The sequence below is a fragment of the Chenopodium album genome, chromosome 4, assembly GCF_948465745.1.
Source record: "Chenopodium album chromosome 4, dcCheAlbu1.1, whole genome shotgun sequence".
Taxonomy (NCBI): Eukaryota; Viridiplantae; Streptophyta; class Magnoliopsida; order Caryophyllales; family Amaranthaceae; genus Chenopodium; species Chenopodium album.
In genome coordinates, this window is record NC_137837.1 from 22845128 (window position 1) to 22917216 (window position 72089).

The 72089-nt window shown below is 37.0% G+C and overlaps 2 protein-coding genes across 3 annotated transcripts; one reads left to right on the plus strand and one right to left on the minus strand.

Annotated features, from left to right (window-relative positions):
* The first annotated feature begins 8294 nt into the window (after window positions 1-8294).
* Window positions 8295-10010, plus strand: LOC145627785 (uncharacterized). The gene has a single exon (XM_081680133.1). The coding sequence runs from the start codon at window positions 8295-8297 to the stop codon at window positions 10008-10010; it is 1716 nt and encodes a 571-aa protein (XP_081536259.1).
* A 26863-nt stretch (window positions 10011-36873) lies between these two features.
* Window positions 36874-60150, minus strand: LOC145629040 (uncharacterized). 2 transcript variants are annotated; one of them, XM_081681514.1, is made up of 27 exons: window positions 59949-60150; window positions 59603-59869; window positions 59080-59139; window positions 58866-58958; window positions 57694-57922; window positions 55551-55657; window positions 54109-54171; window positions 53592-53692; window positions 51719-51813; window positions 50912-50932; window positions 49704-49799; window positions 49501-49621; window positions 49175-49372; window positions 48809-48999; window positions 48316-48587; window positions 47204-47305; window positions 46277-46453; window positions 45665-45853; window positions 43266-43507; window positions 43029-43175; window positions 42210-42444; window positions 40564-40692; window positions 40293-40433; window positions 38381-38446; window positions 38107-38286; window positions 37879-37938; window positions 36874-37498 (listed from the first exon to the last, which is right to left on the minus strand). In XM_081681514.1, exons 1-27 carry the CDS (start codon window positions 59952-59954, stop codon window positions 37424-37426), a joined length of 3663 nt encoding a protein of 1220 aa, XP_081537640.1. In that variant the 5' UTR covers window positions 59955-60150; the 3' UTR covers window positions 36874-37423. The 2 variants fall into 2 exon arrangements, with proteins under 2 accessions (XP_081537640.1, XP_081537641.1); XM_081681515.1 differs by lacking the exon at window positions 50912-50932.
* Window positions 60151-72089: the final 11939 nt, after the last annotated feature.

Consider the following 72089-nt stretch of genomic DNA (forward strand, 5'->3'; position numbering starts at 1 on the left):
GGTGCAAAAGGGTCTTTCACCATCTCTCGAGGTTGACTTGGCTCTTGTGTCTACTTTGAAGGCCATAACGTTCTCCTTGGGCTTTCCATCCTTAGAACGAAGCCGCTCGGTGTTTATAGCTGCTTGATACACATTGTCCACATGAGGCAAAGGGTGTTGCGCCAACAATTGAGCCCGGATTGCCTCATACGGATCATCTAGGCCAATCAAAAAATAGTGTAGGTAATCTTCATCTCTAATATCACCTACTTGCTTGGCAATATCACATTTACACTGCCCACATGAACACTTCGGAACTCGAGAGTATTGTAGCAGCTCCGTCCATATTTTAGACAAGCGTCCAAAATATTCCGTCACCGATTCTGTAGATGTCTTCTTACACTCTCCCAAAGAGTTCTTTAATTGACAAATTCTAGTACCACTAACAACACAATAGCGTTGCTGTTAATGCACCCATAATTCACTCACATAGTCATAGTCTCCAATGGTTGAACGCACCGAATCATCCAACATATTACTAATCCATGTGTAGACACCAAATTTTGATCCCCCATTTTCCATACTTTTTTACTTTCAATTAACTAATAAATTATAATAATAAGATCTGATTTTGCTAACGACAACCGCAATAATTAGACATAAGAGACAAATTCAAGTAGTGTTTATTTATAATTTTGGAGTATACAAAACTCTTACAATTTGTACTCCTAATTTACGAACAAAATACGAGGTTAATTCGAAGCATAACTCGAACCTTGTACACTCCGTGCCGGGAACTTCAATTCGTCATTTATTCATGATTATGAAAATCATTAACGCCATTAGTAGCACCACTAATGCCATGATCAAAGCTAAATATAAATTTAGCACTCGAAAATGCTCGTCGAACGGAGATGGAGCTTGACGATTTTGGTTGCCGGGAGCCATGGAAATCGAAGAGGAAAAGGCAAGGGGTGTGTTTTTTGAGTAAAGGGTGATTTCGGATAAGGGAAATCTCCCTTTTATAAGGGATAAATCTTATCCGTATTTTTGTCGTATCCCAATTGTATAATCGTTTAGTCTAATAATAGTAGTAAGTGTATCTTTTAAAAATAACATAAAATAAAAACAATGTTGTTACCAGTGACATATGTAATAATCATGTCGTTTGACATATCCTGGTCAATAGTATCAAATTTTGACCCTTTAATCTGTACATTTTTTTTAAAACCGTGACCATTTCTAAAGTATCACTTTCTAACCCCAAATAAATTTTTAGTACTACTGATTCTTTTTTATCCTATTGTTATTATAATTATTCTACTATTTTTATATTATAAGTGGGTTCATCATATGTTATGTAAATAATTGTTACATTGTTGTTGGATTTTGTTTGACGATATGCCTAACCCATTAACATATTCATGGCTTTTGTTCCTTTATAATTTTATTATTTTCTTTTTTTTTTTAAAAAAAAAAAAAGAGGAGAAATACAAATCATAAAAAACAAAATAGCATATATTGATAAGTACAAAATCATGCAAAGCATGCATGAAAATATGCATGCATATCAATTACCAAAGTCACGGCTCCCCTTTTTTTTTATTTTTATTTTATTTTTTTTGTTCAACTTATTTAATTTTAACTTGTTTTAAATCTACCATTTTACTTTGCTAATAACTTACTACTACTTCATATTTCATCTTCTTCCTTCCTTTCAACTTCCCACCAAAACACCATTACCACAATGCCTTCATGACTCACCCTTTTTTTTTTTTTTTTTTTTTTTTTTTTTTTTTTCTATTTTATACACTCAAAAACAACAAATGTAAGGTATGCATGTTATTTTCTTCCCGATTAATGCAATGACGACAATATTTAACAGTGAAAGAGTGGTTATGAGTAAAGATACCTCTGCCATAACCACTCATTTGATATGTCAAATCCATGCAAAAGAAGAAAATAGTAAGTCATGGTTGTAATTTAGCAACGAGAATCAGAAAATGGTGTGATATGACAATACATTGTATCACTGAGCTGTGTTTCTTCCCAAACGGTAAGGTGATATGACCATCCACAATCAATGGCAAGCAACATTTTTTTTTCTCCTTGTTATTTTCTGATAAGTGGGTTTTGTAATAATCTTGTTTAGCTATGGTAAGTTTGAAATACGAAGAGTAAATACACTCTTCGAAGGAAAGTAGTACTAATTAACAATTGGGTTAAAATTATATTAGTACTTTTAATTATTTTTAGTCATTAATAATATTGTCATTTGTTCAGTCAAATTAATTAAGTTTTGCATGAAGTAGTAAGCTAATTCTATTTGTCCTCTACTTCATTAAGATGAATTTTGGTTACAATTTTTACCTAACTCTTGTATTTGTACGTATTTATTTCGTATAATAGTACATTCTTTGTATTTTGTATTTTAGCTTCCATTTGCTCCCATATATATACCACCCCACTCTTCACGAAAAAGGGGAGAAAAAAAAAGATCGAGGAGAATAGTAAAAAAAAAAACCATAAAAGAAGTATAAATTATTTCAGCATTATTATTAGACTTAAAAAAAAAAAAGCAATCAAAATTTTTATCTTCCGTAAAAAAAAAAAATAAAAAAAAATATTGTAGAAAGACTTGGCCTAATTTTAATTCGATCGTATTGACACTATCACGCTACCCTTACTAACTCCTCAAGATAGCTACTCAAAGTCAAAGGTAATATTTTCTTTCTTTTTATTTGTGATTTCATATTATTTTTACATACATTTACTAACGTTTCTACTTTTGTGTGTTCCATAACCTCCTAGGGCACTATACGTGCCGGTTTCCTAATTTGGAAACCAAGTAGAATTTGACCGACTACGAGCGAGTTTGAGAGTGAGTATACATGGTTTGTTTGATTTTTCTTTTCTTGTATGTATCATCATTATGTAGAGTATGAAATGGAAGCAATGATAATTGTACAAAATGCATAAGGAAGCTCCAAAGAATGAATGATGGAATTCTAGCAAGATAGCATTTTCGACTACTTTTTTTTTAATTATGTAAAAAATCGTTTTTCATCATAAAATTAAAAAATAAATTTTTTACAGTAAGCTTATGTATTTAGGAGTGTATGGGACTTGGAATTTTATAAAAATAAATTTTAACCAACTCACAAAAAATCAGACATGAAGACATAGTAACACCACAAATTTCTTACTACAGGTCTGTCTATTTGCCAATTTTCGACCAATATCTGTAGACACCCATTTGTGTCTCCCCAAAACCAAACCCGGTGATGAGTACCTTTCACGTCGAATCATAATCGAATGAAGCGAAAGTGTGGAAAGGTCTAGTGTTGCGGAAAGTTTTATTTCTTTTCTCTTCTCCCTGATTTTGAAAACTTTATTTTAAGAGAACAGCCGATCCAGTTTGGTTGGTCCGTGATATGGGTCCAATAGTGGTGTATTTGGATAGGGCTTGCAAAGACCTTTCCAACGATATATTATAAGCCCGATTCCGATGAATATTGAGGAATTTATGGCCAATTTACTAAACTGGGCCCGGTTTGAGCTTTAAGTACGGCCCTATGATCTAGGGGAGGGCCTAATATAGTTTATCATTCCTAATGTAATTAGGAATGGTTTTAGTCTTCTAGAAGATTCTAGAAGGTCTTATCATTCTTAATTCAATTAGGACTCTTCAGAGTTTTAATCAAGATCAAATAGCATTTTCGATTGAAATTATATTATTTTATCTTCCAGTACGGTAAACTGATCAGATTTTCGAAAACGCGTTGAAATCCAATTTGGCGTCCAACCCCAGGCCTTGGCGCCTGGAACCAGGATTGGCGCCAGACGCCAGCCATTGGCGCCTGGCGCGCCTGGCGCTAGCCACTGGTCCTGGCGCCAATTAGCCAGGGCTGGCGCCAAGATGGTTTTGCAGTCTTCAGACTCTGTTTTGATAAATTATCTTTTTTGGATGATTTTCTCTATAAATATCGTATCAATAACTCCGTTTTCATTCACCAAGAATCTTCAATTCTCTTCTTCATTCATTCACAAATCATTCACAAATATTCATCTACAATCGAATTGTCCATCAATTCTTTTCGTTCAATTTCTTTCATTCATCTCTTACATTCATTCTCTCTTTTCTAAACTTTGTTTTCCCATACAAAATTCCGCATTCATTAGATCTAGAAACACCTAGCCATATTCGAATTTGCCTTCGCCCTAGATGTGAAAGGTTTTAATTTCTGAGGGTTTGGTCCCAAATCTCTCTTTCAGTTATTTAATTTAATTGTTTTGTTTATTATTTTCCTTGAAGTTACTAACGTGTGTATTTTGTTATTATAAAGAGGTACGAGGCATCCAAGTAAGTACTTTAATAGTTTAATTAATATTATGATGTAGAAATCATGTTTAGATTGTTATTATGATTCCTAGTATCATGTCTAGGGTAATCTTAATGTTAAATATGATTGTTAAGATGCTTCCTATGTTCTTCCTAATATTTATTCATGTTAGTATCATGTTAGGGCTAAAGCTTTGATTTTTATTGCTTAGTGACATGCTAGGGTTTGTTATTAATCTTGTTAGTATCATGCTTAGGATCTTGCTATTTTTATTATGCTTTAATATTAACATGAACATGATTATGATTATAATTGTTATAATTTATTATTATTTTGATGATGATTATAATTATTATTCATGATTATTATTTATTATGTTGCTTGATATGCATATTATTTTATTTGTTATTGCTTGATCACCTTTATTGCATGTTTAAAGGGAATTGGTACTTGCAATCACGCTTAATAAGATAATTAATAATCTTGTTAGGGTTAATTGTGATTATAATTTCAAGTGATCGCCAATAATAGATTTATTTGTGCATTAATATTCAACCAACATAAATTAAACAGGTTTAGGGTTAATCCTATTGATTGCATGTTAGTCAGAAAGCGCACATGAATACGATCAGAATAAAGTAGAGGCCTATTATTAGGGCGGGTTCAATCTCTTTTAGGTTGGTTTTGTACCATCATCCCCGAACCCTTATTTGGTTCATGACCTTATGGAGTTGACGATCTCTTGGATCGTTAAGGGGTGTAACCTTCACCTCGTGAACGGTTTACAAGTTCCTTAAAAACTTGTTGGCGACTCTTTTGCTCTATCTTCTTCCCTTTTGGTCACCACCGTACTTTAGTGTATGATCACAGTGGGGTTCAAGCTAGTGGGATTTTAAAGGCTTGAAATTATTCCCTACAATATCCTTTCTTAATAATAAAATTTGAATTGAATATCTAGAAAGAAGATTCCTTAAGCTTTGTAAGTTGGGGTCACACGTTCCCATAGGATAAATACTCTATTTTTTATGATTTTTACAAAACAAGGTATCAAAATGATAAACTGATTTGAGGCTGTTTTCCCCAACCAAGCATACTCTTCTTATTTGGCATATCAAATGACTTCTAAAAAGGGGGAATTTTCTACAGAGAATTTATATGCTTGTCCTTAACATACCATTAAAAGGATCATGCCAATTTCGAATTACCTTTACCATTATCACCCAATTCCCCATGAACGTCCCAAACCGGAGTGTTTTTAAAGAAAATTCATTATCTTTCATTTCAACAGCTAAATGAATCCCAATTTTTGATATGTTATATAAGACTTATAGACATTTCCAAAGACCTATCATATGCTCAAATCCGACTGTTAGAACATGAGTTATGGTGTCCGAAATATTAGAGACACTTTAAACCCTTAAGCTTTTTAAGGAAAAATGGAATGAACATTATTATATAATTTGTGTCACCCTATCATGTATACCTCTGGGTTTTTTTTAGTCATTTGAGGAAGTTATAAATTACTCATGCCTCAACTTAATATTAATCCAAAAAAGAGACACATTTGTATCACTTTAAGACTAACACTTTTTTTTTTATAAAAAAAAAAAAAGGGTCTTCTTCATTCTATGGCTATATGAAAGGAGCATTATAAATAATTCATTTAGTTTGGAATAGAATGTCTTATAGTTTATAAATAAATCTTGTTTAAGTTTTAATTCCATCATCGTTCGGAAGAGCAAAATTTCCTTATGCATTTCTTAATAAAGAGACAACTAACTTTTAATTAAGCAAAATATGGCCTTGCATGCTTGTATCATTTCATTAATAAAATAAATCTTTCGAGTTATGGTTTATGGCTTATATTTAAATAAGAGGGTAAAGTTGAATATTCAATCATGATAGGTTATAAGATGATCTATTTGCCGAAGAGAATTATGCTTTTAAAGTTTTATTATCTCTGATAGATCGCTTACTTAATCTAACATGATTAAGGTCTTCAACATATACTACCTATCATTTAGATTTAAGCCATATAGAATGTCCATTCTGCGTAAGTCAATTTCATACAATCTAAACACATTTCCTTCATATTCTTCTCAAATTCATACCAAATAAAATTCCTTTTTTAGCACACTCAAATAAGCCCACACAATCTCTTTTTGGAAGTTGGTCAACCCTAAATAAAGTCGTTAATTGAAACGCATTTTACAAACAAAATCATTCTCCTCAAAGAAACTCCTATGGTGTCGCTGATTCTAGTGACTTCATCAACCTTGATGAATTGACCTCCACCTTGAAAGCAAGATTGCTCAACCTCATTCAAATGACCCTATATGGATCGACCACCTCTCCTAAAAAAAATAATATAAACTTTCTTGAAACCTCGTATGAAATTTTGACCATGTATAAATGGACGTTCGTAAGAACTACGTAGGGTTTTGATCCGGGAGTGGATTCAAATCCCACAATGAACGGTACGTAGGGCAACTTTAATGCTCAAACCCACCATATATCGTAAGGTTTAATTCACTTTTATTTTACATTTGAGTGTGATTGACAATGTGGAAATTTTCGTGTTTTTATGCATTAGTTTAAGGCAAAGTATGTGAATAACCATAACCAATTAGCAACGTACTAGTAAGAGCCTGTTCATTAGAACAGAGGAAGAGACGAGTTCCAAACGTTCGATCTTCCTAACTTATACCCCGTACCTAGATCTCTAATTTTCCTAAGACCATACTTAGATAGTGCCTCACCTAATGGAGTCAATGTCATTTTCTATTTGAAAACGATCATAAACAAAAAGACCGTCTCTATTCGGGCAAAAATAGAGTGGCGACTCTAATTTCTTTTTTTTTAGTCACATTATCGACTAACGTGGGATTTTGACTTCTAATTCTAATTAGTCAAAAATGGGGTACCACAGGCCGGCGACTCCACTGGGGATTTTTTTAATTCTAAGAGGTATAAACCTGAAAATACGAAAGCATATATGTATAAATTTATATGTTATTGATTATGGTTATTCGCATGAAGTATTTCTTTTTTGATATCATGATTTATGTGAAAATATGTGTCTTTGGGTATGCTTACGTGATCTGTGTCCGCACACGGGCACCGACTTTGTCGTAACCTAGGCTCTGAGCTGCTAATTTGCGGTGTTAAGAGAGTTTAGACAACTTATAATGAATTAAGGACGTAAATCTGTATCCGTGCGTTAATTACAATCGGCTATGCAGGAACGTTCAACCTCGAAAGAGGCCATCTAGTTAATTATTACCTTAAATGATTAATCCTCTTAAATTGTGTGTTAGGACACATGGACAAATGCATGCTTGATTTTATTACATGTTCCTTCGTTTTTTATTATTATAATTCATGCATGTCTAATTATTTTCATCTTCCTTACATAAAGTTTTTTTTTTGTGCACAAGTTTTCACCTCCAACTTTGATTGTACCATCTCTTTAAAAGCATTACACGCTCTCTTTAAAAGCATTACATGCTCTCTTTAAAAGCATCCTATGCTCAACTTTTTTTTCCTTTTAGTCATTTTTTAAAATTTGACCATTTTATTTTTCTTCTCATTTTCCTATTAAAACCATAATAAGATTAACTTATTCTGACTGGTAAGTCACTAAAATCCCTAGTGCTTGACCTAGGCTATGAAACCTTAGAAGATATAAGTCTTTCAAGTCCCTAAGCCGCAGAGGTAAAAGAAGAATGATTTCAATAATTCCCGACCCGACAATTTTGCAAACCCTTATGATCCTTCTTAGCGCCACCTGCCTTCAATTAATCGCGAATTTCTGTAATCATGGAAAAGTCTTTCATTGTTATCTTTTCTTTCCACCAATAAAAAAGAGGGGCAATTATTTTATGTAAGAGATGCTTTTTTCATTTCCCGCTAATATTCATTATATGTTTATCACCACTCAAACTATTGATACTGATAATGTTCTTATATGAAATGACAGGTATGTATTTGCATTTCAATATGGGATTCAATGCATCAAGGAACAAGCATGGAAATAATGGAGGGCGATGGACATCAGTCAACCCCATTTGCTTTGAAAAATGTGAATTTATGAAGGATATGTACTATCGTCTCAAGTCACAAGGGTTCATTGAAGCAAAACATCATAATTGTATTTTGCCATCTCCGAAAATAAACATGGGGAAATATTGCTCTTACTGCCACGACTATGGACATGATATAGAAGGTTGCTTCGATGTGAGACATGTGGTGCAACAACTAATTGATGACGGAAAGATCGCAATTCCCAAAGGATGGATCCCACCTATATTGTCCTTCACTAATGCCGATTTACCAAGGGTCATCAATTTTAGCCAACCCTTGTGTATCACTTTGGGGTGTAATTATCGTCGGATTTCAGGCATTTTAGTTGATAACAGATCAAATTTCAACACTTGCTCCAAAGAGTCTTTAAGCAAGTTAGGGCGAAGAAGTGCGCCTATGGGATTTTCTAATGCGATCGTAGTTACACATGATCACATCCCGAGGAAGGCAATAGGGACTATTAATCTGCAACTACGACATGGAGATTGGACATGTGATGTAGAGTTTCAAGTGGTTGAAGCTCCTAGCAACTTCTCTCTTATCTTGGGAAAACCTTGGCTCCACGACACTCAAGCTATTGCTTCTACTCTTCATCAAAAAGTAAAATTCTCAACACCGAAAGGAGTGATGATTATCCATGGTGATATGCCAGCGGCAAAAGTGCCCCCAATATACTGCAACGTGGTTAGATCAATAGAAAACCCCACACTTCAACACAATCAGCTAAAATCTCGGAATAGGGGCAATGCGATGTCATTATGGGAGTTGATCTCTAGTTCACAAACTCATCTAGATGCCCTCATTCGTCACCTAAAGACAACCACGATCGACCTATTTGAGGAATCAATCGACATCAAAGCATTCATGTCTAAGGACATACTATGCAATCGAGAATACACTCTTCTGGTAATTGAGCTAGATTTTGCTTTCCTAAAGGCAAAAACATCAAAAGATGAGAAGGATTGTCCTAAAGTATCTACTATTGGCAATTCAAGAATGAGTCATAACCATTTTGATCTTTGCCAACCATATTCTGATCAATTGGTTGATTCATTTGATACCATACTACCCAAACATGAGTCTTATGCTGGTGTTCTGTGTCATGGGAATAGGCTCAGTGAGTCTTCGATGATTCTCCAACGTCAAACCAATCATCAAGAGTGGACATTCACCGAAGCTAATTTACCCCCGAACCTATGGCATACGCAAGAACTACACATCACGCTAAGACATGGACGAAGCTACATAAATCACATATTGGTCGATAATGGATCTGCATTAGACATATGTTCTCGAGGATTCCTTTATAGTTTGGGTTACACCGATTCATATATCAATCCTTTGTCTTACACAATTCTTGGTTTTGATGATACACCACGAGAAGTAACTGGATACATCAATTTGCCCTTAAGTTACGAGACCATGGTTTTTTCTGTCAGATTTATGGTCATTAATTGTCCGACTTCATACAACTTACTCTTAGGACGGCCTTGGCTACACGAGTATAAAGGGGTTGCATCGACTCTCCACCAAAAATTAAAGTTGGTAACGCCACTTGGGGTGATTACAATTCCCGGAGACCTTACAAACGAAGTGTATAATTGAGGGTGGATCAATCCTCAAAGGTATAGGATGGGTAATATCTTCATTTTGATGGAAAGAAAGCAACCCAATCTACTTGGCAAGATGCAAAGGGAATCTACAACGACGTCTAGCAAATCAAGGGTTTACCATATCAAAGTTACAAGCTTTAGAAAAAAAAAAACCTCCATTGATGAACTTTACATGTATTATGTATTTATTTTTCAGTTGAAAAAATGTATGACTAGTAGTAAAAAAAAAAAAAAGAACCAAAAAATAAATAATAATAGTAATGAGGAATAATAACATGCTTCCTAGAGCTACGTTTGGGCCTGATTCCCGAAGAATACCCTTGTTTCGGGATACGTAGGCAGCCTTCGGGCGCGACCTTTGCACTTATCGAATTTTAATTTTTGTTGTTTCAGGATGCACGGTGCTAAAGCTTTGATGATTGACATTACCATCTTAATAGTGTAACAGGGACACATGCCCTATTTCCGTCTCTCTTTCTATATACTTTTTGCAAAGCGGGAAATGAAAAAGTAGAAAGAACTTTTGACAATGATTAAGTAATTCGCGATTGAACCCCATAGTTAAACCAATCCTCCATTTTAAAAAGCTTTAGGATGGCCCAAACCCGTACCTTTTCTTAATTTATATATTTTATTTGCGTAAAACAAAATTCTTTATTCATACATTAAGGACCAAGTACAAAAGCTATTAAGGACCAAAGCCATTAAGGACCAAAGCTAATAAGGACCAATTAGAATTTTAGTGGACGGAGGAATTTTAAACTCTTCATAATGACCCCAGGGGAATCTTTGACAGTGCTCAGCAAGAAATAAAGCCCCTTTTAGATCCTCCTGCAAGAAATGTCGTATACTAATCTCCCAATCATGTGAGCACATCATTTGGAGTATGTCGCATAACATTAACTCAACCTCTGTGGTGGAGATGTCTAAACTAGCCAAGACTAGATTATAAATGCCAACATCTACCAGCACTTCCAAATGCTTCACTCGTAGCAAGCGAGCCTTTTTTAAACCTTGTTGTAGTAATGATAAGACAAAGAGTGAAAGGCCAGACCCTTTAACTTTAGAACCGAACCCGACCACCCAATTCTCCTCAGCATTCCGTAATGTGAACCCACCCCTACTTTTGAATGCACCATCGGAGATAGCTGCAAAAGAGAGTGTGTAGACACCCATTTGTGTCTCCCCAAAACCAAACCCAGTGATGAGTGCCTTTCACGTCGAATCATAATCGAATGAAACGAAAGTGTGGAAAGGTCTAGTGTTGCGGAAAGTTTTATTTCTTTTCTTTTCTCTTCTCTCTGTTTTTGAAAACTTTATTTTAAGAAAACAGTCAATCCAGTTTGGTTGGTCCATTATATGGGTCCAATAGTGGTGTAGTTGGATGGGGTTTGCAAAGACCTTTCCAACGATATATTATAAGCCCAATTCCGATGAATATTGAGGAATTTATGGCCAATTTACTAAACTGGGCCCGGTTTGAGTTTTAAGTACGGCCCAATGATCTAGGGGAGGGCCTAATATGATTTATCATTCCTAATGCAATTAGGAATGGTTTTGGTCTTCTAGAGCATTCTAGAAGGTTCTTATCATTCTTAATTCAATTAGGATTCTTCAGAGTTTTAATTGGATCAAATAGCATTTTCGATTGAAATTATATTATTTTATCTTCCAGTACGGTAAAATTATCAGATTTTCGAAAACGCGTTGAATTCCGAATTGGCGTCCAACCCCAGGCCTTGGCGCCTGGAACTAGGATTGGCGCCAGACGCCAGCATTGGCGCCTGGCGCTAGCCACTGGTTCTGGCGCCAATGAGCCAGGGCTGGCGCCAAGGTGTTTTTGTGGTCTTCAGACTCTGTTTTGATAAATTATCTTTTTTGGATGATTTTCTCTATAAATATCGTATCAAAAACTCCGTTTTCATTCACGGATTGTCAATATTCATTCACCATTCATTCATCTACACCGATCGTTCACCAATTCTTTTCATTCTCAAGCTTTCATTAATTCTTTAGTATTCTTTTCTAAACTTTGTTTTCAACATACAAAATTCCGCATTCACAAGATCTAGAAACACCTAGCCATATTCGAAGTTGCTTTCGCCCTAGACGTGAAAGGTTTTAATTTCTGAGGGTTTGGTCCCAAATATCTATTTCAATTATTTAATTTAATTGTTTTGATTATTATTTTCCTTGAAGTTATTAACGTGTGTATTTTGTTATTAGAAAGAGGTACGAGGCATCCAAGTAAGTGCTTTAATTGATTAATTGATATTATGATGTAGACATCATGCTTAGATTGTTATTTTGATTCCTAGTATCATGTCTAGGGTGACTTTAATATTAAGTATGATTAAAAGTATGATGCCTCTTATTCTCTTCCTAATATTTATGATTGTTAGTATCATGTTAGGGTTAAAGATTTGATTTTTATTGCTTAGTGACATGCTAGGGTTTGTTATTAATCTTGTTAGTATCATGCCTAGGATCTTGCTATTATTATTATGCTTTAATATTAACATGAACATGATTATGATTATAATTGTTATAATTTATGATGATTGTGAATATTATTATTATTATTATTTTGATAATGATTATTTTATTTATGATTATTATTGTTTTGATTATGATTATAATTTTATGATGAATATTATTATTAATGATGTTGATTATTATTATGTTGCTTGATATGTATCATATTTTATATTGTTATTGCTTGATCACCTTTTATGCATGTTTAAAGGGAATTTAGTACTTGTAATCACGCTTAATAAGATAATTAATAATCTTGTTAGGGTTAATATGATTATAATTCAAGTGATCGCCAATAATAGATTTATTTGTGCATTAATGTTCAACCAACATAGATAAACAGGTTTAGGGTTAATCCTATTGATTGTATGTTAGTCAGAAAGCGCACATGAATACGAGTAGAATAAAGTAGAGGCCTATTATTAGGGCAGGTTCAATCTCTTTTAGGTTGGATTTGTACCATCATCCTCGAACCCTTATTTGGTTCATGACCTTATGGAGTTGACGATCTCTTGGATCGTTAAGGGGTGTAACCTTCACCTCGTGAATGGTTTACAAGTTCCTAAAAAACTTGTTGGCGACTCTTTTGCTCTATCTTCTTCCCTTTTGGACGCCACCGTACTTTAGTGTATGATCACAGTGGGGTTCAAGCTAGTGGGATTTAAAGGCTTGAAATTATTCCCTACAGAGTGTGTAAGGTTTTGAATGCACCCAAGGATCAGTTTTTCGTGCCCTTGAAAATATGTCCATTAAAGAAAAAAGACCCCTTTGGCCTATTGTCCATAATGTTTCGGGAATCACGAATGAAGGAATTCTGGATTCAGGTATTTTTTGAAGGAAACTTTCTTTAAAACGCAAATAGCTCGATGGCCCACCCATTGCTGCCTTTAAGCGATCATGAGAAGCAAAATCCGATAAATTTAACCAGGCCTGGTTAGCTGAACTTTGGCTCGGACCCTTCCCTTCTCGTAATGGAACCTCTGAGGAAGTCCTGCGATGCGAAACATAGGCAGATAAACTTATTGAATCTGCAGTCACTTGGTTCATAGAAAAGAAACATGTTTCGCCCCATAAGAATAATATTGGTGGGAGAGAGCCGGACCCGCGGAAGATTGAGTATGTTCGAATACCAAAACCCTTAGCCACCTCTTCGCCTATTCTAGGATCCGAAAGAAGAAGCACAAAACAAGTAGGTTGATATGTTTTAAGTAGCGTGAGGAGATGACCGGGAAGTCGAGTCATAGGTTGATCTTGAACATCCCACAACAACAACCTAAGTGCCCTAGGACTCGTAAGGTTGACGGGTAATGGGTATGTAGAGCTAGAACTCTCTCCAGAGTTATGAGGGAAAGGGAGTGTTTTGTGACTTATGATGGCCAAAATAGAGTAAGTCAAGCTTAAAGGAAATTGTAAACTTAGAGACATGGCTAAAACCGCAGTGTCTGCCACAATTAAAACTAAGGACTCTGAAGGATCACTCATACGAAACGTTTGAGAGAAATTACCTACCAACACAGGCCTTACCAAAGGGGTAGGAGAAGTAGTTGTGGGGAGAATTTGGTTAGAAAATCCCGTAGGAGAATCAACGACTAAGCGGTCCTCCAGCGACATGGAAGCAAGAGCTGCTTCATTTTCCCTATCCCTTAAGTTTTGAAGAGAAGGATTAGGGTCTTCTGAGAAAAATTGGATTAACCTCCTCACACGGGATGAACGAGAACTTTGAGGAGGCTAGTTGAGATCCATGGGAAATATTCCTATATAATAAAAAAAAAAAGGTTTTTTTATGAGTTCTCTTTTATCGTGTAGTTTAAGGAGGGATAAGGATACATTATGTGTAAGGTAAGTGATGAACTTATATATAGGCTAGAGTTTGTACTGGACCCACCGATAGCGTGTCACGAAATTCAAGACATAAGGAGATAACAAACAAAATCTCCAAACTTCTAACACAAGCTAGAGGAAAACCTATGAATCCCGACAAAACTTCTCTTTTTGGAAAAGGGGAATCTTTTCAAATAAGTTTATAAAATCATATTAATTGGTATTTTAGGTGTTCATCTCTTAGTTAAATATTCATTAGTCGTATTTTTTTTTTATGTTTATCATGAATACTAACATCTTTCCTTTTTTCCTTTCTTATCACATTATCATGTCATTTTCGTTAACAGGAGTTCTATATGGACCCGTGCTGGATCTAGACTTGTTCGTCAAGCCCCTTTTAATTGTAGAAGATCCCTTTCTGCAGAGTTCTCCCCTTTCCCGATATCAGTCATATTCTCCTCCCCCAGCTGTAGTAGCATGGCTGGAACTTCAAACAATAATGAGCAACAAAATTCGAGCTTCAGCTTAGATCCTTTCGTGGAACTTAAGGGGATGATGCAAGCCATAATCGAACGACAAGATACTGTAGAGCAAACTGTGGTGAATTTCATAAAACAAAACACACAGATGCATCCTAATGTGCCAGAATCGGAGGTAGCCTCACCATTCCCACTGGAAGTTGGAAACAATGACAGGGAAATTCCCACCAAGATTGAAGAGGAAATGACCAGGATGAAAGAAGTGTTGAAAGGTATCACTCAGGCCGAACCATGGATGGACATCCATGGGCTAACTCTCTTTCCTAAAGCGCGCCTCCCATATGGTTTTAAGATGCATGTTCTTTCACACTTTGACGGAACAGGAAGTCCTACCAACTTCTTAAAACTCTATGTTGGCGCTATGAGCCCTTGGGGTGTAGATGAACCATTGATGGCTCAGTTATTTCAACAATATCTTGATGGAGCTGCTTCACATTGGTTTTTGAATCTGGAAAATTCAAAGAAATCCACTTGGGCCGACATAGTGAGAGAGTTTTCCAACCAATATAAATACAATGAGGAAATTGATATCACGAGAAGGGATTTGGAGACAACTGCACAGAATATTAATGAAACATTTTCTTCCTTCATTACTAGATGGAGAAATAAAGCAGCTAAAATGATAAATAGGCCGAATGAAGAAGAGCAATTGCAGATGATTGTGAAAAATCTCCTTCCTGTATATCAAAAGCAGATGGCATATCAATACTTCCCCTCTTTTAAAGCTCTTATCTCAACCGGTTCATTGGTTGAAGACGCCATAAAGAAAGGAGAGATCAAGAAGGAAGACTTTAACAATGGTAACTCATATAGTTCAAGGTTCGGGGCTAATAAGAAGATCACCAATAATGATGCATCTGCTTCAAAGCCTACCAACATGATATACAACATTGGGGCAACCTCGGCATTTCAACTCCGACCCCAAAGAGAATTCACTCCTTTAAATATGACATATGCCCAGGCATTCTCCAAACTAAAAAAGGCCAATCTCATCCAACCTTTGAACCCAAGACCTCTACCAAGGAACCCGCCACCAACGTACAACCCAAACAAACATTGTGAATTTCATCAAGGAGCTGGGCACGACATTGAAAGTTGTACGACATTCAAGCATCGACTACAAGACTTGATAGATGGTGGAAGGCTCTCTGTTGGAACCTTAGCCAACAAACCAAATAACACGCAACCCAGCATCACAAATAACCCCCTTCCAAATCACAAACCCCCTACCTCCATAAATGCCATCTCTACCAACACAAATGATTTTGACCCAACCCAATTGATAACCAGAAATGAATCTTGTGAACGTGAAGCACCAGTGACTGAAATAGGCAGGTGTCTAGATAATGAACTTTCTTCCCATAGAATCATCAAGATAAGAGGTCATAACTATACCCTCCGCAAGGATCCTTTTGCTATGATGTGTGGGGCTATAGATTACGACAATACATACTTTATATTGGACCGTGAGGAAGATGAAGATGTTGCACCTGTAATGGCTATTGTTGATGATGAAGTAGTGGAAGTATCCCATTTAACTCGAGCAGGTCGACACTTCAAGCCCTCTTACCTTGAAGAAGATAATCCATTAAATGCTTTACGAAGAAAAGAAAAAGGGAAAGAACTAATGGTAGATGAAGTCAACATAGAGGATGATGCTATCAAGCGAATGAAGGAGGTCAATGCTAATGTTTCTATATGGAAGTTGCTTATGCACTCTCAACCTCATCGAAGCGCGGTCCTTAAGCATTTGAATGAAGCTTCGGTTGACCCCTCTATTACTCCAGATCAGATTGTAGGCCTTATTCATGGTGTAGACCGTACTCTCATGTTCACAGACGAAGATCTCCCTGAAGTTTCAAACCATAATAATTCATTACACATCACTGTTCGATGCAATGGATGGACGATACCTAGAGTTCTTGTGGATAACGGATCTGCAATCAATGTATGTCCCTATCGAGTGCTCACTAAGCTTGGTCATTCAAAAGATGATTTGGCACCATCAAGCCAAGTGGTTCGAGCCTATGACAACGCCACCAGAGAAGTTTTGGGTTCCATCGAATTACTTATAGAATATGGCCCAATGGCTAGGAAAGTAGACTTCACAGTGATTGACATCAAAGCATGCTTTAACTTCTTGCTAGGAAGACCTTGGTTACATGAAAACAAGGCTGTAGCCTCAACGTTACATCAAAAAGTGAAATTAATGACCGATCAAGGAGCGGTAACCATCCCCGGAGATCCAAATATCATGAACATCTCACCTATCGGGAAATCTGTGCTACACCTAGATGAAGAAGAAGGGAGTCGCTTGGATGGTTTTAATGTCTTTTGCATTCAAAGTGGTGGGTGGATAGAGGTATCTGATGAGGATAGTAATGAAGAACCAGAGGACCCAATTGAGATCTCAGAAGAAGGCGATGAACCTCTATATCAAGAAAAGGAAGAAGAACCTAGAACCCCAGAGGATAGAATTAACAATGAGCAACAAGAGCGAGAAGGAGAGTCGTGGACTAGCAGCGATAGTCGTGCAAATAGCAATGACGCACGCGATGACTTTGATTTAGATTTTGATGTTCCTATGTTTAGAGTGCCAATTCGCCCAGAAAAATTAATTTTGTTTCCGGGCTATAAACATGAACCAAGATATCAAGATCTACCAAAGTTAGAAAAATTTGATGGCACAGGTGACCCAATGATCCATCTCTGTAAGTTCGTTAATGTCCTTGCTCCCTTGGATGTCCCAGAAGAACACCTCCCTACATTATTTGATCGTAGCTTGGAAGGCGTAGCGTTATCTTGGTATTACAGTTTTGAACGCATTGGTGAAGCAACTTGGAATGAGATATCACAAGCTTTTGTTAATTGGGCTTATAATTTTAGTCAAACGGACCCTCAGAAATTGGTCTTAGTCACAACCCTACAGACAAATCAAGAAACTTTCTCTCACTTCTGCTCTCGATGTTCTGTTGTACGATCCAAGCTCCGAAATCCTATCACAGATAAAGAGTTTATGCTCATCATGCTTAAGAACCTTAATGATTTCTATTACCGTCAAATGGTTACAATGAGATACAATATTCTTGGGCATATGGAACAACATGGGTTCGATATCGACACATATAAATTACTAGACCAAGGGTCAATCCATGTGCCGAAACATCTAACAGAAGATCATTTACAGAAATTAATGAGCCTCTAAGTACGGTGTATCGTCGTTTGCACAGGCAAGGCCTTATAAGAACGAAGGGATACGTATGTGCAATCCCGCCACCTGAAGTAAATATGGAGAGATACTGTAATTATTGCAGTCAGTTTGGCCATACAACTGATTCATGTTATGATCTTCGATGCTCTATCCAAGACCTCATTGATCGTAGGATAATCGACCCAATCCACACAAGGCCTAGGACTGGACACAATCTTGTGCGACGTTTTTCATCGCAACAATGGTCATCTCAGTCTGCAATATTTCGAGGATTACTCGATGAAGGCGCTATTAAACCACTTCCTCGACGACCTGGAGCGAGCCCTATAGGAGTAGACCTCCACAAATATTATCATTATCACCAACTTCACGGTCACGACACCGATGGATGTCACGCTCTTCGCTTGCGCATCAAACATATCACCAAGATATCACATTTGAGTCGTAAAAGGTCAATATCCATTAATGTCTTATCAACTTCTAATGATGAAGAAGACCCTACGAATCTCATGACATACGATCCTCTAAGTGAAGAAATGGGACGGATGAATGTGAATGAACGATTATCTCCAGCACCACAATCCGATGGATCATCCAGTGATGAAGAACCCTTTTGGATGAAAGATGAGGAATTTGCCGTGACTGCGGATGGAGAAGATACACCCGCAACAAAAGTAGCTTCTATTCAATCAATCATGGAGCCACATATCTTTCTAAAACGGATCGACAACGAAACCAAGAAAGCATGTACTCAAGTATGTAAAGCATGGGCTAGATGGTTGTATAAAATGAAGCAGGATGGTTATGATGAAGAACCTAGCGAAGGTTCAGGACATTAACAAAGAAATAATCATGATCCACACTTCCATTCATTCTTAGCCAACCTCGTTTAAACGCAACTTATAGAAAAACCCACAAAAAAAAAACCAAAAAAATAGAAAAACCCACAAAAAACCAAAAAATAAGAAAAACCCACAACAAAAACAAAAAACCAAAAAATAGAAAAACCCAAAAAAAAAAAAAAAAAAAAACCAAAAAAAAAAACCAAAAACCAAAAAAAAAAAAAAAATCCACAAAAATGTCTCCTTTTATAACCCTAAGAACTACGTGCAGCTTGATCCCCCATGGCACACTATAACACTGAAAATCCTATAATCACCATACCCTTCATTACTTTCTTTTCTCACCACGCCATTGGGGGTACGTAGGCAACTCAGGCATGAGTTCAGCTGCTTAAACAAAAAACCAACCTTCCACTTTATATGTGTATTGCAAACAAAATAGAGATTATGCAGAATTTGGACTCATACAAGGTACAAGGAGCGCGTAAGAAAATTGTTGAGTTTCTTGACATCCGCTGAAGAAAATTATTAAAGGGATACAGGCCCATGTTCTACATCTTTGTCCTTTATTTTATTTTTTAAAGTTGGTATAACATGAGAGATGAACACCTATAAACCCTTTTGTTAACTCAGATCACTTCTCCTTATTGATTAATCATAATACATCTCCGTGTTTACATACCAAAATGGTTTCAGTAGCATGGATGAATGTCAAACAATGAGCGAGTTCTAACATCTTGGGTACCTTGAAGCATCTAATCTAACACCTTAATCAATGGCCCTTACTGACCTTTTCTTTCCTTTATCAAAATGTCATTTACTTTTTTTTTTCCAAACAAAGAATTCATATGCATTTCTTAAGTTTCCTTTTTTATATATATATAAAAAAAAAAGAAAGTTTTCTTATTTGGCATACGAATTTGCATGATTTATACATATCTTTTCTTTCCAACTTTGGTTGACTTTAATACCCCTTGTATAGGTAACCACCCAGGATAAACAGACGTCTGATTTGGAAGCCTTCTCTTTACAAATATGACCAATCCCTCTCAACAAACCAGCCTTTCAGGCCGACTAGAAAATCCCATCCTAAAAAACCAAGGTTTGATGCCCCATCCACTTACTAAGGGTCTACAATTAATGATGAAAATGGGTTATATACCCGGTCAAGGTTTAGGACGAAACAATGAAGGAAGGAGGGACCCTATCCCCATCATTGACAAGAAGAATCGCCATGGTTTAGGATATGATCCTAGCCACGACTTTCACACTCACAAAAGATCATCTTTAACACTCAATGGCCAGTTCGTTTTACAAAATGATACCGAGCCATACCATGAATTCCCTGAGCCGTGGTATGACTTTGCCTCACGAAAAATACTCCCTGGACTGGAAATCTTCTTCGCTGAGGCTAGAGACGAGGATGTGGTAGAAAAGTGGTTTTACGAGAAGCCTGAACAAAAGGAATACATTGATTGGATAGAGTACTTAAAGCATGGTGTTCTGAGAAATTTATTTTCCACAAAATTTGGAGATATTGAAGACATAGATCCATTATCACTCATAGTACCAGTTGAGGGTGATGTTCAACTCCAAATGAAAACCGAAAAGACTCAAAACCAACCCTACCTAAAAGACCCTTCCCTTAAACTTTTTTCAAAAACGAATGAGATTCATTTCTCCCACTCAGATGGCTATGAAACGGATAGTTCTTCATCCAGCCAGCTTTCCCTCCACACACAATCTGACTTTTCTGATCATGAAGACTTTGAAGCTCTTGTAGAATCTAAACATGTTTGTATGCAAGAAATTAATGTTGATTATCATGAGTTATCTGACAATGAATCTTTCAATGAGCCTAAATCATGCATGACACCTATAGAAGAGTCCATAGTCATAAATATAGGCATAGAAGGTGACATAAGAGAGGTTAAATTAGGATCTTCCCTCTCCCCTGAAGAACAAGTTGCATTCATTTCATTACTTAAAGACTATGTAGACGTGTTTGCATGGTCATACGCTGATATGCCAGGTGTGGACCGTAACATAGCTGAACATCGTATTCCTCTATATCCAGACAGCAAGCCAAAACAACAAAAGTTGCGAAGAATGAAGCCAGAAGTCAGTCTTAAGGTCAAAGAGGAGATCCAGAAGCAGCTTGATGCAAAATTCATTCGACCAATTAAACACCCTGAATGGTTGGCTAATGTGGTGATAGTTCCCAAAAAGGAAGGAAAGGTTCGAGTATGCATAGACTTCAGAGATTTAAATGCAGCATCGCCAAAGGATTATTTCCCACTGCCCCACATAGATGTCTTGGTGGATAGTACTGCGGGACATGCAATGTTCTCATTCATGGATGGTTTTTCAGGCTATAATCAAATACTGATGGCGATGGACGATACACCAAAAACATCGTTTATTACCCCATGGGGGACATTTTGCTACCAAGCGATGCCCTTCGGACTAAAAAATGCTGGGGCTACTTATCAACGTGCTGCAACAACCATCCTACATGACCTCATTCATGACACTGTTGAAGTGTATGTGGATGATATGATTGTTAAAAGCCATGACCGTATGGAACACATATCGGCATTGAAGTCTTTCTTCGATAGAATTCGAAAATACAACTTAAGATTAAACCCCCATAAATGTGTGTTTGGGGTGACTTCCGGAAAACTTCTAGGATTTATTGTAAGTCAAGAAGGAATCAAGGTTGATTCAGATAAGGTTAAAGCCATTAAGGAATTACCTCCTCCAAAGAATGAAAAAGAAATAAGAGGTTTTTTGGGAAGAATTCAGTACATCAGCAGGTTCATATCACAACTTACAACTAGATGTGAACCAATCTTCAAACTTCTTCGGAAAAATGTGCCAAAAAAGTGGAATGATGAGTGCCAAGATTCATTTGATTCAATGAAAAATTATCTTTCTAATCCTCCAGTTTTGATGCCACCCAAGCCTGGGGAACCTTTGCTCTTGTACCTTACAGTGACAGAAACTGCCATGGGTGGATTGTTGGCGCAATATAAAAAAGGTACCAAGAAAGAAATTGCTATTTATTATCTAAGCAAAAAGTTCTTAGAATATGAGACTAGATATACTCCCTTAGAAAGGGCATGCATCGCTCTAATCTACGCGACAAAAAAGCTCCGACATTATCTACAAGCTCATACAACATTCCTTATCTCAAGATTAGACCCTATCAAATATATCTTTGAGAAACCTATTCTGAGTGAAAGATTTGCGAGATGGCATGCTATTCTCTCATAATTCGATATTCAATGTGTTAATAAAAAATCTGTTAAAGGGAGAGCCATATCTGAAACGTTAGCTGATGGGCCTATATCAGGAGATGAATTCGATAACGACTTTCCGGATGAACATTTATTCAATATCAATACATCACAATGGAAGATGTACTTTGATGGAGCATCTAATAGAAGGGGGAATGGTGCAGGTGTGTTACTTATTAATCCACATGAAGTTCATATTCCCTTTTCAATAAAACTTAGTTTTCCAACAACCAATAACACCGCTGAATATGAAGCTTGCATCTACGGTGTAAAGGCAGCCTTAGCAGCAGGGGCAAGAAATCTTATAGTGTATGGTGATTCAAACCTCATTATATCTCAGACAATTGGAGTGTGGAGGGTTCGAGATGAAAGGTTGCAAATGTATACTGACCATCTCCAACAGCTTATCCCCTGCTTTGAGGAAATCGATTTCAAACATCTCCCTCGAGAACAAAATAGTTTCACTGACGCGCTAGCAAATTTGGCAGTAAATTTAACCTGGGAAGATAACGTTAAAGTTCGGTCTGTAGCTATAGAAGAAAAAAGTTCCCCAGTGATCATGGATGAAGAAATGATCGCATCATTAACTATACAAGACGAAGAGGACGCTTGGTATAGCGACATAAAAAATTTCTTGGCCACTCGAGAATATCCTGAAGGGAGTTATAAAAAAGATCAACTTGCAATTCGAAGTCTAGCCGCTCATTTTGTGATATTAAAAGATCAATTGTATCATAAAGGTTTTGATGGAACCTTGCAACTATGTATTCATGGTGAACAAGTCCGAAAGGTCATGGGAGAAATCCATGGAGGAGAATGCGGACCACATATGAACGGACGAATGTTAGCTCGTAAGATTTTGCGAGCCGGGTATTATTGGACCACCTTGGAGACAGATTGCATACACTTTGTAAGGACATGTAAGAAGTGTAAAATCTTTGCAAATCTCAACCATATGCCACCCGTCTCACTACATAATCTCACTTCACCGTGGCCATTCTCAAGTTGGGGCATCGACATCATTGGACAAATTCATCCGAAAGCTTCAAATGGGCATCAATACATTTTAGTAGCGATTGATTATTTTTCAAAATGGATTGAAGCAGCATCATTTTCCAAGTTAGGTGCAAAACAAGTCTCGAAATTCGTGATAAATAACATTATTTGTCGCTATGGAGTACCTTTTGAAATGATTTCGGACAATGGGTCGCAATTCGAGGGGCAATTGAAAGAAACTCTTGAAAAGTATAAAGTTAGACATCATCAATCTTCTCCTTATCGCCCTCAAACCAATGGAGCAGTTGAAGCAGCCAATAAGACCATTCGGACAATAATCGCAAAAATGACTGAAAAGACAAGGGAATGGCCTGACAAGTTGCCGTATGCTCTTTGGGGGTATAGAATCTCTATTCGAACCCCAACAGGAACTACTCCTTACTCCTTGGTGTATGGGATGGAGCCCATCCTTCCCATAGAAATCGAAATTCAATCCTTACAGGTCATGAATGAAAGTGAAATCTCTGAAGATCAATGGCTCAAACTTCGGAATGATGAACTTGCCTTAGCAAATGAACGAAGGTTATAGGCTCTTCACAATACCCAACTTTACCAACGACGCATTGCTCGATCCTTCAACAAAAAAGTTCGAGATAGAGACATCCAGGAGGGTGATTTGGTGCTAAAAGAAAATCGCGCTCCTCTTCATGATCCTCGGGGCAAATTTAAACCAAATTGGTCAGGACCATTCTTGGTCAAACATATCACTCCTGCCGGGGCAGTACAGTTAGTCGATATGAATGGTGATACTTTCCTCCACTTCACCAATCTTGATCAGCTCAAAAAGTATTACGCTTAGTATCCATACCCAAGTCAATACGGGTAAAAAAAAAAAAAAAAAAAAGGATCTTCGCACGTACTTTGGTCAATAAAACAGGAAATTTCTTGTCAATGTATGACATTTAATAAACTCTAAGGTTGCATACGAATTATAGTTTTTATAATCTCGTCTCCTTTAGATTTATCGATTGTATATTTAGGCTTTGATGTCATTGTCTAAACTTTGGACCTCCAATACGGTTATTAAAATACATGATTGGGCTCATAAAATGGAATATTCTAAATCATGATCTCGTAATCATAAACTTTAAATTTCAAGTAACAAATGTCAAAGTTTAGAGCAACAATGAGTTGACTTTTAAAGAAAAACTTCATTCCAATGAGAAATTCCAACCTTAAAAACACAATGTTACATAAGATAACATTCGATCCTAATTCGATGCTTCAAATGCCCATAGTGCTAAGGAAACCCTAGACTTATTACGTGAAAGTTTCAAGTGCAAAAAAAAAAAAGAAAAAGGGGCATTTAAATCTTTCCGTTCTTGACTTTATCATTTCTCTTCCTTAATCCTCTTCGAATTGCTGATCGAGGGTTCATCCTCTATCTTTGGCCTTTTAAAAGAACCCACATCTTTGAGAAGCCACCCTTCATAATAAACATCAATAATCGGATCTCTTAAGACAGGGAGAAATGGAACTTTCTTAACCCGTTCCCAAACTTTGAACAGATCCCTCAACATGTTGGTATCTATCCAATGAGTGGTACATTCATCAGTGGGAAGATCCTTTAGGAAGGTTTGTCGCTGCCCGAGCTGCCGAAGACACCTCCACGGATAATAAAAAGTGATCTTGTTGATACTTGGAAGCACTACACCCCTTTTGTTAGCAGTACTATATATGACTTCTTTGATCCCCAAATGAGAGGTTACCCATTGGATTTCACCTTCAAGGGTAAAGCTCCAAGCATTACTTTTCTTTACCTTATGATATAAGGGTGAACAACCCCTACTAAGGATAATCTTAGGATGGTACTTGATTTCGTTCAAAGGTTTCACCAACTTAAACTTCTCCATCAGCCACAAGTGAAGCACCAGTGGGCTCCCCTTCATGAAGGTGTATGGATGTTCCTTTTGATGATCAAGACTAAGGACCAATTCTCCCAAGATCAATGGCCCTAATCGGCCCCCATAAACCATTTGTAGTGCATAGCTAGCTACATTGTTATGACACAACCCAAGATCTTCCTTGAACAACAAAAGACCCATGAGGGCAATCAAGCATGCTCGACTTCGTGCGGAGCCATATGAAATATCAAGTTTAATACTGGTACCTTTTGCTTTAAAAGGTTCGAGGACATAATTGATAAGGATGGAATATTCATGATGGAAAGTCATACCATCATGATAAGATATGCCTAAAGCCTCATGTAAATAACCACTAGTAGAAGTACACTTTTTGTGGTAACCAATGGTCCACTCATAGAAAAACCCAAGAGGCCTTCAATTTCTTCTACCATTGGCACCATCTCCCCACCTTTAAACCTAAAAACATGCTTTTTCTCATCCCAATATTTTGTAGAAGCATAAATAAGGTCATAGCAAAGTGGAAGTTTGAGAAGAGGAAGAAGGGAATCAAAGAAGATTTTTGCATAACTTTTCTCTCCTAAAGCAACCTCTACCCCCATGGAAAATAAAGTGTTTTTGTAATCTACTTCATTGATTTCATTCAAGTAGCTGGGTTCTTTTCCTTTCATATCCATAATTTTGAAAGAAATTTGAAGAAAAGGAGGAAAGGGAAACAAGAAAACTAAGTATTCTTGTTTCAAAGGAGAATAGAAGTGAATGATTATGATCACCCAAACTCATGTCTTATATAGGCAAAGAAAAAACCCCACCTTACATTGAAACACCTATAAGATTTCATGCATTTAGTCCCACCACAACATGCAAAAATCCCACATATAAGCTTTCATGCATCTAGACCCACCACAACATGCAAAAATCCCACCTTACATTGAAACACCTATAAGCTTTCATGCATTTAGTCCCACCATCCACAACATGCCATTTTTCTTCATGCAAACTTTATTTACATGCATGTGTTATGATAACAATCAATTGTTTTTTTTACTCCATATTCTCATGGTTAAAGTACCCGTGAAACTTGTTTTTTTTGTACATGAATAGTATGGTCAAATAGAATCAAATTAATCCTTAGAATGTCTTTTTAGCTAATTTTACGGTTACACTTTGATATGCCTCAAGTTGTTTATTATTATCTCCGTTCTATATGGAGTCTTTCAAGCCGATTTTTCAACCATGTGTAATGAACGAATAAGTTCTTTATCGAAATTTCCAAAGCTGGTTTTTCAACCACAACTGATCAATAAATCAAAATTTTCGAGCCGGTTTTTCAAACCGCAACCAAAATTCCCAAAGCTGGTTTTTCAGCCACAATTGATCATTGGTTAATTGACCAAGACTTTTTAAGCCGATTTTTCAACCGCTATCGAGATTTTCCAAAGCTGGTTTATCAACCACAACTGATCAATAAATCAAAATTTTCGAGCCGGTTTTTCAAACCGCAACCAAAATTCCCAAAGCTGGTTTTTCAGCCACAATTGATCATTGGTTAATTGACCAAGACTTTTTAAGCCGGTTTTTCAACCGCTATCGAGATTTTCCAAAGCTGGTTTATCAACCACAACTGATCAATAAATCAAAATTTTCGAGCCAGTTTTTCAACCGCAACCAAAATTCCCAAAGCTGGTTTTTCAACCACAATTGATCATTGGTTAATTGACCAAGACTTTTTAAGTCGGTTTTTCAACCGCAATCGAGATTTTTCAAAGCTGGTTTATCAACCACAACTGATCAATAAATCAAAATTTTCGAGCCGGTTTTTCAACCGCAACCAAAATTCCCAAAGCTGGTTTTTCAACCACAATTGATCATTGGTTAATTGACCATGACTTTTTAAGCCGATTTTTCAACCGCAATCGAGATTTATCAAAGCTGGTTTTTTAACCACAACTGATCATCAATCAAATATTCAATTTTATTTAAGCCAGTTTTTCAAACTGCAAATAATTGGCGATAAAGTTTTAACCACAGTCAATACGTTGTATTTGACCGCAAATATTCTCACGCCACATTTAAGCATATGCTTGATGATTATTAGCATTTTGTTTTACTCTAGTTTCTTTATAAGTTCTATTTAAGGATCAAAATTTACTATCTTTTTCTAATCATTGATCATCATTTGTTCCAAATTCGATCAATGAGGGGCATTCTGTAGACACCAAATTTTGATCCCCTATTTTCCATACTTTTTTACTTTCAATTAACTAATAAATTATAATAATAAGATCTGATTTTGCTAACGACAACCGCAATAATTAGACATAAGAGACAAATTCAAGTAGTGTTTATTTATAATTTTGGAGTATACAAAACTCTTACAATTTGTACTCCTAATTTACGAACAAAATACGAGGTTAATTCGAAGCATAACTCGAACCTTGTACACTCCGTGCCGGGAACTTCAAGTCGTCATTTATTCATGATTATGAAAATCATTAGCGCCATTAGTAGCACCACTAACGCCATGATCAAAGCTAAATATAAATTTAGCACTCGAAAATGCTCGTCGAACGGAGATGGAGCTTGACGATTTTGGTTGCCGGGAGCCATGGAAACCGAAGAGGAAAAGGCAAGGGGTGTGTTTTTTGAGTAAAGGGTGATTTCGGATAAGGGAAATCTCCCTTTTATAAGGGATAAATCTTATCCGTATTTTTGTCGTATCCCAATTGTATAATCGTTTAGTCTAATAATAGTAGTAAGTGTATCTTTTAAAAATAACATAAAATAAAAACAATGTTGTTACCAGTGACATATGTAATAATCATGTCGTTTGACATATCCTGGTCAATAGTATCAAATTTTGACCCTTTAATCTGTACATTTTTTTAAAACCGTGACCATTTCTAAAGTATCACTTTCTAACCCCAAATAAATTGTTATTATAATTATTCTACTATTTTTATATTATAAGTGGGTTCATCATATGTTATGTAAATAATTGTTACATTGTTGTTGGATTTTGTTTGACGATATGCCTAACCCATTAACATATTCATGGCTTTTGTTCCTTTATAATTTTATTATTTTCTTTTTTTTAAAAAAAAAAAAAAGAGGAAAAATACAAATCATAAAAAACAAAATAGCATATATTGATAAGTACAAAATCATGCAAAGCATGCATGAAAATATGCATGCATATCAATTACCAAAGTCACGGCTCCCCTTTTTTTTATTTTTATTTTATTTTTTTTGTTCAACTTATTTAATTTTAACTTGTTTTAATCCTACCATTTTACTTTGCTAATAACTTACTACTACTTCATATTTCATCTTCTTCCTTCCTTTCAACTTCCCACCAAAACACCATTACCACAATGCCTTCATGACTCACCCTTTTTCTTTTTTTTTTTTTTCTATTTTATACACTCAAAAACAACAAATGTAAGGTATGCATATTATTTTCTTCCCGATTAATGCAATGACGACAATATTTAACAGTGAAAGAGTGGTTATGAGTAAAGATACCTCTGCCATAACCACTCATTTGATATGTCAAATCCATGCAAAAGAAGAAAATAGTAAGTCATGGTTGTAATTTAGCAACGAGAATCAGAAAATGGTGTGATATGACAATACGTTGTATCACTGAGCTGTGTTTCTTCCCAAACGGTAAGGTGATATGACCATCCACAATCAATGGCAAGCAACATTTTTTTTTCTCCTTGTTATTTTCTGATAAGTGGGTTTTGTAATAATCTTGTTTAGCTATGGTAAGTTTGAAATACGAAGAGTAAATACACTCTTCGAAGGAAAGTAGTACTAATTAACAATTGGGTTAAAATTATATTAGTACTTTTAATTATTTTTAGTCATTAATAATATTGTCATTTGTTCAGTCAAATTAATTAAGTTTTGCATGAAGTAGTAAGCTAATTCTATTTGTCCTCTACTTCATTAAGATGAATTTTGGTTACAATTTTTACCTAACTCTTGTATTTGTACGTATTTATTTCGTATAATAGTACATTCTTTGTATTTTGTATTTTAGCTTCCATTTGCTCCCATATATATACCACCCCACTCTCACGAAAAAGGGGAGAAAAAAAGATCGAGGAGAATAGTAAAAAAAAAACCATAAAAGAAGTATAAATTATTTCAGCATTATTATTAGACTTAAAAAAAAAAAAAAAAAAAAAAAAGCAATCAAAATTTTTATCTTCCGTAAAAAAAAAAAAAAAAAAAAATATTGTAGAAAGACTTGGCCTAATTTTAATTCGATCGTATTGACACTATCACGCTACTCTTACTAACTCCTCAAGATAGCTACTCAAAGTCAAAGGTAATATTTTCTTTCTTTTTATTTGTGATTTCATATTATTTTTACATACATTTACTAACGTTTCTACTTTTGTGTGTTCCATAACCTCCTAGGGCACTATACGTGCCGGTTTCCTAATTTGGAAACCAAGTAGAATTTGACCGACCACGAGCGAGTTTGAGAGTGAGTATACATGGTTTGTTTGATTTTACTTTTCTTGTATGTATCATCATTATGTAGAGTATGAAATGGAAGCAATGATAATTGTACAAAATGCATAAGGAAGCTCCAAAGAATGAATGATGGAATTCTAGCAAGATAGCATTTTCGACTACTTTTTTTTAATTATGTAAAAAATCGTTATTCATCATAAAATTAAAAAATAAATTTTTTACAGTAAGATTATGTATTTAGGAGTGTATGGGACTTGGAATTTTATAAAAATAAATTTTAACCAACTCACAAAAAATCAGACATGAAGACATAGTAACACCACAAATTTCTTACTACAGGTCTGTCTATTTGCCAATTTTCGACCAATATCCTTTCTTAATAATAAAATTTGAGTTGAATATCTAGAAAGAAGATTCCTTAACTTTGTAAGTTGGGGTCACACGTTCCCATAGGATAAATACTCTATTTTTTATGATTTTTACAAAACAAGGTATCAAAATGATAAACTGATTTGAGGCTGTTTTCCCCAACCAAGCATACTCTTCTTATTTGGCAAATCAAATGACTTCTAAAAAGGGGAAATTTTCTACAGAGAATTTATATGCTTGTCCTTAACATACCATTAAAAGGATCATGCCAATTTCGAAGTACCTTTACCATTATCACCCAATTCCCCATGAACGTCCCAAACCGGAGTGTTTTTAAAGAAAATTCATTATCTTTCATTTCAACAGCTAAATGAATCCCAATTTTTGATATGTTATATAAGACTTATAGACATTTCCAAAGACCTATCATATGCTCAAATCCGACTGTTAGAATATGAGTTATGGTGTTCGAAATATTAGAGACACTTTAAACCCTTAAGCTTTTTAAGGAAAAATGGAATGAACATTATTATATAATTTGTGTCACCCTATCATGTATACCTCTGGGTTTTTTTTTAGTCATTTGAGGAAGTTATAAATTAATCATGCCTCAACTTAATATTAATCCAAAAAAGAGACACATTTGTATCACTTTAAGACTAACATTTTTTTTTTATAAAAAAAAAAAAAAAAAAGGGTCTTCTTCATTCTATGGCTATATGAAAGGAGCATTATAAATAATTCATTTAGTTTGGAATAGAATGTCTTATAGTTTTTAAATAAATCTTGTTTAAGTTTTAATTCCATCATCGTTCGGAAGAGCAAAATTTCCTTATGCATTTCTTAATAAAGAGACAACTAACTTTTAATTAAGAAAAATATGGCCTTGCATGCTTGTATCATTACATTAATAAAATAAATCTTTCGAGTTATGGTTTATGGCTTATATTTAAATAAGATGGTAAAGTTGAATATTCAATCATGATAGGTTATAAGATGATCTATTTGCCGCGGAGAATTATGCTTTTAAAGTTTTATTATCTCTGATAGATCGCTTACTTAATCTAACATGATTAAGGTCTTCAACATATACTACCTATCATTTAGATTTAAGCCATATAGAATGTCCATTCTGCGTAAGTCAATTTCATACAATCTAAACACATTTCCTTCATATTCTTCTCAAATTCATACCAAATAAAATTCCTTTTTTAGCACACTCAAATAAGCCCACACAATCTCTTTTTGGAAGTTGGTCAACCCTAAATAAAGTCGTTAATTGAAACGCATTTTACAAACAAAATCATTCTCCTCAAAGAAACTCCTATAGTGTCGTTGATTCTAGTGACTTCCTCAACCTTGATGAATTGACCTCCACCTTGAAAGCAAGATTGCTCAACCTCATTCAAATGACCCTATATGGATCGACCACCTCTCCTAAAAAAAATAATATAAACTTTCTTGAAACCTCGTATGAAATTTTGACCATGTATAAATGGACGTTCGTAAGAACTACGTAGGGTTTTGATCCGGGAGTGGATTCAAATCCCACAATGAACGGTACGTAGGGCAACTTTAATGCTCAAACCCACCATATATCGTAAGGTTTAATTCACTTTTATTTTACATTTGAGTGTGATTGACAATGTGGAAATTTTCGTGTTTTTATGCATTAGTTTAAGGCAAAGTATGTGAATAACCATAACCAATTAGCAACGTACTAGTAAGAGCCTGTTCATTAGAACAGAGGAAGAGACGAGTTCCAAACGTTCAATCTTCCTAACTTATACCCCGTACCTAGATCTCTAATTTTCCTAAGACCATACTTAGATAGTGCCTCACCTAATGGAGTCAATGTCATTTTCTATTTGAAAACGATCATAAACAAAAAGACCGTCTCTATTCGGGCAAAAATAGAGTGGCGACTCTAATTTCTTTTTTTTAGTCACATTATCGACTTACGTGAGATTTTGACTTCTAATTCTAATTAGTCAAAAATGGGGTACCACACCATGAAACAAGCATAGAGTTGACTGCTATCCAGTGCTTCCTCTGTGAAGAATCGGCATCAGGCTCCTTGATCGAGCCATCCACAAACCCAAACTTCCACTTAGCAATCAACGCTCTATGCATAGCCTTAGACCACTCATCATAATTCGCCCCTCGTAGTTTTATTGGGGTAATAATAATGCCGGGATGATCACTCGATCCCAAATGATATTCAAGATCAACAGGGGGTGGTGGTGGCGGAACATCATCATCACCCTTCGCCATCACCAATTAGTTGATCGTGAAAAAAAAATTATTTTATAGCTTCTCAAACCTAGCTCTTGATACCATGTCAAAATTAACTCAAGATCTCAAATTCTCATTATGCCTCAATGTGTACATATATAAGCTACAATATATTCCTAATTATCTTAGATTTAGGAATAATATCAAATCATATCTTTACATAAAGATAACTAAGGAATCATAACAATATTCCCTAAATATTATCTTTACATAAATATAATATTATCTCAACAGGACTCCATTGAATTTCACTTGAAACATGAGTTTTGCTCCAACATTTTCTTGTAAGAGATTGTTATTGAGGTAACAATGTTTTGGAGTGTAGTATTCAACAACATTTATGACCTTCTGATGGATATTTGTTCTTTTTCATTGCAATCAAAATTTGTTCTTTTTCATTGCAATCAGACTCATGTTCATACAACCCCATAATCCTCCAAGTTTTCTGCCATGTGTTGTGCTTATCTTCTTTTTTTCAGCTCAGGGTTGATGACACAGGGGTGGCAGTAGCTTGTTTTTGTGGAGATTAAGCTGCCTTGTGGGTTTGTATGGATGATGGAGGTCTCAAGCCAATGAAGCGTCTGTTTTTGTGCAGCACTAATTGTAGTTAGGCTAATTTTTTGGGTACTGATGGGGTAATTATGTGGGGTTAGTGCTAACTTTTGGAAAACTTTGTTAACATTTGAATGTTTTCATGGCTTGTACTTTTGAATTAAACATTGAATCCTTGTAGTAAAAAGAGGTTGTATTTATAAGCCTCGTAAATGAAGGAAGTCACTTGTTGCAAACAAGTGAGAAAAAAGATGGCTTTTTTTTTATTTTTATTTTTTATTTTTATTTTTTATATATATATTATTACACAGGTGGGAAGCTTTAAACTTCCAAAATTTCAAACTTTTTAAATATTTGGTGATAAATTTAGAGGGAAATGGAATTCCCTCCTTACTTGACAGATTTTCCCACTAAAATGCAAGTGGGGGGGGGGGGGGGGTCCTACATTCTCTCTCCTTAAAAATTTAATCATTCCCCTTAACTTTCTCTAATCTTTGCCCCTTAAATTTTGCATCGTGAACCACAAACTCCTCCAATGTTGTAGAAAACATTTAACGGAGGTAGTATACAACCAATTTTAGCACATAAATTAAAAAAAAAAAAATTATTTTAAAAAATTCAAACAAATCGTGTATTGCACGTGCTTTATCTAGTTATCAATTATTTTTTAATATTCTCTAGTAAGGAGGTGTTTTCTTCTATCAAGTCATAACCGATCAACAAGTCAATGACCCATTATACCCAGTTACCTAGATACATGTCAATACGTGATTTGTCTAAAATATATATAAAAAAAATTACCCTGTCTTCGGCTAAATCTTTGGTATCAAGCTTCATCTATGATACTTTTTGCACCTACTGAATAAGTTTGTGTTATTGTACCTATTAGTCAAAAGTTCATGCTTAACCTTAGGATCAAAGATTTGTGTTTTATAACGTCGGAGTACACAGAATGAACCCCAGTTACCTAGATACATGTCAATACGTGATTTGTCTAAAATATATATATACTTCATCCGTTCTTTTATTATTGCACCACTTGCCTTTCAAAGAAATTTCACAAATATTGCACCATTTTCATTTAAAGAAACAAAATACGTGTGTTCACACAACAAATATCCAATATACCCTTACTTTTAAGGGTTGATTCTTTACTTTATGTTTACATCACATGGATTTGTAATTTTACCCTTCTCTCTCTTCATTTTTCCCACTACCAAAAAATGTGTGCCTAACATGTATGGTGCAATAATAAAAAAAAAATACCGCGTCTTCGGCTAAATTTTTGGTATCAAGCTTCATCTATGATATTTTTTTGCACCAAATGAATAAGTTTGTGTTATTGTAGCTATTAGTCAAAAGTTCATGCTTAACCTTAGGATTAAAGATTTGTGTTATATAACATTAGCAGAAATAACGTTGAGACGGGGTAGTACATTTTTGTACTCCATGTTTCACCTTTGTGTTATTGCAACTTGTTAAAAGTTTGTGTTGTTGTGGCCAATTTTGCCAAAAGTAAATTAAAACCCGTTATACCACCCAGCCCCATCGCCAACGCCGCCATTGCCCAGCCCCTCATCCGAAATCACTTTCTCCCTCCCCCCCCCCACCAGAATTCAGCCCCTCCCTTAGCCCCACCAAGAACCCAACCCCATCCACCCGAAAGCCATAACCTACCTAAAAACCGAAGATGTGGTGGTTTAGGCACTCGCATCTTGAAAACGAACGGGTGTGGTGGTTTCGAGGGACTGGGCATGGGGCTCCGGTGTTTTCGAGGGGGGGGGTTTGGAGTTGCGGTGGTTTCAGGAGAAGGTAGGGGTGAATTGAAAATGGTGGCTTGCAGGTGGTTTCAAGAGAAGGGGGTGGGGCTGCGAGTGGTTTTGGGGGATAGGAGTGAGGTTGCCTTAATTTAATGAAAGTCCGCCTTTTTGTGTTATTAGTCTTGTATAAGGTGGGTTTACATTAATTTTAGGAAAATTTGCTAACAACTAAAATGGCTACTTTTGAGAACAACTACCATTAAAATTTTTCTTCTTAAAAAAGTACCACAAAGTCACAAAAACTTTGAGTATTACTACCATGTTTAATTTACCGGCAAATATTTCCGATTGAGAGAGCCTAGTTTATAGAATTTCAATCAATTATGGTATAAAAACAAGATATTTCGATAATCAAACACAAGATCAATTATCTTTAATTTTACATTATAGTTTATTTAATTTCTCAATTAAATTTTGAAAGTAGTATTTATGGTCAAAAAATTGAATTAAGGGCTTTACATAATTGGGAGATATGGGGCAATTGAACTGCATTATCCAATTTAAGGTTAATGTAGAGCAATATTGTGATTTAATTTGAGTTTTTTAGAGGGAAGTTTTATAAAATATGTCCTCAAAATAGAGATTCTTCTGGAAACGATGAATGTGAGAGTGTTACTCAAACTTGTTGTGTTTTTATGGTAGTTTTTTTTAAAAAAAAAAATTAAAAAAAAATAAATGATAATTGTTCTCAAAGTGATCATTTAAATGGTAATTGTTGGCATAATTTCCTTAATTTTACTGTAAATCGACCCATTTAAGAGTAACTGTAACTATTTTAGGAGAAAATACAAGTTTATAACTGTGCTAAATTAACCAAGTTTAGCACATGGCATTTTTGTAATTAAATTACATTAGAATCTGTGCGTAGCCAATAAACAATAATAAACAATACTAAAGCATGTGACATTTGCCATGTGCACAAACAAACAATCTAACAGCAACATACCAGCGTCTGTTAATGCAAATAAGGGGTAACTCTCACCCCCAACTACGGTAACTCTCACTCCCAACCACGGTAATTATACTTGAGTTAAGCTTTTACTACCTATAAAAATCACTTTTTCTCTCTCTTTGCAACTGCCATAGTACTCCATTGAAGCAACCTTGAGTTTTCTCTCTCCCCGCCATAGTACCCCATTGAAGGCCTTTGAGTTTCCTCTCCACCGTCGAATCTTGTCAACTACTCAGTTAATTATCGAATTTCAGTTTCATAATTTAGCATTACTCGTTGATTATAGAATTTCAATTTCTCAATCTAGCAACTTCAATGGAGGAGGGAAAGCACAAGAAAACAAAAAACGCCTATCCTTTAGGGTTAACCATACCCTTAATTTCTCCCGTATTCTTAGGGTTTAAGTTAAATATAGCGGCGAAGCCGTGAAATGGCCGCCGGAAAAGATGGGTTAAGGTCGGTGTATGTTAGTTGTGGTTATGGACCTTTAGCTTGGAATTTCAATGACGAACTACTTGCTTCTGTCCTTCCTTCCTTTTTCAAAGGAGGTGTTGGTTGTGGTGCTTGCTTTAAAGTTTGCCTCCTTCTTGTTAAAGTTGCTCGTGTTTCATGGTGCAATGGTGGGTACTTGTGAGGGAGGAGAGAGAAATTCAATGGAAAGTTGAAGAAGAAGACACGTGTCGTTAAAGTCTGATGTGTTTGGGTAGGTGTGACAGCAAGTAACCATGGTTAAGCAAAGCAAGGTAACGGCAAACATAACAGCAGTTAAGTATCAATTTTGCATTGGACATTTTAACCCTTACTTTTGAAGCTGAATGGACGGAAATGCCCTGTTATAAACGACTCAAGTTTAGCACGGTTATTAACCTGGGCCGCCTCTTATTTTAGGGTAACTTCAATCCCTTTAAAGGTATATCTTATGCAGCAGGAAGTCCAGAAGTAATGCCAAAATAATGGGACTAACGAAGATCCCATATACGAAAATTATCTAGACAACAAGGATAATGAAGATGGCCTAGTTATAGGTCGAAATTTATGCCTTCGATCAATGAACTCTTTCTCACAAAAAAAAAAAAAAAAAAAAAAAAAAAAAAAAAAAAAAAAAAAAAAAAAAAAACACACACACATAGTATACTAAATAGAATCGACACATGTTGAAGTAGGAAAATATCAGGCTAACCAAACGAGAAACATGCTACAAAAAATGGGTATCATAATAAAGTCAGTTGACGTCAGTTGCATATCATATGCTACAAAAAAGAATGGGTTTTACATACCTAGGTCTTGAAATGTCAACTCTACAAAACTGCATCACACTGTAAGGACTGCAGTCTACACAATCAAGATAACTATACATATGTTCTACCTACAATGTCTTTCAGTATATGATTTGGAACTCGATCACAACATGAGTTTCCATAAGACAAATCTGACTACAAACAACACCAGGGCTTCAAATAATGCAGCTCACCTAATGAGCTATACAGATAACATGTACTAAGCTTATCGGCGCAGACCAGATCAGCAGATACAAATCTAGTATCGGGTGGACACATTTTAGTCAGCAGGACTCATCAGTCAGCAACAACAATCTGCATTAACTATTAATAAAAGAAAAACCTTTTCCTCCAGTGAACTCTCTTTAAGCCGCAGATACAGTTACTAGTTTCTTTACATATACCACAAGGGGATAATTATGTATTTTCTGAAATACATCATGAGATGGCAATTGATTTATCCACACAAATACAGGAAAGATCATCAAGACTGATTAACATAAAGTACTGGTACTAGCCCAGCCACCTTCCCATCTCTACCAGGGCGTTTCTTCCTTACCTGCAAGTTCAGAAGTAATAGTCAGTAAGGACAATATGTGTATGTAGGAAATGTGTGCAATGGCATCAAGTCAGGTAAAGCAGAAGAGTGCTATTAATGCACAATTTCAAATCATGAGAACCTAACCAAACAGCTTTTTGACACCTCAACTCCTAAAAAAACACATTTTGTAAATAGTGACTACACCCTAAAAACTCCAAAAGCTGTAGTGGTGTTTGCCCATATAACAACCCTACATTAGAACAGCACCATATGCGAAATCGAAAACATACTCACCCTGTATTTCATCTAAAACCAGAGTCAACACAAGCATATCAAAAGCTAGGGTTTCTTTGCATGATAAAAGTTCTTAAGCAGGGAAAAAAGAAATCTACACTTACAAAAAACCAGCCATCCACTTCATCCTCAATTTCAACCTCTTCGCCTGCTGTTAGATTTAACTGCATGAAATTGGGGAATGATCAATAACTAGCTGTTAAAAAAACAATAGGATTTATGCTTTGGCTGCATAAAATGACAAAAGAAAAAAATTCAAACAAAACTTAATCACTCTAATTCACCAAACGATAAGAATCCAAAATCTGAACAGGTTGCACAAGTGGATTTACCTCGTCATCCCCACCAGCAGTAAAGTCATACAGAGCAGTTCCAGGCTGAGGATTTCCAGAAGAAACTCGTTCTTCATCCTGGGATCCAAAACTACGAGATGCAGAGCCAGCTAATGGATTAACAAATGCATCATCTCTCTCAAAGGCATGTGATTCATATGATGGTGGTTCTTCTTTAATCTGAAGATGATAGAGGAATCAGTAATGCATAGCTAATAGCAAATTAAACACAACAGAGAACACAAGGGGGAAAAAAGGTTTAGTAAGCACATACCGGAGAACCATAGCCCTCATAGAGAGATGAGCTACCCCCCATGGGATACTTGTTAGACGCCTTCTCCTACAAGTTAAAGAGTTTGTTATTCCGGATAATTGCTCACAAGGAAAGATGGTATGAAGTAAAGTTGTAAAACAGATCAGTTGGTCCAGCATATAAAAAGGTGTGCTAGGCGCAAGACGACATGGACCATGCGCCTTTTCTGGTCTAGGTAAGACAATCACGGAGAGACACAACTTTTTTTTTTCCCCCAGATTTTTTCCCCTTTTTTTATTCAGTGCGCTTCACTTCAATAAGAAATCCCAATCTCCTTGGTACGCCTTGAGCCGTCTATGTTATTTTGTTGGGTTGAGTTTGTTTAGTATAGCTAGAATATCAGGTTTGAAGCCATGATAATCAAATTCGTCACCTATCTAGCTGTACCCATGTTAGGATGATACTACCTGAGTTCAGACACATATTAAAGGCCAAAGTAAGAAACAAACCCCACTCAATCTCTACAAACTTAGCCTACCTCAGTCTCTTTATAGATGATATGGGATACCATCAGATTCAATTTAATCTAAAAAAAAAAACACTAAATACTTCCACCATTTATTTATAGATGCAACGTCTTGCAAATTACACTATTTACATTCTTTGACTTCTTTTGGAGATTTACAATTTAGAGAAAACATAGTCATGTGGGATCTTGCTAGTTTCATCACAATTACGCTTTAGAAATATGAACTTTTTTATACTTGTATTTATTGGTCATAAGGAATTTGATGGCTGAAGTTCTGCATAGGCTAGCGTGAAGATAGAGGGGTTACATCTCCAAGTAACGAAGACATAATATACAGAGTAAGTATTTAACTTCGAAAAGCCAAAATCTGAAAATCATGCATCAGCTCATGTGGACGAGTCAAGGATATTACAGCTTTCACTCACCTAACAGAGACAACCTCTGGTCTATTGCCATCCTTCCACGGCTACAGTTAATTTTTTTTGTACAATGGTTGAAACACTTGCTTTAGAGCAACCCTCTCACAAGTCAGAATCCCTAAAATTAGAAGGATATCCCGTAATGAGGCTAGGGAGGGGGGCATAGGAGAAGAGTTTTACATTTAATATGGAAACCTCATTGAACATAAAATATGTCTCATTGAACTTGGAGAAGTGATTTCATTGGAAAAAAAAAATCAGGTTAACAACCTATTTTCTATGTCTCTAATGACAATGAGAGTTCTTAAAGAAGGGGATCAAGATAAATGTTCTAAGGATGTGGGAGATGTGTGCTTAGATAAGGTAGTCTCTGCACAGAAATGGTAAAAGCCAATCTTATGGCTAGCAAAGAGGCAGTGAGGTAATGGATTTTCAAAGGTCGAAGGAAGTATCCGATGAGGATCCCTTGGTTAAATGCATTTATGTTTTGCAAAGTATGAGTGCACAGTGCAATCAGGGAAACAGAGCTCTACCAAAAGCATCAAGCCTTATAAATTTGGTCAGATTCAGAGAGGCTTGATAAGGCTAAAAAGGTATGTTTTATGGTGATTGCAATGCATTTGATGGTTGAAGGGAAAAGTTACAGAAGAAAAAAAGGAGCCACATTAAATTTTTGATTTCTACAGTAGGCCACAGAAGAAGACCTCGTAAAGAAGGAAACATAACAAAGATGTGACGAGACTAGCCGTACTCTAAAATACCTAGGTGGAAATCACTTACTCTCTCAAATATATCTTTTAAGTAATCCTCAATGTTGAAAAAAGGGGGAATAAAAGTCAACAAAGGAGGAAATGCTGGTATTATATTGTAACTTAGACTTTTTCAGCAATTAAAAAAGAGAGAAGGAAAAAATAGCCATGAAGAAAGAGACAAAGGGAAGATATTTAGAAAAGACCAAAATTTAGTATCGACATCAATTACATACCGATGACTGTGAGCCCCCATACGATGGTTTTGAACTAAAAAGTGAAGGATAATTCATTCCACCAAAATGTGATGATATGGAGGTCCCAACTGATCCTGCTGAATCTGGAGATGATGATCCATATGACCGCGCATCTTCTTCCTGCAAAATCGTACATACAAACAAGATGTAAAATTTGTGGCAAAGGAAATGAAAAGGGAAGTTTGGAGGACTTTCTAGATAAGAGAAAATAATACTAACAATAGAATCTAGAGAATGCTCAGATGCATACCTCAAGTTCTGTGGTCTCCAGAAGTGTCTTTGCCCACATGTCATCATAACCAACAGAAGGTCGAGCAATGACGTTCTCCTCCTCAACATCTGGAGCATCGGTTCCCATCCCAGCCAGAAACTCATTAACCTAACACCATAAAGCATGCAACATTAAGGACATGGCGTCAGATGACAAAATCAGAGCATAGAATTAAGCGTACTTGATTTTGGCAATAGAAAAACTATTTAAAATGGTAACCAAAACAAAGGCAGCTTAGCATTGCAGTAGCATGGTATTAATATAAGAGGCACTATGTCAAGGACTTAAAAACCCACCAAATGTTATATTCTAGTTTCATTAAATCATATGCGAACATCCACTATGGATTATTACCTATAAAACTTACATTTCAAAATAAGTTCATTAGACCCAGAGGGAAGCTCTGGACACATTCTATTTATTACCTATGTTTAATCCCCTCAACTCTCAATATAGGACATAAGGTGTTACAAAGCATAATATTGAGTTGACTTAATAAGAAACTAAAAATTTTCAACTCATACAGAGACAGCTCATCATTTATGAAAATGCCAACAACTTGGCTACTTCTCACCACAAACCTTAATGTCATAATCTAACAAACATATAGCATATCACTGGGAGGTGATCTGACAACTTGATAGTATCCGAGAGAATTAAGTGGTTGCCTATTATAAGTTTGAATATTAATATAAAGCTAAATAATAACATAAATTTCAAAGCTCAAAGGCTGTGATACTTCTATTTGGACAATGTATATTATCTTTGTGGACAGTATTTCAAGTCTATTTTCCTTGGACCTACTATAATTATCAGTATAATTTGGGGTTTATCTGATACTTACATCTAGCCTATTTTGGGCAATGAAAGTCGGATATAATTATGGTGAATGTAAATGACTGCATTTGATACATTGTTTAGCTTTTCAGATGATTTGGTCAATGGATAAACTGTATTTTAGTTAATCCGTCATCGGAATTTTCTATAACATTAATAAGTCTAGTTATGGTTCACTATGCTCGAGCATTTTTAGGTATAAAATAAATAATTATCAAAGTAATAAAACATTAACATTTTATATTATTAATTGATATTATAAACAAATATATAAGTAGATGCTGTATATATGTGCTATAGGAAGTGAGTATAACGGCCCAGTCTTGAAATTTATTGGGCTTACTAACCCAAAAAGCTAGAAATTAACAAGTGGCTAGACATAATTTCTGACCAGAATGTGTAGGCTGTGACTTTGTCAGGATGATGTTTGTAATCGGAAAATGCAGTGTTTTTGTATATAGTAATGAATCTTGACCTGTTTGAATTAGTGTATGACATATATTATTGTGGACTATAAGAGTATAAGCTTAATAACAAAAATCTCATATTGAAAGAAGAATGGGAGTAAGTAGGAGAGAAGGTTATAAATGAAACAAGCTAGCTCATTGGCATAATATAAGAAGTCCCACATTGAAAGAGAATTGGTAAAAAATAGAGGAGTGGTTATAAGAAGCAAGCTAGTTGTGGAACATCATGGCTACCTAATGTGCTTGCAGCATATTTGTCTCATCAAGCTCATCATACCTAGACCGTACAGCATGAAAGACAAATACAATAATTTATCTTACTCTGTTCATTGCAGGCGCATTCTTTCCCAGCAAGCCATCGTCACCAAGGTTTGCTGCCCATGCATTGACAAGGTCATCATCAAGCCCATCAGATTCAGTAGGCGTTGCTTTGGTTTCATACATAAGGTCAGAAATCCCAGTTGCAACAGCAGGATCATTCAAACTGCTGAATCCACTTATACCAGTCGACACACTAATATTATGCTTGTTGCGGTAGATCTCAATAAGCTTTGAACTGCAATGTAATTTCAAAAGGAAGCAATGTATAACTGTCAGCATAAATAAAATAAAAAGCCAATACAGTCAGTAGCAGTCCTGCCTCATATGTCTTCTACCAACTTCACTAACACCCCTCCCCCCCGGGCGTAAACTGCAATTTTGAAACATGTATATGCAAAATTTTGACTTTTTGTACTATTCATTTGCTAAATTTGAGTACACTTTTTACATAGATATCAAACATAAACATTTATAACGTTATATGTAAAATAATGTTGGATTGGTCTCAATGTATAGTTTCAAATATAAATTTTTAAATTTTTTATTAGTTAATGTATACAAAAATTAATGGTCAAGGTAGTGTATGGAAAGTAGAAAAGTCAAAACAGTGCATCTATTGTAAAATGGAGGTATTATAAAAAGAACAAACCCCACAGATCAAGTCAATCACAATGATAATAGAATATGGAAATGAGAATGGTCAAAGGCTGAATTATCTTTCTTTCTCGAAAGTTTTTAAATTTCTACTTGCACAAAAAAGTAGCTTCTACTAGTTAGACAGATTGAAATGCTAATTATGTCAAGAAGAGAAGAACTTACCTTGTTGGTCCCAGTGGGAGATACTTTGCTCTAGGAACATAACAAAATAGTGAAACAAAATCCAACAATCTCTCATGGGTCTCATATAATTTTTTCAGTTCTTCATCAGTCCATTCCTTATTTGCATTGTCATGGGTCCTTATGTCCCTGTGTTAATAGTAGAATAGGCTCTTTGAGGATCAACAGAAAAAATTGAAAATCAAAAAGTACATACAAAAAAGAGAATTGATTTCTTACCTGATTAGATCATCTTGTGCTTTATACATTTCATCAAGCACTTGTATCATTGGACTCAAAAGAGATCCAAGTCCCGTGCCACTTGCCCCTTGATCTTCACCATTACTAACATGTAGATCAGAAAACTTCGCCTGTACTCCACCGTGAGCTAAAGCATTCAAGAACTCATAGATCTGAATCCTGTATGGCTCACCGGATCTGATAGCCATTGTCGTCAAAGCTTGCACAGCAACTATACGGATCTAATAAAAATTCCAGATAAAGGGGTTAATATCAACCTGATTTGCATATGAGATATAGAAGATTCTAACCACAACACTATATAAGACATCAATGTCATAAGACTGCATTACAACAAATATTTCCCCCATAGTTTTACTCCTTTTCTTGCCTAATCTCCTCAAAGGGTACAAGGGTGAATTGAGAATATATGAAGAACAAATCTGGCCTACCTCAGGCTGCGATTGGCTCTAGATAACTTCAATGCAGGTCAGTGTAACATATGAAGAAACATTTCAGCAACATCACTTAACAATTTTTAATTGGTTCTGGACAGTTAAGCATGAAAGATTAATCTATGGTGTAAGGCACCCATGCCAAACAGTTGGATGGATCAAGCTTTACTTCATTTTCAGAACATGTTCCTACATACAATCATCCTACTTTCAAGCATCACCCCACCAATCCAGCCTACCACCCTCACACTAACAACATCCTCATTGATCACATAACAATTAGTTCCCAGTCTTCCCACCCCACAATTATTTCTGGTTGAGTACACCTCCAGCTGGCTCCAGTGCTCAGTTGTGTCCAAATAACCCTTCCACCAGAACCAACACCACTTTAGCACAATTTTGAATTTGCAATTTGCAGTTAGGGACTCAGGGTGAATTGGGAATAAACTTCAAAAAAATTCTGGTCTTGATTATCATATTAATTTCATGATGCGGTCCATTTTTCTGAATTTTTAGCTCTTGAATTACCTCAGATTGTTACTTGGATAGTTAACACATGCTTGATTTAATTTAAGTTATTTTGGAAAGACGTTCAGTTATGGAAAAGACAGAAATAGAGGAAGAGATTTATGTGAGTGAGAAAGATAAACGATTGATTGTTGAAGGAGATTTAACGAGAAAGAAGATACGGTGTCTGTTATGAAGGCCGCCATCATTGGTGGACATAAATTATCAAAACACTGACTCCATGGTAGATTTTCTCCAGGGAGTATTATAAAGTTAAGTATTAGTTTAGGAAACTGAAATAGGGAAAATTTGGTGACAACAGGTAAATTTGAGACAAGTTAAAACACTTAGTGCACAAGCTGAGCCCACATCTAGGGGTTTTAAGCTCTCAGTTTGGCTCATTAACACCCCTAGCCCTAGTAGGACACAACAGACCAAAAGGAAGAGAGATCGCGAGGAGGGAAAAGCAATTATGAATTTGTTCAATCTAATTTATAAACCCTAGAACTGTTACTTAGGGGCAAATTTCACCCCTGCTTCCCCCTTCTAATTTCTCTATACTAGTAGTTCGAATTATATTTAGTTTGCAAACCCAAAATTGATTTTATGTATGATGTTAAGTAAAATGGTATGGGAAGGTGGTTGAATAATGGTGGGATGGTGGAAATGGAGGTTAGGAAAAAAAAAATTAAAAAAATAAAAATAAAACCAAGGCTTTTGAAGAAGGCACATGCATTGCACGTAACAGTCAATGCTGGAATGTAGTAGTCAATGGCCTGAATCCGGTCTAAGGTCCCAATCAACAAAAAAAAAATTGTTTTAAGGTCCAGAATGCCATTATATATATATATATATATATATATATATATATATATATATATATATATATATATATATATATATATATATATATATATAGGTCACTTATCACAAAATGACTGATATAAAAGGCCCTTTGTAACAAATTTTCCAACAAGAAAAAATAAAATGAAAAAAGTTTATAAAATAAATTTTTTATAATTCACTATCATGTTAACTAGGGATCCTATGTGGAAAATTTTATATGATCTAAAAGCACAGCTGCGCAAAGTATGAAAACTAGTTCTTAAGACAACTGATATGAAAAAGAACCATCTTGCACACAATATTTTATATTCAAGAACTTATTCTATCATAAACTATAAAGAGATTTAAAGTTGAAAATATCACCTCATTGCAATATATAATTAAGGACACTATTTGCACACAGATTAAGAAAAGAAGAGAGAGTGTTTAAGTAGGCTAACACGCGGACAAAAGTAGGTTTTAGTGTAGGGTAACAGAACAAGTGTGTAAAATAATTCATAACCAAAAATGGAATAAAACAAAAGTGTTAAGAATTAAAAGAAACAAGCATGTGTGGAAAGCTTAAAGAACATTAAGGAACAAAGGTAGTACCTCCCAACTGCCATTAAAGGCACACCTTTGAAGTCGAGTCAAAGCAGTAGCGAGTGTGGGGTTACGAGAACTTGCTGCTGCAACCATTTTATCAGCATCCAACATCATTAATGCAGTACCTGGGGGTGTTGCTGATTCCCAAGCATATTCAGATGCGGCATAGTTTGCATTTTCGCCAAGAAACCATACCTGTGCAGCTAAAGTTCAGAAAACATACAACAATCTAATAAAATACTTCCTCCATTTTTTTCAAGTGCATCGGTTTGACCGACACGTAGTTTTAGGGAAGTGAGTTGAATGGAGTAAAATATTATGTATGTAGGTATTGTTGGGAATCAAAAATAATAATTATAGAAAAGAGAGTAGGGTAATAGTTGATTAAAGGATGTGATAGAAGAGAAATAATAAAAAACAGTAGAGGTGGGAACCATGTGCGGAGAGAGGTACAATAATATATAAGAGAAGATGTCTTAAAAAGGAAGTGATGCATTTAAAAAATGGCCGATTAAGGAGAGTGATGATGCCCTTAGGGGAAAAAACGGAATTATAATTCATGAATTTTCAAAATTAAGGAAAGAAAATTCACTAGAAACTTAAAAATATAATATTCACCGCTGCTTGGACTAATCTTTGTAAAGCCAAAGCTGACTTTGGATCAGAAGCTGATACTCTGTCCACAGAAGTGATGCCAGCCATTGAACCTGGCTGTGGAGGAGGTAAATCGAGGACGATGGTCACTGCTTCTAAAGCAGTGTGTTTGCCATCTGGACCAGCCCCCACAAGGCAAGTCTGCAAATATATAGGAATATTAGCTCCACTATTTTTCCATTTCAGCTACTTAAATTTTAAACATCGAACATCAAAGACAAAAAAAAATCACATAATATCTAGAGAAACCAAGTGGATCTCACTCAGACCAAAATAAAATGACACTATTCCCTTGTAGGGGTCCGAATTTGGCAAGTCATAATTAAGGTGCAAGCTTCCAGGAAACTTGTATTGAAGCCCTGGTATATGTGGAATTGTTGACATTAGAAGTCTTAGTACAGTTCTCTATATTGAATAAAAGAATGAATTAGCAATTGAGAGAATCCACTTCATGTGTTGTGTTATCATCTTATTTCACTTATTTAAAGACATAAATGCATATGAATTAATTAAAAGGCAGTAGGTCTGGTTATAGGCAAATAATTGCTACCTTTGTCAAAATTAAGTTTTAGGACTAATAAGTTCATATTTTAAATTTAGGATTAGGCTAATATGTTAAAATAAGTTTGAACATTGTTGATAAAACTTCAGGGCTAATAAGTTCGAATAGGAGAAATTTAAGAAAAAATCTCAACCTCTTAGATTCAACCATTGCTACCAATTAGGGGTGGCTCTAGAAGCATAAGAATATGGCATTTCTTTCAGCTATACAATAGCAGATCAATTAGAAAGAGATTGTATGACTGCATGGGAATTACTCAAGAGTCAAAACAAATAAGTGCAGTATTTTAATTAAGCAACTTGATTGCTGGGAAGAATGCTTGAACTTACTTTCCATAAAAGTTGTAGCACGTCTGCATCAATCTTTCCAGGAACCTTTGTGGCGAAAATCCTAGCAATTTCTAGTAGAGTCACAGCCATATCTGGAGTTGCCTGTAGTCATGAGAATTAAAAGTACCAGAATAAGCAAAATGTTTAATAATGTCAGCTACAACTACAGGGCAGTAAATTAAAATCGTGATCATGTGTGACAGAATACAGAAGCACAAATAGCTAAAAATTGAACCTTACTGTTTTCTTCCGACCAGTATTATGAATCATGACCATAATTATTGTTTTACAGAAGCAAAGTACAGTCCACTTCAATACCAAAATTTATTACAATAATAGGGCACTGGCGAATATAAAAAGAATGTATCTTCTATTATCTGCATCCTACTATGCACTAATCACATTATTTCAAATCTGCATCCAAAACCAAGGCAGCCTAGAGATGTTGGCACCAAACCTTTCACAAACAATTTACATGACAACCACCAACCCCAACGCTTGAATTTTTGCTCCTGGTATCACAATAAAAATCATGCTCCAAACTAAAGATTCTTTCCACTATACTTGCATGTCCATTTCATTAAATATAAATACGTTTATAAAAATATAAAATATAAAAAATAAAAAAGGTTCTCCAACCCACTATTGGCAAGCTGACTATACTTTTGACCTTTTACCATGCTCCTTAGCCATGTGGCACATTGGGAGAAACCATGTTCACATCCTGTCTTTAAATTTGTTTCATTTTCAGAGCAAAGCGTATTATTAAAAAAAAAAAGGGTTATTTATGTTTCACGATCTACTCAAAATAATATTGGAAATATATCATATAAGTTCGTTCATCAGAATTACCACATGGCCAACGCCACCAAATAGATATCATTTCATGAAGCAGATAATATGGAACAATCACTTGCAATAACTGAAGTTATAAGATAACTAAACTGTGACTAAGGTCCATTATTGCATCTAAATGAACAAAACAAATAGTTTGAACCGCCAGAAACAAATAAGTCGCAAAATACAAGAAATAGACCTCAAACATACGTGATACTAATCGGTATTAACATGGTAAAATTTCCTTGAAGGCGGTATAGCATAAGATTTCTAACCTTGAACCGAGCATGGAGAGTCAGCAAAACATCATTCAACAGTGCTGCTGGCCATGCAGGATCTGACAACTCTGATGCAATGATGGATTTTAATTCATCAAATGATTCATGAGGACTTTGCATCCAGATCAATGCTTTGATTACCATAGCACGGACATAAACACATTCACAGGCTACTGTTGTCCGCACTATTTCCATTAATGAAGCTAATAAGCTTGCTATTGTATCCCTTGCACCAGTTCCATTTGAACCAGAAGTTGTTCTTCTAATACCTGGTTATTTATTGGGATATGAAAAGACTTTTGCCCATCAGCATAAGCGACATATTAAGGACAACATAAAATAAAAAAAATAAAAAGAAATTTTGATAAAGAGTGTCATTTTTGATGGCTTGAAAGTGCAATTCAATGAAGACGCATGAGGGAATCACGAGGCATGTGCAAACATGACCTCCACAAGATGTCCAGAATTAAAAAATGCAATACAGATCTACCTTCAGGATGGGAGCTGTCACTAACATCAGGATCATCTTGTGTATCAGAAAATGTATTAACGTAGTCACGTTCATCAATATCCTGTAAACCAACAGAGATAGCTGCAGCTCGGCTTTTTCCCATTTCCTGTACAACCCTTGCAGCAGCATGCAATACAGGCCTTGAGAAACTACGGAAAGCACTCTCCAGCCTGAAGCAAAATACGAAAACATGATCCAAATAGATGGGCAGACCACAGGCAAAATTTATCAGCAAGTATATTTAAAAGACAGTCAATATAATGATTCTGGACTAAAAGTTCTTACAAAACTAGTTGACTTATTTGCGGAGTTAGAAGGATTACTGGGAGAAGGGAAAATTCCTACCTTCTCATGACAAGTTTAATAAGGGGCTGAGGACGCCTTGTTTTCTTCGATTTGTCTTTGGCTGACTTTGGAGGGAGCACATCTTTAGCTTCATCCTTGGAATCTTTCTTAGATTCTTTTGACAATACAGATGGTGCATCAGGCAGCTTCAAGATCTCTCTAGTCAAACGATACCATCCAGCAGCTCGTTCTTCAGTCCTACAGAGCATAAAGCAAAACATGAATAGGGAAATCTTTTTTCAGCTAGAGTATTCAGGGGAGGCAATTTCAAATGGCATGAAAGATATACAAAGGACAGAAGAAAAGAAGTGTTTACTGATTCAGACCTTTCAGAGTTGTCATATTTTCCCAAAACACACAGGATAGCCTCAAAGCAAACTCTTTCACTTGGATCAAGGAGAAGTTGATAGAGCAGTGAATTAAACTGAGTTTTAATATCAGGCCTTTCTGCATATAAACCATTAGCATGGAAACCATCAAGTCACATATTACTATAAATATTACTGCAACAGGATATGCAATCCCTTACCATCTAGAGCCCGTGCTCTTGAAACTGTATGGCACAATTTTGCAAGGGCAACTCTAGCAAGCACATCATGCAAATGGAGAACATCATGAAGTGCACCTGGTTCATAAACATTTATATTATTAGTTTTGCAACATAAATAACATTTTAAAACGGGAAAAAGATCATCAACATTTTAAACACCTGGTTCAAATGATCTTGAGAGGACCAGATTCACTGGTCTTCTCAAGATCATCAATTTAAGAACATGTTAACCATGCTTTGTGTCATTAAAATAGTAACCATAGAAAACCCCTATACTGTAGCAGCAAATGGAAAGCCAGAATGACTATTCATTCTGCAAAGTCCATAATCCACTTAATCCTACTCTAATATTATGCCAATCTCCAAGAAGGTTTCCTTCTGTGTCTTCTACAATAATCTAATTTGGCATAAGATAATTTCATCAAACTGATGATTGATATCGGATAAGGCCAACTTCACATCACACAATATTAGTTTCTTTACATTAAATATGATACCTAATGGTAAAGATCACATAAAAGTATAACAAGAATAGTGACAATAGCTACCAGATTGCTACTACCACAAACATATATAAATAAAGGATTTTTTGTCAGAAACAACCTAATTAAACCAAGATTTTATGAGAAACTAAATTGTTGTAAGAAACTACCTAATAAAAGGTAAAACGTTGTAAAATACTACCTCTAGCCAGATTTTCACCATTGACCTAATTTTCCAGCGTTGAGCCACCTCAAAACACCCCTGATACCACCATGAGGATTGGTATTCAAGGTGATAATGTTATTTTTGGGGTGGTTGGGGGAAATTCCGAGTTGGTGGGGGTAATTTCAGGCTACGGGTGGTGGTTTTTGGGGTAAGAGTTGGTGGTTTTGGGATTGAAGGGTGGTTTCAATGCGGCGGAGGTAGTTTCTAGTTGGTTATGTTGGTTTTGGGATGAAAGTAGTGGTTTCAGGGGTGTTTTGAGGTGCGTAAACGGTGGAAATCCGGTTGAAGGTAGTATTTTACAACATTCTACCTTTTATTAGGTAGTTTTTGACAAAAACAAAAAATCCATAAATAAATAAACTACTAAGTAAACTAGCCAAAAAAGGAAATACTTGTAGAAAATATTAAAAAAATAATAAAAACTAAGTAAATACTAATAATGCTGCGAAACAGTCCATGTTTACAAACTACCAACATACCTCCAGATGCAATTTGCTTTCCTGCATTAAAAAAAAATAAAAAATAAATAATCTCAAGTGTCAGATACTCAGATAGCTCAGGCCCACAAAAGGTGACAGCACTTACTTGCAAGATCATTGTAACCAACAAATCCCTTAATTGCAAGAACTAAAGATAGATGCCAGAAAAATATTACAACCTTAAGATTATATAAACTTAAGTTGATCATGTCCAAAGGATATTTCTTCATCATATATACAAGTGGCTGCAGATTGCAGCTGCCAGTCAGCCAGTGTGCTAATGTGGATGTTTGTTGTAAGAAATTGAAGTACAAGGACATTGATTGTGCACATCAGCAACAGACACAAGGCAGGAAATCATTTAAAGAATGACTTAACAAAAACTTAAATCACGGCCACATTTTCCACACAATCTAAAGCATATTAAGCAACTATATTCAAAGAATCATACTAATATAATCTCACAATTAGCATGAACACAAATCCTATCTTCTTCCCTTCCCCTAAACACAATCTTCTTTGACAGAGATCATAAAACAGCTAGAGTCCGTCAATCTAAAACAGCATGACACCTGGCTTACACAGTTACACTCCTGAGTAAAGGAATCAGGATCACACGTACAAATTACAAATACTCAGTAGGCAGTGTACTCTGAATTAAAGCAAGAATATTAAATATGAATGTGAGAACAGTATCCACAATTGACAAGAAAGAACGCAAATCCTAAAAATAAACAGGCACATAGCAATCTAAAGGTCACATTTATTCAAGTTTACCAGAATATGTCACAGAACTGCATGCTTTACCTAATGTCATTGCAACAGCATAAGGGTCTTTAGCTGCTAGGTCAGATAGTATTTCCAAAGAGTGTCTCACAGCAACAGGATCAGCAAATAAAATCCTGCAAGATTCAAAACTTTTTACTCTTTCACATGAAAAAGAGAATAACTATCCAACATAATTTACAAAGTAACCTAAGTAACTTAAATCTCCAAATTAGAGCAAATCACTACAAATATATTTGTTGATTACTTGATTCCAATTCTACTACATCACAGAACAACCATAAATACAGTAGCCCACGGTAACTTCTTCTTAACAAATCAAAGTAGGACTCCCTAGTCCCCATGGCTCATGCAATGCAAACAACTTCCTTCAAAGATATTTGCCACCTGGTGGTAGCAAACTTCACACTGACCAGCAAAGCAGATAAATATCTGACATGGTAGCGATTAGCAAACTACACCCTCAGTTTTAAAAGCATACCAATTAGCATTGCTCCTACCCAAACCAATAGTCCACACTATTCACAACTAGGGGTGAGCAAAAAACCAGGGTACCCTTTATCAAAACCGGAACCTGTTAGGAATGCAATAGGTTCTGATTCCGGGTAGTAAAATGGAGAACCAAATGGAGAACCTGTAACAGGTTCCGCTTTAGGTTCTCAAATTTTTGGAACTGGAACCTTTAGGGTACCTTGTAACCTAATAAAAGTAACACTTAAGCCCATATCATACATCAATTCAAGCCCAATTTTTAATAAATAAAAATTCAATTAATAATTATAAATAATTAAGTTTGCAAAACAACTATTTTTGGTTGTATTTGCAAGTTGTAAAAGTAGTAAATTTATGACCCTAAATCGGAACTAGAACTTGCAGGTTCCGGTTTCGATTCCCATTTTCCAGGAACATATTCAACACGTTCCGGTTCCGGTTCTCGTTTTGAGGAACCTGTGCAACAGGTTCCGATTCTAGAAATTTTAGCAGGGTACCCTCACCTCACCCCTATTCACAACCTTAAACAAACCGTAGCTTCCAAAATAAATATCGATGAATTAGGATTCAAAAGATAAAGAGTCTAGGTAAAGCAACTCAAATAAGACTAATATACAAGAAATAGAAAACGCCCAAGAAACCACCACTAATATCAGTACAATCAAGATCTATCTACCTAAATATAGTGAAACCCGAATTGTCGATCATCAAAATAAGCTCCTCTATAGATTTGGAAAAATTGACGGTTACCATATTACCTAGCCTTCTCTTAACTTCCTGTACTTTTATCTATTCAAGCATTTAGCTTTCTCATCAAAAGTTGGTGGTCAAACGTTTGCTTTTCGGGTAGTGACAAACAATGTTTTAATGTTCGTAGGGGTGCCACTCATATTTCTAAGCTGAAGAACTGCTCACTACCTTACTAGATTCCACTAACGTTGATTCAACTAGCACTTGTAAAAATATGAGATAAAAATGAAACCGGACAGGCCTTGAGTTAAAATGTTTTCTCCTAATCAAGCAATAATTAATCATTCAGTGGAAGAGAGATCACTGAAAAAGACAGTGTCGTCCGACAAAAGGGAATTTTCACTGGTGGATGCCAAGAACGCTGATTAGTGGATTAATAATGTGTTTCAAAGCAAAACAAGGTTTTGCCAATGTTTGTACTTTTGTAATCAACACAATTGTCATTTGTCCTTTGTAATCAACAGCAAAGAAATTTAATTAATTGACTTTCAATTCAATTTAGTTCAAGGGAAAGAGTCAAGCTTTACTTCCTAGTACTTTTTTTAACACTATAAGAGTTAGATAATATGGAACAACAGGGATACATTCTGAATTACTTAGACTAGATAATTAAGTTAGTTAAGTGAAAATCAATAATCAAATAAAAGCTTACCCCTGTGCAGCTCGATTCAGGAACACAGGATTTCCTGGGTCTAAAGGAAGTCTTCTCAATGCGCTCAGGGCAGCATATTGCAAATTACTCCGGACAATGAACTACAATTCAAATTCAAAGCAAAACCTTCTTTTAACATAGCAAAATACTTTCTTGATCCAGAAAATTTCATCGAATAACAAAATACAGCTTTGATTTACAAGAATTGAGGGCAACGACTCTGAGTATCTTGAGTAAAAGAAACCAGCATGCCATTTACTCTTCATATCATAAAAAAAAAAAACCAGGAAATATCCCCCACAAAATAGCACCTAAATGAAACAAGGAAGACTTGCTCTATCCTACAACCTATTAATCCCGCTAAGATAACTGCAACTGCATCACCACTCCAATGCATCAGTCACAAAATTTTCCAACTCACTCAAAATTACAATTTTTAATATGCATGAAAAGACCACTATGCAAATCACTACATAAAAAACTTGAAGAGTGGCCTACATAAGTTCATAAGCAGTACCTCCTTATCACCACCTTTTGTCCCAAATATTCCCTTTTTTGGTTTGTTGGGTCCATCTGCAACCTGACAATTAGAAAAAAGTGCAGGAAATTTTTTTAAAAATTAATACATAAATAAACATTAAAAAAAACCATAAAAAATTGTGTTTGCATGGTGATGAAACAAACTCAATAAAATTCTAGGAAAAGATTAAATTTCAGGATACTCCAAATCAGAGATGCAAAAAAGAAAGAGGCAAAATCATTAAGGGCACTCTTTAATAGACTTTGTGTGTTTGCATGTAATGACTAATACGAGTATGAAATTGGGCTGTCTTACCCCAACTTGTCACCCCATTCGGTAGTCTATGATGGTAATAGATTTATTTTGTAATGTTGTTAGGTTAGACTTGTGCAAGAGTCCATAGTTATGGCTGTCCTCCCCCCCCCCCCCCCAACCAACCACCCTCCCCGTATCATCTTTTTTAGGGCATACCTGGATTACTTGTTAATGGGGTGGAAAAATCAAGAGTAATAAACTAGAAGTTTTTAGAACCCTAGAGCAGGATTAAATGCTGTTCCCTGAAAATGAGGGTAAGAGTTACCAAGGCCCCTAGGGTAATCATTCCTCCCATACCAACTCTATTAATCTCTTCCCATCCCTCACTTCCTCCTTCCCTCCCAACCTACCTCCACTACCACTTCATCTCAATTTCCAATGAGCTCGTTGCCAACATGAATAATGTTGACAAACTTCAAGTCTTTGATGGTAGGAAAATAAATTCAACTGCCATGGAGTAATATTTTGCGAGGTTGGGGCAAGATTTACGATGGTATGTGGGTTGGTTTGCAAGGATGGGGTTGGTTTGCAAGGATGGGGTTTGTGAGGTGTTGGGTTTTGTTACTAGTGGTGTAGCTGTGTAAAATCGAAGGGAGAAATATCTTACCTGAGAAATATTGTCAAACTTGAAGGACAAGAAGATTAGCTTCTTAATAGTTCATTAGTTCCTTCAGTTAAACTTTCCCCGTTAACTTTTACTCCTTTAATTAGTCAAGGAATCTAGGGATTCCCTAAAAGATAATGGATGTTTATGAAGAAAACACATGCTTGGAGGGAAGTTTTGTTACCATGGACATTGGCATGGGACTTCCCTCATAAAATTACATATAAAGCTACCTACCACTTACTACCGCCTAATAAATGGAAAGTTAAAGGGATATAAAATAGGTTAGTAAAACTCTATTGCACACAATTTGGCTTTCATTAACAATACCCATATCATAATTTTTTTAAACTCGAGACTTTGAGCAGCCAGTTCATCACTTTTTAAAAGGATCAAAACCATGGATATATCAAAACTTAAATCTGCAAATTCACTCCAGACTATAGCTTATCTAGTCATACGTGAAAGGAAGCTACACTTGGATCTACTTTTTAAAGACTGAAGTAGAGCAGAGACAAACCTTGTCAAGAATTCCAAAGACAATTTCATACACTTTCATAAGAATTTCAGAGTTGCTTGATGGAGCATATGTAAGAGCCTTCAATGCTTGTAGTCTTCGTGCATGAACTTTAACAAACAACAAATACAAAGGTCAGATGGCAAGACAAATCAATCGAGTGAGGATATAATTTAGTACATCAATTTCCAATGTTAATTCATCACAAAACAAGATTACGATCTTGCTTTAGTGGAACAAAATTTGGTTTGGAGACCACTAATTATATACTATGATGCTCTTAGTCAGATACAACTAAAGCATAGATAAGAAAGTCAGACTTGGAAAATGTTAATAGCAAGAAAACTGGGGCAAGTTCAAGAAGTGTCCAAATTTTGAATATGGACAAGACAACAATATAGACCCTACAATTTTACATCAACCCCTTCTCAGTCCCCCCTCCCCCCCCCCCCCCCAAAAAAAAAAAAAAAAAAAACCTCCATTTCTTTATACTTGCAACACTTCTCTTTTCAAGCTTCCCGACGCATTATTTCATTTGTTTATATCTTTAATTAGAAATATGTAAAAATTATAAATGTACGATATTAAAATAGTGTAAACCGAGACGAATCTAACAAGATCCCACAAGACTATATTTTTTCTTACCTATAAATCATCGAAGCTAGACAAAGTGGAGTACATGAATAGTATAAAAGTCAAACTGTTGCAAGTATAAAGAAACGGAGGAAGTATGTTTTTCTAAATTAACACATAAGTTCAACAATCCTGTCTAGCTTAAGGGCGTATGGTGTGGATTTGGAATCATATATAAGGTTTAAAACTTGATTCTTGGTACGATGTGTTTGGTTCCATTCGGAATTGAACATTTTTCTATTTTGGTTTATGCCTGAATGTTTGGCATCATCTCCCCCTCGAGTTTCAGACCCCGTCACTTTGGGGATTTGAGGTATGGGTTTAAAATTTGGAATTTTTCTCAAACAAACACAGTTACACAAGGTTTGAGCTTCTTCAATCATTTTAAACCCATACCTAATACATGAACTCTGTGAAATAAACACCCTCTTAGCAAGTTGCTGCAACTTTCAATCAACATCCAATTTAAGTTGTAGACTTGCAACCCAAGTTTTAATGCCATAATTCAAAAGCTTGATGGATCAAAAAGAATTTTAAAATGAGAACCCAATAAATGATGCTTGTCTACTAGTTGGCATATTAGTTTGTTCACAAAGGCACTACTAATCAATTAGAGGAAAAGAATAAATATTAAGGACATCATGTCTGTAACTATATTATATGTAAATCAACTCAAGGAATCAACCATATCAAAATCAAAAACTCCTAAAAGCAATGGCAAACATAGAAATTATACAAATCATTGTTCAAACATATAACACTGTTATATTATTCTACAAAAGACACCCTCCATTCATATGATATAAGGCCATCAGAGTAGCATTACAAATTTACAGTTAGTAGTTTTCTACAATATTCATATCGTGTCCTTATAAAATTTATAAAAGGGCAAGGAACAAACTTTTTTACCTGTTTTTTGACTAACCAAGTAGCCTAAGAATATAAGTAATTTTAGCATCTCTACCTTATAAAAAGTTTAAGAAAACTCTTATGAATAATGCATGGATATTTATATCCCTAAAAATGCTCTTGTACATATTTGTCCCCATTTGATTTCAAAAGTCTTATAATTGTCTCTCGAATTCCCTATTGATTTAAAAAGTTATGTTTTTTCAATATTTAAATCCATCTTTTACTCTCTCTATTTCTTATTATTTTAATTTACCTATTTAGAATTTTTTAGACATTTATATTTCTACACTGAACTCAATATCTTTTTACCGTTTAATCACAAAATCAAAGTAGCTAAGCTAAAGTTTAAAACGGTACACAAATACACAACATCCAACACATTTATCGTTTATATGCAAATAGTTTTAATAAAATATTTCACAAATGGGCATAGGGCATAAAGAACATCGATAACAATTCTTCTCCAAAAGACTAGTATACCGCGTGCGCTTAGTAAATATAAAATCTACAAAGAAATTCTTGCAACTACTCCAATAGTTGGAAACTAAACAGCTTATCAAATACAAGATTATTTAGGACAAATGGAGAAAAGATCACTCACACTCAACATCTTCATTTAATGACTCCGTAGTAAGTTGCTGGCTTATTCTCGGAACAACATCTGCTCTAGTAACCCCACCAACAGCATCAATATCAGCTAAAGCATCCCAATTAGGAGTTGGTATGCCACCACCTGTACCTAGACCTTGTGAACCAGTATCTGATAATATTCTTGCCAAGTAATAATAGACGTATCGTAGAACATTTCTATCTTCACACTGCTGAAGAAGCTGCAAAATTTATAGCAAAGAGAACAGTAACTATTAGCTAACCAGCAACGTGCCCATATACAGAATCTAACAGAAATCGCAGAAGTCAAATTTTTTAGGATATGATCATATAGTCATGTTGTCAGCAATACTTCTTGAGTTTGAAAAAGGTTATGTTTTAACCAGAAAAAAGAATACAGTAGATTATACACAACGATATCAAAATAAAAATATTAAATTTGATCACTCACCAATCACAAAAGCAAACATATACCACCAAGCATAGGAAATTATCCATTATTACTCGCTCTTAAATTAAAGTAGTGCAAATAATGTCAACCAAATGATATGGGAAACACACAGGCAAGCACAGACAAACACACATGCAAAGCAACAATGGACACAATAGAGGACTTGGTGCCAAGGACACCAAAAAAAAAGATATAGATACTACAAAGAGAAGCTAGATTCTAAGCACAAAGTCATACTACCTTTGGTTCAAATAAGTGCCTCAATTTGATCGTCACATATGCCAATGTGGAAGTTTGAGCAATAACATCTTTTATTATAAATAAATATATATAATAAAATACATTGAGACGATTCCAACAAATACTCAAATGACTATGTTCAATCTTATGTATAAAGTACCAACATTGCTGAAAGTGGTGTATGTGAATAGTGCACAAGTCAAATTGGGCACTTGAAAAGAAACAGAAGGGGCATGAAGGACCATATCCTGAAAAACAGTTTTGTTCAGAGAGCCATGCCTACGTATTTCCCCAAAATTTCATTTTTTTAAGAGTAAAACAAATCTCATTCAATAGGAAAAGTAAAACTAGGTCGCCATACATAACGATGCAGCTAAATTCACCTGTAGACATACAACAGAACTCTTTAACGAAAAAAAATTTGTGGCAATTTTTGTTTCGTGCAAAATATCGAAATCGGAAAAAGAACTTACCATAAGAAGGGACGGAGCCAATGAAGGATCAACAGAGTTATACACAGCAAGCTTTGGAAATACATGATTCACCAACTGCTTCTGGGAATTTTTCTACAAGAGAAAACACAAACAAAACAACAGAATAGAACATACTTAAGAAAGGCGAATAGGAAGGGAAACACAAGCACCAAACATATGGGTGCAAAGTAATGCACTAAAACAAAGTACATACTTGATCAGATGTAGCTGCTAGTTCATGTATACTCCTTGCAAGTTGGGCATATGAAACTGGCTGCAAAATGCAATCAACAAAGACAACAACAAGTCACTATTATTTAACAATAATAATTGTGATGAATATCCAAGAACAAACACTATCAACATATTGCAAGACAAGTTAGACATTCCCTTATAGCCTAAAATATCGCGAAAAATGAAACTTGTTGAATTTCACCTCAGAATCGGAAAAATGGAACAAACTTTCCATTTCACCTCAACAATCTTACACTACAATAAAATTTCTCAACAATCAAATCCATCAATACTACTCATTACACCCAAATTAATCATCTATATTCGTATTTATATCAACAAATCAAATTACAATTCTAATTCTAATTCTAATTAAAGCAAAATTCAGAAAAATCAAAGTGGAGCAAATGTGAGACAGTAAAATAAAATACCCTTTTCTTCATTAATCATCTAATTTCGTAAATTTATCAACAAATCAAATTACAATCCTAGTTAAAAAATACCCTTTTCTTCTGCTTTTGGGGCAAGATATTAGCACGAACAGCTCTAGCAGCAGAAAGTGTATCGTGCTGTATAGATGTAAACGTATTCTTCTTTGATTTGCGATCAGTAACCGGTTTTCCGAGCGACGAAGGCGGCGGCATCGTCGTAGATGGAGCCATTTGCATTGGCGCAGTTGTAGCCGACGAAGACGAAGTCGAAGAAGGTGGAGGTGCCGCCGCCTTAGGGTCCGACGTCATGAGATCCATCAGCGTCATGCCGGACGAATCCTGGAAGAAGAGAGAGAGAGAAAGTGAGAAAGTGATGCAATTGAAGTTGTTGAAGAGGAGAGAGATCTGAGAGAATTACCGCCATTTTGGAGGTCAAGTTAGAATTTGTGATATTTCAGGAAGAAGAGATCACAGAAGGTGGATTCAGAGGAGACGGCCTGATCGCCGGCGACCTCAAGTCTGATGTTTCTCGCCAATTTCAGCTCTTTGTTATATTTCACTTCATTTTAATTAACTAGAATGTACCCACGCTAAAATACGAGATATAGAATGAATAGGGCCTCACTCTCTTGTAAGAGAATAACAAGAGATTTTCTAGTTCTAGACGGTTATTTGTGAGAACTTCTTTAGTGCGGAAGGGTTAGTTTCTTAATTATGCATTGTTTGTTTTTCATGTTTTTAGTTATCTTGGTATAATGGTATTGCAGTGGTTGAGTTGTTGTTTGCTTATGTTTCTATGTTATTCCCTAGTGGAGTGTTTTTTGTGAGACTGAGTTGTGCGATTTGGCGGTTTTTATCTCTTACTATTAAAGTGTAGTGTGTCGTGTTTCTCACTGACGGTTAATAGTGAGGAATCTTAGCATAGTCCAATCAGTGTTGTTTCACTTAAATGATGATGATAATTGTGCTTCAAATGCTAATGTTCTCATGAGGAAAAGAAGTTTGGATGATGTTGATGTTGCTTCCTCTAAGGAGATTAAGGAAAATTCTTCTTGCGTTTATTTAGACGGCTCAATTTCGGTTCCCATGGAGATTGAACCTTCAAATGGTATGATGTAACTAACGCTAAATGTAAATGAATTCAAATCGTGTGAGTCTAATAGGTCCTCTAAGCTAGCATCAAAGTACATGGAGAGATGGCTCGACTAATAAGGATGGAAAGCAATATTATAGATTTTTTAAGACTCAAATATCGCAAGTCTTATTTGCGAGTCCCAATGGAAACTTTGGGGAAGATTGCTTCAATTTTATAACTCTGCCTCTTTTTTCTTTTGTCACAATCCGAGTTGTTCGGATGGTTAAGAGTATCTCGGGAGTGCCTCTCCAAACTCATTGTTTCGGGTGTTTTTTGGATTTCCTCGGATACTGGTCGCGTTCTTCTAGCAACGAGACTGAGACACTTGCAAAACAACGAATATTCCTTTGTCAGAATATTCGCCTCCGACGATCAAGTTAGTGATCGGAAACGGAAAGGGCTAGAGAGAGAAAGTAGAGAGAAGTTGGAGCTATTAATGCTCTTTTTCTTGTAATGTCATCATCCACCCCTCCCATCATAAATGATTGGGGTATTTATAGGGGTGGGAACTTGTGCCCTTTTTACGGTTTGTACCCTAAAATTACGTGACGTGGTTGGCTGCGCAATCACGCGATGCCACGTGCGACATGGGGGCGCCGTTTTACGGCTTTTAGGGATATCTCTCGGGATTTGGGCCATGATGTAATTAGGCCCCTTTTGTGCTGATTTCAGGGGTTTTATATGCCCTAAACACGTGGCATCTTCCTGTAGTGGCACGTGTCACCCTCTCATTGGGCCACGTGTCGCTACAGGATTGGCCTGAGTGCTTTTAACCTGAATGCGTGGCATCTTCCCATAGTGACACGTGTCACCCTCTCACTAGGCCACGTGTCGCTACGGGACTGGTCCACTTATACGAGGTATTTTTACCCTCAACATTTGCCCCTCAGGGGGGGTCGTACGCTTACAGGCCGCCTCCTTTGACCTTTACTAGCCTTGGTGTGTACGAGTACATTAGGGTTTTGACAGACGATTTTTGTCCGCCTAAAAATTTTAAGCGAACGCCTATCTTTGCGGAGGGAGCGGACAATAGCGGCCGTCTTATTTTTAGGAAAAGTTGTCGTCTCATATTTGGGAAAAACGGCCGTCTATCCATTGAGGAGGGAGCTTTAGCTCCGTCTTCTTATCTATTTATTTTTTGGACGTGCCATTATTAGGTCGTCTTCTTTTCCGCTTGTTCTAACGGCGTTGTCCTTCGCCCCTTCGAATTCTAGGTTAAATTTTCAAATTTAACCATTCAACTTTTTTGGGCGGGAAAAATGAATTTACCATCTTACCCCCATAAATTTTGCCTATATACACAAAGGGTTGAACCTCATTTTCACACTTTGGAACTTTACATTTTCTAGAGAGAAGTCAGAGCATTTCTAGAGAGAGAAAGTGATTTCCCCTGAATCTTCAAGAGCTCCGCTGCATAGTTTGAGTTTCCAGGAGACTTTTCGAGTTTTACGGTCAATCTTTCAAGAACTTTTCAAACTTTCAACACGTACAGAGGTAGGCCGCCCGCTTTCTTTTCCTTGTATTATTAATATAAATTTTTTTAAAACTGGCTCAACACTCGGCTTCGTCCGTTTCTCCTCATGAGGTCGACCGTTCGCCTGAGACTGAGGAGTCTAGAGTGGACGGAGACGAGTTGTCTCCTTCATGGAGTGGGTCCATTTCTAGTGCGTACCAACTCACCTCCACCTATTCTTCTCTGTCCCTGCAATCGAACATGGCGAGAACCATGCAGACGCATGATCGTCACGCAGCCAGAAATCCGGACGACACTCTGGTGAATCCTAGGGTCCCCTATGATCCAAATAATACTGACATTGAGACCAGATCCACTACCCGGACAACCGCCTCCACGGGCACCCATCATTCGGCCGTGGAGGTTACTTCTTCCTTCGAGGAGCGCCAAAGAACTCCAGGCGCTTCTACCGCGGTGGGAACGTCCGGGCGAACTCCGGGATTAATGTTTCCCCAATATGCCAACTCGGTCATGGATGAGGCAGAGTTGCTACTTCGTGAAGGACATCCTTCCTCTTCACGGGCGGACGCTGATCCGTCCGTCCCAACCCCTTCTGAACTCTATCTCCGATATGGCAGGTCGGACAGGCCAAGGACTGGGATTTCGATTAATGAACCGTCCGACCTGCCTCCTCGCAGTGCCCCTCCTACAGGAAGTCATGCGACCACTGCCAAAGACAAGGGCAAAAGCCCATTAATTCCTGAAGACGTTCCCTCAACCAGGGGCGGTCGTAGTTCTAGGGGTCGCAGCTCAGTAGAGGCAGCCGATCTAGATAGGGTGCTGTCCTCTGAGTTTGGGAATGCCCCTCAACAAGATGAAGAGGAAGAGGTTGAGAAAGCGGCCGAGGGTGAGGCGGCGGCCGAAGAGGACATCGCCAATATTGACAACTTTAAAGATCCGTACGCCTGTACGGTGGGTAGCACGGCCTTGGGCTACCTAAATGACAAGTTTGAAACATACAAGACATTCCTCCACCTTGGGGAAGGACTTGAGATCCAGCCTCCAAGGAATTCACATGTTGTGGCCGCTTGGGAGGAAGAGAGGCCGCGCCAAAGGGCCTTCAGCGTTTATAGGGCGGCCTTGGACGTTGGACTGCGCTTCCCTCTCCATCCCTTTGTCTACACTATTTTGGACGAATATGACATCGCTCTCTTCCAGCTGATGTCAAACAACTGGTTGAACATATTTGGGTATTTGGTGACGTGCATCTGCAAAGGCTTTAAGCCGGACTTTGCGGTCTTCTGTGAGATGCACTCATTAACCAAGCTGGATGCAGACACAGACGGCTGGCTCATTCTGAGTTCCAATAGAGACTACATGGTGGTAGTTGACCGCGTCTCCAAATGGCGCGATTGGAAGCACCGATTCTACCGCATTAAAATCAAGGATGTTGAATTTAAGGATGAATCGATTTGACGCTGAGCCGATTCAGCTTGGACGCGGGGATCTCAAGCCTGATAAGCCACCCGTCCACCCCAGCCAAGAGCATAAGCTTAAATACTTCAAAGTCAAGAGGGTGAAGAGGAACGGCAAAACTGAGCGCGTTTCGAGTAACTGGGTCCCTTTATCCAGTTGGCTTCGGGACCCTACGTTCATGTCGGCCTACGGCCTATACAAGAACTTGCCCCAAGGTGGACGAGTAGACATATATAGTTTTTCGTACGTACATAGGTTATTTGAAATTAAAAAAATTTCTAACACTTCCTTCCTTTTCTTTTACAGCTGAGGCGTTCAAGATGTTGGACTCAAAACCAAAGGGGGAGGTCAACATGTCTAAAATTGACCTAGCCCGCTACAAGGCTCGTCAGAAGTTGTACAAGAAATCTGAGGGGGTAAGAATGTCTTTCCTCCTCCATTTCTTCTTTTTTTCCGTGTTGGGATGCTGGGAAGGTCCCCCACTCTGGGTTCTCACGAACGTATCGTTGCGTCTGTGTTGGCATGATGGAAGGGATCTCCTTCCTAACTCAACACGGACACTAATGTATTATTCTGCTCATTTTTCGCTAACTTTTGCCTCTTTTTAGCTGTCGACTCCAACCCCAAGGTCCAAACGAAAGCAGTCGTCCCCTGCTTCCAAGACGGACAAGGACGGGAAGGCTTCCAAGCAAAGGAAGACAGTCGCCTCTAAAACCACTTCCACCACTGCGGCAAAGACTACGTCGCGGACTGTCTCCAAGCAGTCCAAAGGAGAACAACCCTGGCTGGGTGATAGCGTGGCCTCCAAGTCCATGGATCCAACCGCCATGCCGGTCTATGATAAGTCCGCGAAATCGGACAGTAGGGGTAAGTCGACCCCGGTAAAATCGACCGGGCAAGAAGTGACTCCGCCCGTACAAAGAGTCCAAGAATCTGATTGGCTTGAGGCCTTTCAGTCGGCCGGCGACCAGCCAAGCCGTACGGGTGAGGAAGGTGACGAGCCTACACCGCCTCCGTCATTCACCTTCACTCCCCTTAACACTCTGAGCTTCTCTGACGGTCAGTTTAAGTAACTTTGCACTTTTTCCTTTTAAGCCCGATTGAGCTAAAACTAAACTCTTTGCGCCCGCGTGCAGATATTATAAAGGAGCTACACATGAAGCTGCCCGGCTAGTCCCTTACTGGCGCGGACAGGAAGGCCAGAGAGAGGCCATGGCCAGAGCCGTCCTCGCCGAGCAGCGAGACAAGCTGCGGGGGATTCATGAGGGCTTCCTCAGCCCAATGATCAATTGCAATGCTGAGGTAGTTTTTCTTTCAACTTTCACACTTAGCTAATTTTTCACTCTCATTTTGCTAACGTGTTTTCTCTTGTACGCACCTCTTCCTGCGGTTAAGTGCCTTCCTTGAATGGAAGGATAAGGAGAACAAAAAGCTGAAGCATGCCTGGGATCATATTCAGAAAACCCAGGATGCCATTACCGGGGAAACGACCGTCTAGCGCCGATATTTTGAAACCCAGATCAACGCGTTGTTTAACAAAGCAGCGCGGCAAGCTGAAGATTTGGTGAAGCTGGGCCAGGCCCTTGAGCAAGAGTCTGTGGCTAGGGACGCCATGAGACAGGAAAGGGATCAGACCCTCTTGGACGGCCAGCGCTGAAGGGAAGGGTTCGAGGCCTCTGAAAAGCTTAAGAGTGAGGTGGCCTTAGCCCAAAAACACCTGAAGGAGGCCTTGGATGAGGCGGACACTCTTAAGGCCGAGGTGGAAACTTTAAAGAAGTCCGTTGAGGACTTAACCCTACAGCTGAAAACACCTCGGGCCCCTAGCGCAGACGAGGTCGTCCGCATTGAAAAAAATGCTGAGGATAGGCTGAAGAGCCACTTCTTCGAGGCATTCGAGCTCATAATGGACGAGGGCGAGGAAGCCTTTTACCAAGAGCGCTTCACAAAACGCCTTAACTTCGTATGCCTCAGGGAAGAAGCCAAGAAGGCCGGGTAGCCTTCTCTTGAGCTGGACGTCACACCAACTACCTTAGAGGATGAGGAGAATGAAGAGGTGGTGGTCGGCAATGAAGGCGAGGAGGAGAGCAAGGAAACTCTTGCGGATGGCGCGTCCCTTCCCGCCTCTGAAGAGCCCGTCCAAGGCCAGGACCCAGCTTCTTAGAGCCCCAGCCACCCCATTATATCAGCTTTTTGTTTTTCTGCCTTTTTGAACAATTTTTATTTTCTTTAAGTGCCGCCTTTTTTAAGCAATTTTTGTAAGATATTTTGCCGCCCTTTGAGCGGTCTTTAATTAATTGAAACTCTTCTTTTTATTTATTTCATACTTGGCAAATTTTACATACTTTTTGCATGTTTTTGCATTTTCGTACGCATACTGTTTTGCATGTTTTTGCGTTTTCGTACAATGGGGGGGTATGCCCCTTTATTTGGCGTTCGCCTAGTCCATATTTTGAATGGTTGATTGACTTGATAGGGTTTATACCTTAAAGGGTATGACTACTAGCAAGTTAATTAAATCATAGTAATGATTGCCCTTGGACTAGGTGATACGCCGAATCAACATATTATTCGGCCGTTTGATTGGCTTTATGCGAGTTGTCCGTTGAAACTATCGCTCGGACATGCTCAAAAAATTTCAAGTATTATCTCAACTTAAAATTTTTAAGTTTGGCTGGGCTAGAATGCCTAGGTATGCCCTTGCCCTATTAGAGGGTTTAATTGAGTTTGGCTAACTTGGGATACCTTACTTCTATCGTCCGCTCTAAAGAGGGACGGACATATATCTGTGACTTAGACTATGAAAGTGCAAATAAGCATAAGTAGAATGGAAAAATAATATAACAATGTTTGACTTTTCATTAATTTGTCAAAATTACATTGTTGTGGCCGTACGGCTTTAATTACATTGCTCGGTCAATAGACCTAGCTGTATATACAACTTTTTGGCTAAGTACTAAGAAAAGACTTAAAGATAATATTTCTTCATATTGTCAGTGTTCCATGTACGCGGAATTGGACGGCCGTTCATGGCTTCGAGACAGCAAGTACCATCTCGGACTTCTTCACTAACTCTATATGGTCCCTCCCAGTTTGGGGTCAGCTTTCCATCTTCATTTGCCCGGCCTACAGCTTCCATTTTCCTTAGGACCAGATCTCCCATTTTTAGCTGACGCTTTGACACTCGGCGATTATATGCCCTTGTTATCCTTAGGCGATAAATTTCGTGCTTAAGCGCCGCATTACCCCTAGCTTCCGGAAGGAAGTCTAAGGCGGTCTTCATGGCCTCCCAATTGGCCGCTTCATCATATAACATTACTCTAAGAGTAGGCTCATACATCTCAATTGGGAGAACAACCTTAGCGCCGTAGACCAAAAAGAATGGGGTTTCTCCTGTGGAGCTCTTGGCCGTTGTTCGTATGGACCACAATACATTGACCAACTCATCAGCCCATAGGCCGTCTGCCTTTTCAAGCTTGCGCTTGATACCATTGGAGATCAACTTGTTGTATGCTTCTACCTGGCCGTTGGCTTGTGGTCATCCAACTGAAGTAAAGCAATAAGCTATGCCCTGGTCTTCTAACCATTCCTTGAGTTGAGGCGTTTCGAACTGGGGTCCATTGTCGAACACCATAGACTGAGGAACGCCAAAACGTGTAATGATACTCTTCCATATGAAGGTTGAAACATCCGTCCATTTGATGCCTCGGACAGCCTCGGCCTCTACCCATTTTGTGAAGTAGTCTACTGCTACAAACACATAACGCCTTTGGCCAGATGCTGGCGTGTATGGGCCTAAGATATCCATTCCCCATTTGGCAAAAGGAAGCGGATTTATGGCCGACAAACTGTTAGCAGGGCGATGGATCAAAGTTGCAAATCTTTGGCACTTGTCACATTTTTGCACCATTTTCATGGCGTCCGACTTTAAGCTCGGCCAATAGTACCCCAGATAGGCAGCCTTTTCAGCCAAGGCTCGCCCTCCAATATGAGAGCCGCACTTCCCCTGGTGGAGGTCGTCCAGGACATCATGCCCCTTCTCAGGGGTTATACATTTCAGGTACGACTTCACAAATGCCTTTTTAAACAACTCCCCCTGCTTCATTTCGAACCAGGCTGCTCTCTTCTTCATCAACCAGCTCTCTTTAGGATCGGCCGGAAGTAATCCATCCCTTAAATAAGAAATGATCTCGTCCATCCAAGTGGAGCATCTATCAATGATTTGTACTGGCTCGGCATCAATGCTCCTTCTTTCTTTTACCTCCCAAAATACTAATCTGGGAGTATCACATGATGCTGAGGATGCTAACTTAGAGAGGGCGTTCGCCTGATGATTGGACGAACGAGGAACTTGTTGTAGAGTAAAATGATCTAGGCCCTTGGCCTCCTCTTTGACAATCTTCAAGTATTTCATCATAGCCGGCTCCCTTGCCTCAAAATCTCCATTCACCTGGCCGACTACAAGAAGGGAGTCCGAGCTTACATCCACTTTTGTTTCTCCTGCCGCCTTACACATTCTAAGGCCAGCCAGGAGAGCTTCATACTCAGACTCGTTATTAGAGGCTTGGAACTGAAATCTCAAAGCATATTCAAACTTATCCCCCTCGGGCGATTGACAAATGACTCCAGCACCTGTAGGCGTCGCTTGAAGTGCGCCTACGTTAAAGCATGTGTGAATATGCTTGGCACTCATAGGAAGTGGGAATTGACATATACGATTAGGGACAATGATTAAGGACAAAGAAAAGTAGGGAGCTGCCAACAAGTTTTTAAGGAACTTGTAAACCGTTCACGGGTCATAAAAGGCAACCACGATAAAGGGACAACGATAGGCAACAACGATTGACCCGTGAAGGTTACACCTCATTCATAATCCATGAGATTACTAACTCCATATGGTTCGGAACCACGAAAGGAGAATCGGGGATGATGGTACGAAGTGAGTCATGGAGTCACATTCGCCCGTATTGGCCTCTACTCGATTCTTATAGTGAAAAGTGATTCCTGCGATCTCAAAGGCATACAAACAAAATATTCAATTTGCTCCAAATTATTATTAAGCTAAATTGGTTGAATATTAATGCAACATATAATCCTAAAATATTAGTGATCACTTGACTTAACAACAAGATTAAAAAGGAACCTAAACCAGTTGTCCAAATTATCTTATTAGGCGTGATTTTCAATTACATATTCCCTTTAAACATGCAATATGGTGATAAAAAAATATAATAGAATTAACATTAATATTGGAACCAATTCAACAGTAATAACATTAGTCAAATCAAATATAAATAAACCTAATCATGATACTAGCAATATCAAAATAAAATAAGAGTAATTAAACTAATTAATTACTCACATTCCGCGCGTTCCTTTAAATTGCTACATCATGAATAAATTGTTAGTAACTTCAATTAAAATATAAATCAAATGGAAATTAAATTAAATAAATGTAGATTTGATTTGTTCCAAACCCTCAGTTATTTGTACCTTTCACGCCTTGGTTAAAGTATATAACTTTGGGTATTGTATGAACTCCTTGGAGTGTTTAAGGGAAGAATGGTGTAATTAGGAATATAGGTTTAAGGCTTAAAATATGAGAGAAAGAGAAGAAGAATGATTTTTGGTGTAAAAGAGAGGAAGAGAGAAGGATTTGATGATCAAGCTTGTTGATAATTGGAAAAGGGGTGATATGACCTCTATTTATAGAAAAAAAAGAAGGGTCAAAAACACAAGATAAGATAAGAATTCGAATCGGATAAAACTCTTGCGATAGACAGCAGTTTTTGCGGTTTTTGTTTTTATCATATCTTTTGATCCAGAAATCGAAATAAGATAAATAAGATATCGTTGGAAAGCTCTTGAAGTCTACTTTCTAACCCAATTAGAATAAGATTAAAATATTTTATAGAATAAAATATATGGCCGAAATAGTGAGACGGTGTTAGTTTTGGATAGAGTTTGATATTTTGTTCATATCTTTTCCGTTATAGCTCGGAATTGATATTATAATATATCATTGGAAAGATAATTTCAAGGGCTATCCAACCATATAAAATTTGGATACAGACTATGGGGCACGAAAATAATATCTGTCTATCTTTGAATGTCTTTCAATTCGAATAAAATTAGAACTTTAAAAAAAAGGAGTTTTATTCAATTTCAAACTCTTTAATCTTATCTTTTCAAAAAGGATAATTAGAATGTTTTAGAAACTTATAGAAGTTTCTAATTAATCCTAATTGGTTAAGGAATTGTATTAAATCATTTGGACCCTCCACATGATCATTGGGTCGTATGTAAGGTGGGCTTAGGTTTGGTTTGGGTTCAGTTTAATATTTTGGCCATAACTTATTCGTTATAACTTGGATTTGGGCTTATAATATATCATTGGAAAGCTCTTTTAAAGCCCCATCCAACTATTCAATCACTGGACCCAGATTATGGACCAAAATAAACTGGATTAAACATTTTTATAAAAAGGACACTAAATGAATGATTTTAAAGGACACGAAATGAATTATTTTGGGTTTAAAGGCACGAAAAGAGGAAAATAAGTTATGGTTTGGGGAAATGGGATAGGAGTTGGGTTGGTTTTATGAAATGGAAATATGGATTTAAGCACTACAAGATTAAATACTCAACCCAACCAATAATGGCGGTGAAAGGTTGTTCATCATCGGGTTTGGTTTTGGGAGACATTTTTAGGTTTCTACAGCACCACATCCGGTCGCCGTTGCACTACCATCAACAAACACCTTCCAGATCTGATCTTCGGCCGGCTGAAGATCAGGCCGAGTCATCTCAGCTAAAAAATTAGCAAAGGCCTGTCCCTTGATTGCCTTTCTTGGCTCAATCGTAATGTCAAAGCCTCTCATTTCCAAGGCCCACTTGAGCATACGACCACTGGCCTCTAAGGTTGTGAATGGCTTCTTCAGAGGTTGATCTGTGTAGACCACAATTGAATGTGCCAAGAAGTACGGCCGCAGATTCTTTGATGACATATACAATGCTAGGCCAAATTTTTCAATAGAGGGGTACCTTAGCTCGGCGTTGTGAAGTACATGACTGATAATATAGACTGTGATCTGATGGCCGTCCCTTTCAGCAAGCAGGACGACACTTAGAGAGTGTTCAGAGATGGCGAGATAGATGAATAACTTCTCATTCTTGAGTGGACTGACGAGCCGAGGCAACGTATGCAGATGGCTTTTTAGTTGTACGAATGCCTCCTCGGCCTACTCTGTCCACTTGAACATGGATTTCTTCTTGATAGTTTGAAATAAATAACGACACTTATCCCCTGACCTTGACAGAAATCTACCAAGTGCTGCTAAGCAGCCGGTCAACCTTTGCACTTCCTTGATCGTCCTTGGTGACTTCATGTCCAGGACAGCTTGAATCTTTTCAGGGTTGGCCTCAATTCCACGTTGATCAATAAAAAATCCGAGAAATTTACCGGACTCAACACCAAAGACACATTTCTTTGGATTTAACATCATCTTATGCCGCCTGAGTTCGGTAAAAGTTTCTCGCAGATCCTTCAGATGGTCGGCCGACTTTTTTGACTTGACAATCATGTCATCGATGTACGCCTCCATATTCCGGCCGAGCTGATCACTACAGACTGTATTAACAAGTTGCTGGAAGGTAGCAGGGGCATTCTTGAGGCCGAATGACATAACTTTGTAACAGTACAACCCCTGCTCAGTTACGAACGATGTTTTCTCTTGATCTTCTTCCCATAAGGGAATTTGATGGAATCCGGAGTATGCGTCCATGAAACTCATCAGGGCATGCCCGGCCGTTGAATCAACCAGGCGGTCGATTTTGGGCAAGGGAAAGCTTTCCTTAGGGCATACCTTGTTCAGATCAGTGTAATCCACACACATTCTCCGAGTTCCATTCGGCTTTTTCACGAGAACTACATTGGCTACCCAGTCTGGGTAATAACATTGCCGAATGAAATCGGCGTCCAGCAGCTTTTTTACCTCAGCTGCGGCCGATTGATTCCTCTCTTCTCCATGATTTCTCTTCTTCTGGCGGACAGGTTTAACGGCTAGGTTCACAGCCGGCTTATGCATGGCCAGGTCAGGACTTATTCTTGGCATCTCACCAACGTTGAATGCAAATAAATCTTTGAATTCTTTCAGCAGTTGAACTAAGTCATCCCCAAGCATACCCAAAGCTATAGTACGTGCCTACACTAACCGTCCGACCTTGTTGATCGGGGTCAAGCACTACATCTTGGTGACTGCCAGCCGGCTGGGGCCTTAACTCTTCTGGCTGACCGACAGTCATTAGCTGCTATGCTTGCTCTATCTTGGCCGCCTTACGCTTCTGGCTGACCTGGTATGCTGAGAGTGAGGTTCCTTCTTCTTTTGGCTCGGACGATTTTGGTCCGCGTGCTGTAGGCTTAACGGTCAACTGATTACATTCCTTAGCCATTTTCTGACTTCCTTGGATTGTCCCAATTTTTCCGTTCGTCCTCTCGA

Bases quoted from the DNA above. Each gene is read 5' to 3' on its own strand.
- LOC145629040 (XM_081681514.1), bottom strand. The intron at 40,693-42,209 runs GTAAGATAAATT...TTATGGTGTTAG, and splicing joins ATGCGCCTGCAATGAACAGA to GTTAATGAGTTTCTGGCTGG. The intron at 38,447-40,292 runs GTATGTAATTGA...TTTAACTTGTAG, and splicing joins ATGGGGGCTCACAGTCATCG to GAGAAGGCGTCTAACAAGTA.
- LOC145627785 (XM_081680133.1), top strand. From the start codon at position 8,295: ATGACAGGTATGTATTTGCATTTCAATATGGGATTCAATGCATCAAGG.